This window comes from Triticum urartu, chromosome 1 (genome assembly GCF_003073215.2).
Source record: "Triticum urartu cultivar G1812 chromosome 1, Tu2.1, whole genome shotgun sequence".
Lineage (NCBI taxonomy): Eukaryota > Viridiplantae > Streptophyta > Magnoliopsida > Poales > Poaceae > Triticum > Triticum urartu.
The window spans coordinates 291539427-291611515 of NC_053022.1; the positions used below are offsets into that span (position 1 = coordinate 291539427).

The following is a 72089-nucleotide window of genomic DNA, read 5'->3' on the forward strand; positions in this document are numbered from 1 at the left end:
GGCTTCTCAAAATATTACTTTGAAATTAAAAACTGCCATGGAAGTTTATAAAAATGCCACCCCCTACTCTAAAAACTGCCAACTGGGCCGTTTTGCAAATACCATCCCTGATAGCGAACGGTGGCTTCCTAAAAGAATGATTGTTTGTGAAAAGTTTGGAAGCCAACCAATCCCATGGCTTGTACATTCCTCAGGAGGGACAACCGTAAAAATCATGGCCTAAGTCTTACATTGAATAGTTAAGATGAAAAAGGATATCTTTGTTAAAAAAAAGTGCTCATTCATGTATGTTCAACAATCATTTTTTTGAATCAATCTGTGGTTGGATGGTTAAGAGGACAGTGGTATCTCCTTCTCATCCGAGCTCAAGTCTCAGACTTATATTGGTGCTCGTATTTTCCTGAATTTATTCTAGGCCTTCCGACGATGTGCGTACAGTGGGAGATGACATTCCCACCAACTATGAAGGCATCTGTGGCGACTTCGTCAATCTCAAAATGATGTGCCAGCTCAGTCTTTCGGAGATGCTCATAGAGATAAAGATTGGGTGTGCGTGTGTGCACTCATAAAGATGAATGTATGTGCATATATATGAGTATCTACATCTATACTGTATTAAAAAACAATCAATCGCCTTTTCCCTCGCAAAAATATAGTCAATCCCTTTTCAATGTAAGTACTTTGTCTGAAAATACAGTGCATATTTGTTTATAAGAGTCAAAATTTGTAAACTTTGCCCAAGTTTATACTTCTTTTTATCAAATTTCCATGCAATTAGATTTAGAAAAAAAACATTTTCATATGATATATATTTTACTAGATAATTGTCCACACACTGTAACGGATCTATAAATATTTTAGTAGGTTGGCCATGATTTGACTGTCCATATTAATGCGGCTGTGTGAAAAAAATGATTTTATTTGATAAACATTTATTTGGTAAGTAATTTATTGGCTTACAAAAAAGGTTCATTTTATTTGGTAAGCCAATAAGTGTTTAAAATCCCTTCGTCCGAAAACTTATCAGAGAGATAATATTTAAACGTATTTTACTTCTAAATACATCCATTTTATCCATTTCTCTCATAAGTATTTTCGGATCGGAGCGGATATTTTGTTAGCCATTTCGTTAATAACATAGGCATGTAAAGGATGACCTAACCTATAAGCTAAAGTACAAACAATTATGGGGCATGGTACGTGTGGGCCGATGGATCATCCGTCGCCTCGCGAGCCGTTCGATTTTGTGACTCGAGCTGTCAGTTCCTCCTCTCTAATTTATTTCGACAATACGCTTGTTGCGAAATTTTCTCTTCTCTAATTTCTTGCAATAAGACCTTTGTTGCGAAATCCATTATTCCTTAATTTCCTGCGACAAACCTTCGTCGCGAAACCTCTTCTTCTCTATTTTTTTGCAACAAGACCCTTGTTGCAAAAATTGCAAACACATCTCCTGCTGCGTCTAATTTTCTGTAACAAGAACCTTGTTGCAAAAATTGCAACAACATCTCTGGCCGCATCGCGTAGTAACACAGTTGTCTTTCGATGTTGTTGTTCCGCAACAACATTGTTGTTGTAGAAACTTGGAGTCGGCATGGAAGTACGGCATGGTGATGTGGCTGCTACTAGCGCTGGTGGTGCCAGAACACCGGTGAGGTTGTTGGTGCTCCACGCCTGCGTGGCGGATCTTGTCGGATCCGGTCGTCGGGAGGCGTTTGGCTGTGGAGATTCGGCATGGATGCGCTCCTGACGACAATCTATAGGCAAGGGCGCTCGGTTTGGCAGGTCTGCAGCAGACCATTTGTTTCGGTGAGGCCAACTGAAACAGTGGGTGGGTTGTAATAACTGCACTAGGATAAAGATTGCTTCAGAGTTGTTCGATCTAAATCAAATCCAATGGCTACGGAGAAGGTGGACGCACACACAAACATCCATCGGTTGAGCGATAGCGTTTCCAAACAATTATCTAGTTTTTTTTTCTGAAAACTTTGTCAAAGTATGCGAACCTTGATTGTTATGAAAACCATTGCGAACCCGCAGTGTGTTTGCCGAGATACAATGAATTGTGGATTTATGATCAGCTTATGTATGAATATTTTTGAATCTTCTCTAAATACTTATATGCATAATTTGATGTCTTTGTATTTCTCTTTGAATTATCGGGTTGGTTTGGCCAACTAGATTGTTTTTTTTGCAATAGGAGAGGTGCTTAGCTTTGGGTTCAATCTTGCGGTGTCCTTTCCCGGTGACAGTAGGGGCAGGAAGGCACGTATTGTATTGTTGCCATCGATGATAAAAAGATGGGGTTTTCATCATATTGCTTGAGTTAATCCCTCTACATCATGTCATCTTAATGCGTTACTCTATTCTTTATGAACTTAATACTCTAGATGCATGCTGGATAACGGTCGATGTGTTAAGTAATAGTAGTAGATGCAGAATCATTTCGATCTACTTGAGACGGACGTGATGCCTATATTCATGAACATTGACTTAGATATCGTCATAACTTTAAGCTTTTCTATCAATTGCTCGGTAGTAATTTGTTCACCCGCCGTATTATTTGCTATCTTGAGAGAAGCCTCTAGTGAAACCTGAAGGAAATATGCCCTAGAGGCAATAATAAAGTTGTTATTTATATTTCCTTATATCATGATAAATGTTTATTTTTCATGCTAGAATTGTATTAATCGGAAACTTAGTACATGTGTGAATACATAGACAAACAGAGTGTCACTAGTATGCCTCTACTTGACTAGCTCATTAATCAAAGATGGTTAAGTTTCCTAGCCATGGACAAAGAGTTGTCATTTGATAAGCGGGGTCACATTATTAGAGAATGATGTGATTGACTTGACCCATACGTTAGCTTAGCACGTTGATCATTACAGTTTCATTGATACTGCTTTCTTCATGACTTATACATGTTCCTCGGACTATGAGATTATGCAACTCCCGAATACCGGAGGAACACCTTGTGTGTTATCAAACGTCACAACGTAACTGGGTGATCATAAAGATGCTCTACAGGTGTCTCTGATGGTGTTTGTTAAGTTGGCATACATCGAGATTAGGATTTGTCACTCCGTATATCGGAGAGGTATCTCTGGGCCCTCTCGGTAATGCACATCACTATAAGCCTTGCAAGCATTGTGACTAATGAGTTAGTTGCGGGATGATGCATTACGGAACGAGTAAAGAGACTTGCCGGTAACAAAATTGAACTAGGTATTGAGATACAGACGATCGAATCTCGGGCAAGTAACATACCGATGACAAAGGGAACAACGTATGTTGTTATGCGGTTTGACCGATAAAGATCTTCGTAGAATATGTAGGAACCAATGAGCATCCAGGTTCCGCTATTGGTTATTTGACTGGGGATGAGTCTCGGTCATGTCTACATAGTTCTCTAACCCGTAGGGTCCGCACGCTTAACGTTCTGTGACGATTTGTATTATGAGTTATGTGATTTGATGACCGAAGTTTGTTCGGAGTCTCGGATGAGATCGGGGACATCACGAGGAGTCTCGAAATGGTCGAGACATAAAGATCGATATATTGGAAGGCTATATTCGGACATCGGAAAGGTTCTGAGTGATTCGGGTATTTTTCGGAGTATGAAGAGTTACGGAAATTCGTATTGGGCCTTAATGGGCCATACAAGAAAGGAGAGAAAGGCCTCAAGGGTGGCCGCGCCCCTTCCCGATGGACTGGTCCGAATTGGACTAGGGAAAGGGGGCGCCCCTTCCTTCCTTCTCCTTCCCCCTTCCCTTTTTCCTATTCCATGTGGGAGGTGGAATCCTACTAGGACTAGGGAGTCCTAGTAGGACTCCACACTTTGGGCGCGCCCTATAAGGGCTGGCCTCCTCCTCCCTCCATCCTTTATATACGTGGCCAGGGGGCACCCCATAGACACACAAGTTGATCATTGATCCCTTAGCTATGTGCGGTGCCCCCCTCCACCATAATCCACCTCGGTCATATCATCGTAGTGCTTAGGCGAATCCCTGCGACAGTAGCATCATCATCACCGTCATCACGCCGTCGTGCTGACGAAGCTCTCCCTCGATACTCGGCTAGATCGATAGTTCGTGGGACGTCACTGAGTTGAACGTGTGCAGATCGCGGAGGTGCCGTATTTTTGGTACTAGGTTCGGTCGGATCGTGAAGACGTACGACTACATCAACCGCATTGTCATAACGCTTCCGCTTACGGTCTATGAGGGTACGTGGACAACACTCTTCCCCTCTCGTTGCTATGCATCACCATGATAGATCTTGCGTGTGCGTAGGAATTTTTTGAAATTACTGCGTTCCCCAACAGTGGCATCCGAGCCAGGTCAATGCGTAGATGTTATATGCACGAGTAGAACACAAAGGAGTTGTGGGCGTGGGTATATACATATTGCTTGCTGTCACTAGTTGATTCTTGATTCAGCGGTATTGTTGGATGAAGTGGCTCAGACCGACATTACGCGTACGCTTACGCGAGACTGGTTCTACCAACGTGCTTCACACACAGGTGGCTAGTGGGTGTTTGTTTCTCCAACTTTAGTTGAATCGGATTCAATGAATATGGTTCTTTCTGAAGATCAAAAAGCAATCACTATACCACGTTGTGGTTTTTGATGCGTAGGTAAGAACGGTTCTTGCTCAGCCCGTAGCAGCCACGTAAAACTTGCAAGAACAAAGTAGAGGACGTCTAACTTGTTTTTGCAGGGCTTGTTGTGATGTGATATGGTCAAGACGTGATGAGGTATAAGTTGTTCTATGAGATGATCATGTTTTCTTGAAGTTATCGGCAACTGGCATAAGCCTTATGGTTGTCTCTTTATTGCATAAGATGCAGGTGCCAAATAATTGCTTTACTTTATCGCTATGCGATAGCAATAGTTGCAAGAGCAATAGTTGGCGAGACGACCATGTGATGACACGTTGATAGATATCAAGATGATGGAGATCATGGTGTCATGCCGGTGACGATAGAGATCATGACAGTACTTTGGAGATGGAGATCAAAGGCGCAAGATGATCATGGCCATATCATGTCACATGTTTTGATTGCATGTGATGTTTATCTTTTATGCATCCTATTTTTCTTAGTACGAAGGTAGCATTATAAGATGAGCCCTCACTAAATTTCAAGGTATAAGTGTTCTCCCTGAGTATGCACCATTGCCAAAGTTCGTCGTGCCGAGACACCACGTGATGATTGGGTGTGATAAGCTCTGCATTCACATACAATGGGTGCAAGCCAGTTTTGCACACGTGGAATACTCGAGTTAAACTTGATGAGCCTAGCATATGCAGATATGGCATCGGAACACTGGAGACCGAAAGGTCAAGCGTGAATCATATAGTAGATATGATCAACATAGTGATGTTCACCATTGAAAACTACTCCATCTCACGTGATGATCGGACATGGTTTAGTTGATTTGGATCACGTGGTCATTTAGATGACTAGAGGGATGTCTATCTAAGTGGGAGTTCTTAAGTAATATGATTAATTGAACTTTGATTTATCATGAACTTAGTCCTGATAGTATTTGGATAACTATGTTGTAGATCAATAGCTCGTGATTTATCTTCCCGTTTATTTTTGATATGTTCCTAGAGAAAAACTATTTTGAAAGATGATAGTAGCAATGATGCGGACTAGGTGTGTGATCTTAGGATTATCCTCATTGCTGCACAGAAGAATTATGTCCTTGATGCACCGCTAGGTGACAGACCTATTGCAGGAGCAGATGCAGACGTTATGAACGTTTGACAAGCTCGGTATGATGACTACTTGATAGTTTAGTGCACCATGCTTTATGGCTTAGAACCAGGGACTTCAAAAATGTTTTGAACGCCACAGAGCATATACGATGTTCCAAGAGTTGAAATTGGTATCTCATACTCATGCCCGTGTCAAGAGGTATGAGACCTCTTGACAGTACTTTGCCTACAAGATGGAGGAGAATAGCTCAACGAGTGAGCATGTGCTCAGAATGTCTGAGTACTACAATCACTTGAATCAAGTGGGAGTTAATCTTCCAGATAAGATAGTGATTGACAGAGTTCTCTAGTCACTATCACCAAGTTACTAGAACTTCATGATGAACTATAATATGCAAGGGATAATGGAAACGATTCCCAAGCTCTTCGCGATGCTGAAATCGGCGAAGGTAGAAATCAAGAAAAAGCATCAAGTGTTGATGGTTGACAAGACCACTAGTTTCAAGTAAAAGGGCAAGGGAAAAGAAAACTTCAAGAAGAATGGCAAGCAAGTTGCCACTCCCATGAAGAAGCCCAAAGCTAGACCCAAGCCTGAAACTAAGTGCTTCTACTGCAAAGGAAATGGTAACTTGGAAGTGGAACTGCCCTAGATACTTGGCGATAAGAAGGATGGCAAAGTGAACAAAGGTATATTTGATATACATGTTATTGATGTGTACTTTACTAGTGTTTATAGCAAACCCCTCGGTATTTGATACTAGTTCAGTTGCTAAGAGTAGTAACTCGAAACGGGAGTTGCAAAATAAACAAAGACTAGTTGAGCAAGGTGACGATGTGTGTTGGAAATGATTCCAAGGTTGATAAGATCACCATCGCACACTCCCTTTACCTTCGGGATTAGTGTTGAACCTAAAATAAATGTTATTTGGTGTTTGCGTTGAGCATAATATGATTGGATCATGTTTATTGCAATACGGTTATTCATTTAAGTCAAAGAATAATTGTTATTCTGTTTACATGAATAAAACCTTCTGTGGTCATACACCCAAGGTGAATGGTTTATTGAATCTCGATCGTAGTGATACACATATTCATAATATTGAAGCCAAAAGATGCAAAGTTAATAATGATAGTGCAACTTATTGTGGCACTGCCGTTTAGGTCATATTGGTGTAAAGCGCATGAAGAAACTCCATGCTGATGGACTTTTGGAATCACTTGATTATGATCACTTGATGCTTGCGAACCATGCCTCATGGGCAAGATGACTAAGACTCCGTTCTCTGGAACAATGGAGCGAGCAACTGACTTATTGGAAATAATACATACCGATGTATGCGATTCGATAAGTGTTGAGGCTCGCGGCGGATATCGTTATTTTCTCACCTTCACAGATGATTTGAGCAGATATGGGTATATCTACTTAATGAAACATAAGTCTGAAACATTTGAAAAGTTCAAAGAATTTTAGAGTGAAGTGGAAAATCATCGTAATAAGAAAATAAAGTTTCTACGATCTGATCGTGGAGGAGAATATTTGAGTTACGAGTTTGGTCTTCATTTGAAACAATGCAGAATAGTTTCGCAACTCACGCCACTTGGAACACCACAATGTAATGGTGTGTCCGAACGTCGTAACCACACTTTATTAGATATGGCGCGATCTATGATGTCTCTCACTGATTTACCACTATCGTTTTGGGGTTATTCTTTAGAGACGGCTGCAAGACGTTAGAGATAGGGCATCTAAATCCGTTGAGACGACCATATGAACTGTGGTTTGGCAAGAAACCCAAGTTGTCGTTTCTTAAAGTTTGGGGCTGCGATGCTTATGTGAAAAAGCTTCAACCTGATAAGCTCGAACCCAAATCGGAGAAATGTGTCCTCATAGGATACCCAAAGGAGACTGTTGGGTACACCTTCTATCACAGATCCGAAGGCAAGATATTCGTTGCTAAGAATGGATCCTTTCTAGAGAAGGAGTTTCTCTCGAAAGAAGTGAGTGGGAGGAAAGTAGAACTTGATGAGGTAATTATACCTCCCTTATTGGAAAGTAGTTCATCACATGAAATCAGTTCCAGTGATTCCTACACCATTAGTGAGGAATTAATGATGATGATCATGAAACTTTCAGATCAAGTTACTACCGAACCTGTAGGTCAACCAGAGTATCCGCACCAGAGTGGTATGGTAATCCTGTTCTGGAGGTCATGTTACTAGACCATGACGAACCTACGAACTGTGAGGAAGCGATGATGAGCCCAGATTCCGCGAAATGGCTTGAGGCCATGAAATCTGAGATGGGATCCATGTATGAGAACAAAGTATGGACTTTGATTGACTTGCCCAATGATCGGCGAGCCATTGAGAATAATGGATCTTCAAGAGGAAGACGGACGCTGATAGTAGTGTTACTATCTCAAATTGTCGCAAAAAGGTTTTCGACAAGTTCAAGGTGTTGACTACGATGAGATTTTCTCACTCGTAGCGATGCTTAAGTCTGTTCCAAATCATGTTAGCAATTGCCACATTTTATGAAATCTGGCAAATGGATGTCAAAACTGCATTCCTTAATGGATTTCTTAAAGAAGATTTGTATATGATACAACAAGAAGGTTTTGTCAATCCTAAAGGTGCTAACAAAGTGTGCAAGCTCCAGCGATCCATCTATGGACTGGTGCAAGCATCTCGGAGTTGGAATATATTAGATAATAATAGTTTTATACAGACTTTTGGAGAAGTTGTATTTACAAGAAAGTGAGTGGGAGCTCTGTAGCATTTCTGATATTATATGCGGATGACATATTGTTGATCGGAAATGATACTGAATTTCTGGATAGCATAAGAAAAACTTGAATTAAAAGAAAGACCTCGGTGAAGCTGCTTACATATTGAGCATCAAGATCTATAGAGATAGATCAAGACGCTTGATAAGATTTTTCAATGAGTACATACCTTGACAAGATTTTGAAGTAGTTCAAAATGGAATAGTCAAAGAAGGAGTTCTTGCCTGTGTTGCAAGGTGTGAAGTTGAGTAAAGACTCAAAACCTGACCAAGCAGAAAATAGAAAGAGAATGAAAAGTCATTCCCTATGCCTCAGTCATAGTTCTATAAAGTATGCTATATTACCAGACCTATTGTATACCTTAGCATGATTCTGGCAAGAGGGTACAATAGTGATCCAGGAGTGGATCACTGGACAGCGGTCAAAAATATCCTTAGTGGAATAAGGAAATGTTTCTCGATTATGGAGGTGACAAAGAGTTCGTCGTAAAGAGTTACGTCGATGCAAGCTTTGACACCGATCTATGACTCTAAGTCTCGATCTAGATACATATTGCAAGTGGTGAGCAATTAGCTAGAGTAGCTCCATGCAAAGCATTGTAGACATAGAAAATTTGCAAAATACATACGGCTCTGAATGTGGCAGACCCGTTGACTAAATTTCTCTCACAAGCAAAACATGATCACTCTTTGGGTGTTAATCACATAGCGATGTGAACTAGATTATTGACTCTAGTAAACCCTTTGGGTGTTAGTCACATGGAGATGTGAACTAATCACATAAAGATGTGAACTATTGGTGTTAAATCACATGACGATGTGAACTAGATTATTGACTCTAGTGCAAGTGGGAGACTGAAGGAAATATGCCCTAGAGGCAATAATAAATTTGTTTTTTATATTTCCTTATATCATGATAAATGTTTATTATTCATGCTAGAATTGTATTAACCGGAAACTTAGTACATGTGTGAACACATAGACAAACAAAGTGTCACTAGTATGCCTCTACTTGACTAGCTCGTTAATCAAAGATGGTTAAGTTTCCTAGCCATGGACAAAGAGTTGTCATTTGATAAGCGGGGTCACATCATTAGAGAATGATGTGATTGACTTGACCCATCCGTTAGCTTAGCACGATGATCGTTTAGTTTATTGCTATTGCTTTCTTCATGACTTATACATGTTCCTCTGACTATGAGATTATGCAACTCCCTAATACCGGAGGAACACTTTGTGTGCTATCAAACGTCACAACGTAACTGGGTGATTATAAAGATGCTCTACATGTGTCTCTGATGGTTTTTGTTGAGTTGACATAGATCGAGATTAGGATTTGTCACTCCGTGTATCGGAGAGGTATCTCTAGGCCCTCTCGGTAATGCACATCACTATAACCCTTGCAAGCAATGTGACTAATGAGTTAGTTATGGGATGTTGCATTAGGAACGAGTAAAGAGACTTTCCGGTAACGAGATTGAACTAGGTATTGAGATACCGACGATCGAATCTCGGGCAAGTAACATACGAATGACAAAAGGGAAGAACGTATATTGTTATGCGGTTTGACCGATAAAGATCTTCGTAGAATATGTAGGAACCAATATGAGCATCCAGGTTCCCCTAATTGGTTATTGACTGGAGATAGTCTCGGTCATTGTCTACATAGTTCTTGACCCGTAGGGTCGGCACGCTTAACGTCTGTGATGATTTGTATTATGAGTTATGTGATTGATGACTGAAGTTTTTTCGGAGTTCTCGATGAGATCGGGGACAATGATGAGGAGTCTCGAAATGGTCGATACATAAAGATGATATATGGGAAGCTATATTCGGACCTCGGAAAGGTTCCGAGTGATTCGGGTATTTTTCGAAGTACATGAGAGTTACAGGAATTCGTATTGGGCCTTAATGGGCCATACGGGGAAGGAGAGAAAGGCCTCAAGGGTGGCCGCGCCCCTTCCCCATGGACTGGTCCGAATTGGACTAGGGAAAGGGGGCGCCCCCTTCCTTCCTTCTCCTTCTCCCTTCCCTTTTTCCTATTCCATGTGGGAGGTGGAATCCTACTAGGACTAGGGAGTCCTAGTAGGACTCCACACTTTGGGCGCACCCTATGAAGGGCTGGCCTCCCTCCTCCCTTCATCCTTTATATACGTGGCCAGGGGGCCCCCATAGACACACAGTTGATCATTGATCCCTTAGCCATGTGGTGCCCCTCCACCATAATCCACCTCGGTCATATCATCGTAGTGCTTATGCGAAGCCCTACAACGGTAGCATCATCATCACCGTCATCACGCCATCGTGCTGACAAAGCTCTTCCTCGACACTCAGCTGGATCGAGAGTTCATGGGACGTCATCGAGCCGAACGTGTGCAGATCGCAGAGGTGCCGTACTTTTGGTACTAGAATCGGTCGGATTGTGAAGACGTATGACTACATCAACCGCGTTGTCATAACGCTTCTGCTTACGGTCTACGAGGGTACGTGGACAACACTCTTCCCCTCTTGTTGCTATGCATCACCATGATAGATCTTGCGTGTGCGTAGGAAATCTTTGAAATTATTGCGTTCCCCAACAAAACCTATGGTCCCTGGGTCTATTTTCCATCATATAATTTTCCGATCTACAATATTAGTTTCCGATCTACTATTTTTACAATCTTCTACTTTCCGATCTACAAACCAAAAATACCAAAAATATTTACTTTATCGTTTATTTATCTCTATCAGATCTCACATTTGCAATTAACCGTGAAGGGATTGAAAACCCCTTTATCGCGTTGGGTGCAAGTTGTTTGATTGTTTGTACAGGTATTCGGTGACTTGTGCATTGTCTCCTACTGGATTGATACATTGGTTCTCAAACTGAGGGAAATACTTATCTCTAGTTTGCTGCATCACCCTTTCCTCTTCAAGGGAAAAACCAACACAAGCTCAAGAAGTAGCAACACCTCATCTAGGCAGCTTTGCATTGGAAGGCCCTTTCCAGTGCATCAAGGTGTACCGGTGCTAAGGGTGCCACACGAGCAAAAAAGTGATGTGACAGAGCAATTAAATGAGGAGAGAGAGTATCATGGTGACCCAGAAGGAAACGATGCTAAGCACGTGGACCTATGCAAAATGACTATCAACCAATGGATGAAGGTGTTTTGGTGTTAAAACATTAAATGAAGGAGACTTAGCTACAAAAGTTAAGCATCAATGCATTGGGGAGAGTAGTTGCTAAACTTTTTAATGCATTTAGCATCTTACCTTAGCACCAATGCATTGGAAGAGGCCGAAGAGACCTGACTAGCCTAAACACATCTCTCCTCATTTAATACATGCCACATAAGCAAATTTGTCTTGGACTATGCTATGGTACTTGCTAAGTTACTCCCACTATAACTAGCATAGTGGGAAGTAACTTAGACTAGTAACATGCATATGTTACTAGTCTATGTTACCACCTTCATAGTGCGGAGTAACATATGTGTGGTATCATGTAAGTCATCATTTATTAAGATGTAGACTCATTTTGCCTTGGGATGCGCTATGTTACAGTAACATATTATGTTACTCCAAATACCTCTTTCCTCATTAAATACATGCAACGTAAGCAAATTTTTCTTGGAATATGTTAGATTACTTGCTATGTTACTCCCACTATGACTAGCCTTAGACTACCCACAATGGGAGTAACATAGGTGGTAACATCACACATATTTAGACAAAATAGATGATGTGGCAAGTAATTAATAAAGAAAGAGAGTGGTGTGATAACATAGCTAGTTTTTTTGCGGCTTGTAACATACTCCCTTCGTCCGGTGAAAAGTGTACATCTAGCTTCAAAAATTGTCCACAAAAAAGTGTACTTCTATCTTCCCAATGCACTTTAAAATAGAAATATATACTTCTCTCTCATCACACGATAATCAAGACCAATAGCAATCTACACATGGTCTTCTTAATTGTTACATGCACTTAGCTCATTGGGGGTTGGATAATTAAAGAGGAGAGAGATGGTGGCTTGCACCTTTACAATGCATTTTTTACTTAACTCCATAATTTGTCCTAAAATTTCTAGATGTACACTCTTCACCGGACGAAGGGAGTAGCTAGTTACTAGTAGTATGGGTAACATCACACATAGCAAGATAAGATGAGTCTATAACTTAATAAATGAAGTGTTGCATGACACCACACATATGTTACTCCCCATTGTGGAAGTAGTAACACAAACTAGTAACATATGCATGCGAAATTGCATTGGAGCTCTCGGCGACTACACCCAGTGTAATCCCTCCCATCCACTAGCATTGGGATTCCCACTCACTATATTACCTGCTTTGTATTCACACCTTTTCACTTCTAGTAATCCATTTACACTGCTTGGTATATCATATAAACAGTGCACGCGTTCTCTGTCTCGGTCCAGACAAATGGATGTCCTCCTGAAGCCGGTCTCACCTGCCAACTTCCAACCACCCAAATGTAGTTAATGCACGCGCTACACTCTTCCTCCCAACGGCACAATGCTCACTACAATGGTCATCTTCCTCCTCTGAACAACTGCATATCATACCATCACGATCCTTTCTTATCTTCAAGCTTGCTCTCTCACCTTGTTCCTCGCTGGTAGATGGTTCTCATTTCCACATCAAGCTCAAGCATTCCCATGTCAAACTCCAGCGTGCCCCTTGTTTCTCTGTAGGAGCAACCACCACTTCCCCTCATGGTTTGCCCTTTCTGCAACAATGGAATGGTTCGGTTCAGTGGTGGGTCTCCCGCACTACAAACAATCCAGGCAAACACTTTTACAAGTGCGAGCACGGGTGGATATGTCCTAATATCTTCATAATTTTTTAGTACTATCTCGTTCTTCTGCTAGATTTATTCTTCGCGTTCTCTCCTCTTTTTTGTAGTCGCGCAAGTGCACCTTCTGAAAATGGGAGGAAAACTACATCAACGTCATACGTGCCAAGTGGCCAAGGCTGTTCATCACCGCTTCCCGTGAAGACAGGAAATTCCACCGCATCATCATCGCTCTTCTCTCAATCAATCTGCTCGCCCTGTTGTTCGTATTCTGCAAGGTGGCTTGAAGCCGCCAGTAACTTCAAGATGCTTGTCTGTGCTTCAAGTTCCACCCACATAATAATGAAGAATTATGTTCAGCGGTCGTGTCTGTAACCAGTTGTCCTTCAGAGGCAATCTTTGTTTTTATATTATCCCCCATCTAATTAGATGTTCCAATCGTTTTTCACCATTTGTAACGCCTTGATATTTTCATAATCAGATGCGTGTTTTAATTAATTTTTAGTACGTCAATTGTCCATTATGTTTTCCATTCACAAGCATATCGTCAAATCCAGACTTGCACCGTCCTTACTGTTCATTTGTACGGGGCAACTAATGCTCAGTAACTCCTCTAAATATCTCCGCACATGCCCTTCATGTACACCCATGCACACAAGTCAACAAGGTCAAGTCCTCCCTGCAAAAAAGCATGCCTCATCTGTCTAAATGACACTGTACATCCTTCACTACACGCTTACACAAACTCCGGACCCACACGCTTCCCATATCGCATTATAAACACCAGCACGGTGCACATCCAAGCACAAAGTCCAATCCAAGCAGCCACAAATTGAGGCAGCCATAGCGTAGACAACTCGAACTATTGGAACAGCCTAATCTAGCCAGAGTTCTTATGTAAGACCCACGATGCGGCTATATCTCCCGCGTGTCGGAGCACGACTTAGAGGCATAACCGCATTGTAGGCATGTCGCAAGAGGGGTAATCTTTACACATCCCATGTACTGAATAAGAAAGGGATAAAGAGTTGGCTTACAATCGCCACTTCACACAATACATGAAAATAGCATTACATCATCCAGATACAAGCAAGGTACGACTACGGAACCAAATAAAGAAAGACAACCCCTAATGCTAGATCCCCGATTGCCCCGACTAGGCTCCACTACTGATCATCTGGAAACGAAACAACACAACGAACCCGATCTTCATCGAGCTCCTCCTTGAGCTCGGTAGCGTCACCTGCACGGTTATCATCGGCACCTGCAACTGTTTGAAGTAATCTGTGAGTCACGGGGACTCAGCAATCTCACACCCGCGAGATCAAGACTATTTAAGCTTATGGGTAGGAAAAGGTAGTGAGGTGGAGTTGCAGCAAGCACTAGCATATATGGTGGCTAACTTACGCAAATGAGAGCGAGAAGAGAAGCAAAGCACGGACGTGAACTAGAAGTGATCAAGAAATGATCATGAAACTACTTACGTTCAAGCATAACACAAGAATCGTGTTCACTTCCCAGACTTTGCCGGAAAGAGACCATCACGGCTACACCCGCGGTTGATGCATTTTAATTAAGTTAAGTGTCAAGTTCTCTACAACCGGATATTAACAAATTCCCATCTGCCCATAACCGTGGGCACGGCTTTCGAAAGTTCGAAACCCTACAGGGGTGTCCCAACTTAGCCCATCACAAGCTCTCACGGTCAACGAAGAATATTCCTTCTAGCGGGAAGACCCGATCAGTCTCGGAATCCCGGTTACAAGACATTTCGACAATGGTAAAACAAGACCAGCAAGACCGCCCGATGCACCGACATCTCGATAGGATCTGCACATATCTCGTTCTTAGGGCAACATCGGATGAGCGCTCCGTACAACTAAAACCAGCCCTCAAGTTTCCCCGAGGTGGCGCTGCAAAGGACTCTGGTTCGGACCAACACTTAGACAAGCACTGGCCCGGGGGGGCTTAAAATAAAGATGACCCTCGAGAGAGCGACTCCCAAGGGAAAAGTAGGTGGTGGTGAGGCAAATGGTAAAACCAAGGTTGGGCCTTGCTGGAGGAGTTTTATTCAAAGCGAACTGTCAAGGGGTCCCCATAACACCCAACCGTGTAAGGAACGCAAAATCAAGGAACATAACACCAGTATGACGGAAACTAGGGCGGCAAGAGTGGAACAAAACACCAGGCATAAGGCCGAGCCTTCCACCCTTTACCAAGTATATAGATGCATTAAATAATATAAGAGATATTGTGATATCCCAACAACAACCATGTTCCAACATGGAACAAACTCCAGCTTCACTTGCAACTAGCAACGCTATAAGAAGGGCTGAGCAAAGCGGTAACATAGTCAAACAACGGTTTGCTAGGAAAGGTGGGTTAGAGGCTTGACATGGCAATATGGGAGGCATGATATAGCAAGTGGTAGGTATCGCGGCATAACAATAGAGCGAGCAACTAGCAAGCAAAGATAGAAGTGATTTCGAGGGCATGGTCATCTTGCCTGAGATCCCGCAAGGAAGAAGAACGAGTCCACGAAGAAGACAAATGGACGTAGTCGAACGGATCCTCGCAAACACGACGTTAACGGAACCAACCCGAAGAAGCACACCAGAAAGAAGCAAACAACATGGTAAACAACCATCACATAATCATGGCATGATGCACAACCAAGTATGATACATGTCCGGTTTAATGAGGCATGACATGGCAAAATGCATAAACAATCCTACAAATTAAGTGGAGCTCAATATGCAACTCCGTTGCATATTGACGAAACACCACGTCAAATATTTAGTTCCTCTCGTTTATGTACCCAACAATATTAAATGTTGATTAACATGGCAAGGGGTGAAGCACAACAAAACTACCTATCTAGGCAAGTTTAAATGAGGCCGGAAATAACAAACAACAATTCCGGAAAATCCTCATATGCATATATTAGGTTTGGTACTGTTCTGCCCTAAACCATATTTTAGAGTTGTTAAATATGCAAAGTAAAGCCATCATGTTAAACTAGGCATTTTCCACCCCATTTACATATAAAGTTTATTAGGTTTGGAGCTACGGTTATTAAGTTATGGAATAAATCATTTTAGCATGGTAATAAGGGAAAATTAAACAAACAACATCTTAAACATTTCAAACATGGATAAAAGTGGCATATTATGAAACTACACAAAATTCTAGGCATTTTACATATATAAATTGTTTTAATCCGATGCACGGTTGTGGAGATATTAAATGCATGAAGCTTGGGGGTTTTCTACAAAACAGGTAAATCACTGGAATATTGCTAAAATCGCAGACAAGGAAAAAAAACACACTGGGCCGAATCTGATTGGCCCAGTAATGTACAGGAGAGGGAGTGGAGAGGGGCTGCTCACTTTGGGCCTAAAGGAGAAGATGGACCGGCTCGGTTTGGTGGAGAGGGAGGCTGGAAGGGGTGCTGGGCCTAGGCGCTTGCCCCACGCTGGCGCTGGAACGAGTCAACGCGGGGATGAGCGAGCCGCTGTGGCTCTCTGTTCTGAAGAAAAGAAACGACAGAAGGCCATGGCGATGGAGAAGACGCAGGCAGGAGGGGTCCTGGGCGGCGGGAACTGGCCGGAACGGCACGGATTCGGTGGCTAGGAGGCGGAGAAGAGGAGATCTGGTCCAAATCGGGGCCGAGGTGCGAGCTTGATGGGCGGCTTGGTCCATGGCGGCGGTGGTGGTCCTGCAGGGAGGCCTCGGGCGCCATGGCGGCGGAAGGAGGCGGCTTTGTCACGGCTCGTCGGATCTTGCAGGAGATGGGGAGAAACCGAGGTCGAGGAGGCGCAGAACCACTCGATCCGGTGGCGAGGCGAGCTTCGTCGGGCGTCCATGGCAGGGCCTTGGTTCCCCTGGTATAGAGACGGGGAGAGAGTTGAGAGAGAGGAGGAGCAGAGAAGTGAAGGAAAACAGGAAGGAGAGGAAGAGAAGGGGAGCGATGCGGGGCTGGTCCTGCTGGTGTTGCTCCGACGGGACAAAGGGTGGTGATGGGACTCCGACATGGAGCTGTTGCTGCACAAGTTCGAGCAGGGAGAGGGCGACGGCTTGGCAGTTGAGGTCACTGGTGGTGGCTGGCTGGCTCGGTGGATTTTCGGATCGGGAGGTGGCTCGGGATTGGTTCGGTGCTGAAAACGAGGGGAGGTGGTGGATCGGGAGGGATCCCGATGGAGAGAGTGGCGGCGGCGAGGGGGATTGGTGGATTGGACAGGATAGGCTAGGGTTTGACTGGTTATTTATAGCATTGGATTTAGATTAGGGGCTAACTCGTCCCTCCGATCGCAATGGACGACCGCGAATAAAATAGCTAGGGAGTCCAAATAAGAAAACTGTGATGTTTTGTAAATGTTTGGGGATGATCCGGACCCAACGGTGACGACTGTCCGGGTCGGGTCCGGGACGGCTTTTCAGGCGTGCGCGCGAGGAGGGTCGAGGCTGACGAGAGAGGTTAGGTAGGGCCTGGCGGTGAGTGGTAGTGGGCTGTGTAGAAAGCCTAGGGCTGAGAGGAGAGAAGAGAGAGACCCGGCGACTGTTTCCGGAGACCGAAAATCCGACGATTTAACCGACTATATTGTCGCTATAGTTATCCGTTGGGGCGTCAAACGGACTCTGAATGCGATGAAAGTTGGCAGGCTTTCTACTGACAACAAAACAACACCGCACGCCAACTTTCATCCCATTCCAAAAATATTTTCCGGCCACTTATAAAATAATATTTCGGACGCGCCGCGGACGCGTGCGAGTGTGTCTGGGCTCAGAACGAACAACAGACGGAACTGGGGGAACCCAAACGGATGCAAGTTTTAAAAACATGATGATGCAATACACATGATGACATGGCAAGATGCGACACGCAAGCAAATGACAAGGCAACAACAACGAATAATTGAAAGACACCTGGCGCATCGGTCTCAGGGCGTCACATCTTACATATTCAACAATGTTTAAATGAAACAATAAGATTTGGAGTCTTTGATTTTGACTCAGGGTCTCCATCTAGCTTGTTAAAAATCGAAACAACTTACATGCAATCGATGCAGTTTACAGGAAGGAAAAGCCGATCTGCTGAATGGATCATCTTCTTTCGCCAAAAAAAGTACAACTACTTTAGATTTTGTCTAATAATCGGATGCACACAAGTATTACCCAACTCAAATCCTCTTATTCTCTGCAATTTTTGTTTGGAATATAATCAGTAGTACCAGAGGAGAGGAAGTCTGTTCTTCAGATTTGGCAATGGAGTGCTTGCGGGCTAGGAGAAGACTCCACAGATATGTGATGATGGATTCATTTAATTCTTGCCGGACAAACTGAATGTCCCCACGTAGATAGAATAAATGACTCAGAACATGTAGCTACTGTTTCGTCGTACGTAGGCGGTGGCGTATTCATAATCTGTAAGAGCATGGTTAATAGAAGAGCCCGCTACGGGCTATATACCAGTGCCACATCACCTTATAGTCTTCCTAAAACCATACTCATACAATAGGCTGACTGTAGATTAATTATTAGGCTGGCTATAGCATTCAATGCTTGCATGTGGACTGAGGAAAAGGGACTCACATGATTCATATGTGGGAGGAAACGTTGTCTTTTAGCTTTCACACAGGCTGCATGCTGGCTGTATGTGCTCGTATCTTGTGCTGTAGCCGGGCGCTAGATGGAGCGCCGGCTCCCGTCTCTCTCCCGCCTCCTCTCTCCTCCGGTTGTTTTTTTGCTGATGTGGCGCAGCTTACAGCCTGCTGAGTAGGATCTATTATACTTGCTCTAATGATTTCCATCAAAGTGGCTCGGATCCCGATAGAGCTAGCAGTCGGCCGAGATTTCGTAGGTCTGTGTCGCCGAGTGCTTCAAATCCATCTTCAATATGCATGTTACTATTCTAAGTTATTTTTCGCTGTGTCTAGTCTCATGCGTCTTTGGATCGTAAACTTTTGTTTTCAAAAGACTTAAAATAATTACATTCCTTCATTCCTTGTAATTTTTTTAATTACATTCCATTTAATTTCACACAAAGCCCAACACAACAAAAGAAAAATCTGAAAAGTCGAGATGAGGCCCCCCCTTAACTTTTCGTCTCCCGCCGTGCGGAGGTACAGATTAGAGAGAGAGGAACCCCCTAAAAAACGTAAAGTAAAGAGAGGGGTGTTTTCGCAAAAGAGAGAGAGAGAGAGAGGGGTATTTTCCTGTCGTGGTGTGGGTAGAGTACGCAGGAAGGAGGAGCGACGAGTTGAAAAGCAGGAGGCGGGTCGTGGGTCGTTTCGCTTCCTGTTAAGTGAAGAAACCTTTCGTTTTTCCCTCGATAAAAAAAAGAAAACCTTCCTTTTCCCGTTCATTGTTTCCCCAATTTCCCCATCTTCCCCCTTCGCTTTCCCCACAGAACCTCGCGCCCCTCTGCCCACCTCGTCCCGCACCTCGCCTCCTCCCCGGCCCGCCCTTTTCGGGTTTTTTGGGCGCATAGGCGCACGAAAACCCTAGAAGGGGCTCCCCGCGTGCGTCGTTCCGAGGTAAATCTTCGCCACCTCTCCCTGTACTCCGCGCGCCTGGCTCTGCTTTGCCCTGCTCTAGCAAGGAATGGTGTTCCGTGATCGAAGTGGAGGGGGTTCGAGCGGTTCCTCCCCCGATCGGCTCCGACGAAATGGCGGCCGGTGAGCGGTTGGAATTGCTGGGGGAATGTGATCGTTTCTGGGCGGGGGGACTCGGCCCCTCGGGACCGCTCGATTGTTTTTCTCATTCGTGCTGTGTCCTATTTTGGGTGTTTTCGGTTCCATGTTTTGGCGCGTCTCTTTTCTGCGCGTGCAGTGTAAGGCTGAAGCGTTCTCGGAGAATGACGGGAAGTTTCCTTGTTTGCTGATGCTGCATGCGAGATGTTGTTTAGGGTTTAGTGACGTGTCATGGTGTCTGGTCTATTTCTCGGTTGATCGGGTTCGGTGCGATTCTGCGAGTTGAAATGATTTGACTAACCAACTGCAGGACGCTTTTGGCATTCTGAAACATGTTTTGTCTTACGCATGGGGTCCCACCAGCAATGGTGTGGCTGCAAACATTTATTCAGTGCGGCGGTCGGCTCATGCTAGTCCCAACTGCCAAGTTCTTCAGATGTTGCTCTGTTTAGTTCTTCATTATAGATGATACGGGTCGTACTGCATTATTGTTAAATTGTTAACTGCTGCTCACGAAAATGTAGAAAGTACATGACATTTACTATCTCTTTTATTATTGCTTGAATATGTGTAAATTCTACCTTCAAATAATTCTAATCTTTGTCTTCTTTGTGTTTTGCAGAAAACAAGTGTATGTATGTGTAGCAGCGCTGCTAGTCAACACTAGCTATGGATGTGAATGGAAAATTATCTGATGGCGACTTAAATAAAACAGAAGCTCTTCACTCGAATGGACAGCCGGTAGATGATGTCATAATTATAGAATCTGAAGGGGATGAGAACAAAGTTGTAGTAGAAACTAACATCATAGAAGGTCCATTTGAGGAGCACAAGGAACACAGATGTGGCAAAACGGACAATAGCGTGCATGAAGAAGCATCCACTAGCACTGATGATGATTCAGACAGTGACCTGTATGGATTTCTCCGCGAGTCAGAGAATGAACAAACTTCAGAGTCTGATGTTGAGGAGACAGACATTGAGGTTTGTGCATAACATGTTCAATTTCGAGATCATAACTTCTAAATCAGAAGAAAAACGTAGGTCACCATGTCCCTAAAAAATGTATGTTTACTGTATGGATTGTAGTTAATATGGCAACTTGACATGAAACTCTCGACAGCTTTTGTTGATGAACACCATTTAGTATTTTCTATTGTTTGCTTGATATACTTTTCTCTGTCCTTGCCCCCCTTAGTTGTGAAGCACATTTATGATGTCTAGACTAATCATCAATGTTATCTTATCAGGCTGCAGCTGCACCTCAACATTTCTATGATTGTATTTTTTAATGCCTAACATATACTATGCTAGTTTGGTTTCTCTTGTCGATTGATTCAGTTTTGATTTACAATTGATTGGCTGAACAGATTGAAACATAGCAGGTGCAACTTATGTTACTCAAATCTGTTCTGCATTATATCAAGTTCTTTTCAGCAATCTGTAATTTTGATGTGTCGTCATCCATCTTTTGGGTGCATATTTTGGTTATAAGTTCTCTCAATTGATTTCCAGCAGGTGGCTCTGCCCGAGGAAAAAGTCGAAGAATTAGTTGCTGAATTCCATGATGTTGAGAGCAAAGTAACCTTTATAACCCCTGTTGTCCTATGGACACCTTTGTTTCCTGAGCATTTAATTCATTGTTTTCTTTGGTAACACTCAGGCTGCTGAGGCGCAAGAATCACTTGAAAAGGAATCACTTGAAAAAATTGAGGCTGAAGTAAGATTGGAGTTATCTGAGAGGCTCCAAGGAGATGCGGTTTGTGAATATGTTTATGTTTTGCTTCAGTTTATAAATTCTTAACTGTTACTCTCTCTGTTCAATACAATGATATATAATATATATTTTTTACTTAAAATAGTTGGACTTAGCTGTGGCAATTGAGATGGAGCAATTCAAGAAGGAATGGTCAACCGAACTTGATGATTTGGAGATCCGTAGTGCTGTTCTGCTGGTATGCTTTTGTTCGAAAGAGGATCTTTCTGTTCATTCAATAAACCCGGTGATAAATTATATCTCAGTGCCATGTGATATCCTATGCATGTCCAAAATGCCCTGTTTATTTATTTATTTAAATAAAAATAAGTTTCATTATTTATTCATATTATTATCACCAGATTAACCATGTATTTCTAGTCTCTTGATTAGATTCGCGGAAGTTCTCGACCTTGCTAAGACATAATAACAAAGGCGATTAGTGTTAAACTTGTTAAACTTGCTATGACCTTGTGTTGGCTGTGTGCATCTTAGTTATGCAGAGGCCGGGTGTAATGCTTAAATCTAAAGCGCCCCTTTTCGAAAAAAGTATATCACAACTCTAGTCATATTAAATTGAGACTTACTTTTTTGAAGGAAATTTGAGACATTATTTTACTTACATTTCCTTTGGTAGATGTTTATTTCAGTATCTCTAGGTGCTAAATTGCAATTTTAACTCCAGGAAGAACTTGATGCTGCTGGCGTTGAACTTCCCAGCCTTTATAAGTCAATAGAAAGTCAAGCGCCAAATGTTTGTGAGACTGAAGCATGGAAAAACAGGACTCATTGGGCTGGTTCTCAAGTTCCTGAACAAGCTAATCTATCAATCAGAAAAGCTGATGAGTACCTGCAGTCTTGTAGACCTGTAAGGAGGTAATGTTAGGGCAAACAGTTTTTTGACGTAAACTGTCATGGACAGAAGTTGGTTACTCCTTTGTTCTGTTTTTTGAGCCTGAGCTTTAGTCTACTTGCCTCAAACAGAAAACATGGAAGGCTGCTGGAGGAAGGTGCTAGTGGCTTTCTTGCAGGAAAAGTTCCTGTTGTGGATGATGATTCTGTACAGTGCCATGAGAAAAGTTGGAGTTCATTCAATGAACTTATTAAATCTATTAAGTGTGCCAAAACTTCTTTTGGAAGCAGTAACTGGGCATCAGTTTATCTGGCCAATACACCCCAGGAAGCTGCCGCCTTAGGTCTCCAATTTCCAGGAGTTGATGAGGTACCAGCTTTAACTGATCATTGTTATATCGTGTGTTGTCACCGTTGCATTTTACTTAGCCTCATGCCTCATCCAATACGTTCTTGAAATATAATTCTATCTTAAACTTATGTATTTCCCTTAGAGAGGAAGCTATTCTTGTTGATGCTTCTCCAGTCTGGGGAAATGTAAACTTTAGTAGTAGTTAACTTGAATTTGTATTTATTGAAGTGCGCAATCTGGTTAGTGCAACATCAGGTCAAATGAATTGGATAAGATTAGACAACTAAAGGTATACCTTGTATGTTTGATAATGAATATGATATGGTGTGGTTACAAACCGTTGCATGCACGGTGTCTTGATGACCAATCCTGTTATCCAGGTTACTATTCCCTCCATGTAACAATGTATTACTACATGAATGCGGCCACACTTTCAGTACCCCCAGTGCTCGCATGTTCACAAAGTGTCTAGATTGATCTTGCAAAACTAATGCTGGAGCTGTATTGTTGAAAGCGCATCAATTATCTTATATGTCGTCATTGCTTTCAGTACTACTCCCTCCAGTTCAGATTAGATGACTTCTTCAGGAAGTTGATATTGGTTGCAAGTACTTCCTGTTTTGGGGTCAAGGCAGCATTCTTGTCAATCAGTAACATTTTGATGGGTATTATGTATTTATGTTAGGGAAATTGATATACAATTAGCTGGGAAAGCTACACCAAAAGCTAATGCATTAAGTGTTTCTTTAACCTTCTTTGTGCCTTCGATTGCTCCTCTGTTTCAAAATATAAGGTCCAGTTTGTGAAGGGTGAGTTTGGCAAACAAAACTAGGTGTAAGTTGAGTCACCAAGGGCAGGCATCTCGTCTGGATTGCATGTGTTTTAAGTAACTAATACGTACACCACAATTAGCTTTGAGGTCTTTCAAAACTGAAAACATCCAAGAATTAAGTGAGTCATCGTGCATGCTCCCCCCATACATTTTCTTTACAGATTGGTGATGCTTTTGTTAGTTGATCTACTGTAATGTCCATCAACCTAAGCATCATTGCATCTTGAAACATTTTCCTCTTGTGCACATTGAGTTCACCTGTCAGTTGTATTTTTTGTGCTTACATTAGACAAGAATGCAACATATATTTTAATGTAACGATGCCATATTTTTGATCATTATAGAAGCTATGCATCATAAAATTGTTTATAAACATTGTTGTTAAAAGGAAAACGCTTACGATCATCCGACTGAAAACGACGCACGCGCCCGCTGTCTCTATGACCGTCGGATATGATTTGTTTGCATGACTCGGGCATCAACCTATTTACATACTATAGATTTGCAACTGAGCCACTATTGCAATCTCCCCTACCGCAACAACTAGGTTGTTGCAGAATCTGAATCTCGTGCGACACATTGACTGTCTCCTTCGTACTCAACGTGTTTCCTGTGGGGTCACTCAACAGCGGGGCAGTTGCGACAACATCTTTCATTGCAATCTTCAACACCATCCATGTTGCAAAAGTCATTTTCCGCAACATCATCTATGTTACAAAAAGTGAGGAAAAAATCTACAACAAAAACTTTGTTGCAAATATTTTCTACAACATGAGCTCTGTTGCAGAAATACTGCAACACCGTCTCTGTTGCAATGACAAGGACTTGGCTGGATCACTGAATGAAGCCACATCTAGCGGCTGTCGAGGCGGCGGATTTTTTCAAAAGATCCGCCGGTTGACGCGTAGCACGACCCTTGTTAAAAGCTCTTCTATAAGTTCTAGAAAGAAAATGGGTGACATTATTATATTATTTCCCTGCATCCTTTTTCAGTTTTAATAATGAGACAGTATTTTTTATTTTTGGTTTTGAGTAACATGTTTATTATTCTTTCGTGTAATTGGTTCACCATGGTACTTACCATTATACTGGTATTTTCCGTAAAGCTGGCATCATCCAAATTTCCACTTATTTTATTTGTTTTTTCCATGGAATAGTTCCTCTAAAGTTCCAATTATTATTCTATATATAGGTGGAGGAGATAGCTGAAGTTGATGGTGCTGTTGATGACATAAAATGTGTTGATGAAATAGAGCTTTCTGAAGAACAGAGGAGAAAATACAGAAAGGTCAGTCGAAACTAACCATGCACCCTTCTTTGTCCTGATGTTCCTATCCTTAGATATCTCCTTTGTGCTTTTTGTGTAGTCTTAGTGTGTGTGTGTGTGCGTGTGTGTGTGCTTGTTTCCATTTTTTACTTGATTTATTGCTTTCTATAACACCTAGTTCCTCCTAGTTTGATAGAGTTGTATGTTTTGTTCACGCTGGATGCATAATATGTTAAAATCTCAAATGGCGTTTTTATAGTTACATGTCTACTTGGTAAAATGCTGATTGCAAACATTTACCCTGCATACCAATGACTTCGCTGCGATGCTTATAATCCTTGTATCTATCTACTGTTCCTGATTGTTCTTTATTGCTCAGTACCTATTTCTTTTTATGAGAAACACGGCCAAGTACCTATGTGGTCATGCTGATTCTCTGATTCGGTTGCAATACAAGTGACATAACGGCTTGTTTAAAAGCTGAGGATTGCTGATATGCTGTACATCATATGTTATTTGTTGTAATGTAAATATCACTGAAATACCTTATGTAGGTAAGAGAAGAAGATGATGCAAAGGCGATAAAACGTTTGCGGCGTTATATGGAAAAAAGGACAGACGGCTGGTGCAAGGTACCTGCTCATGTTAGTATTTGGTGCGAGATCAGTCTTTTTCTTACTCAGCTGGATTGGTTCTGTTTCTCTTGGGTGCTCTAATTAACATTCAATGCAGGGCAACGTCGGTTTGACCTCGTCATCAAATGGATGCTGTAAGCTACCTCTGTCATTAGATGATGGTGTTTTGGACGCCAACAGGGGTCGTCCTTTATCTGAGAAACAGAAAATGGATAAAGATGAAGTTTCCGCTGAGTTGCTGAAGCGAACACGTGAAGATGATGTTGAGCTTGACCACAAGAGGTCAAAAACTGTAGTGATAGAGAGTGACGATGACATGCAGATGGACAGCAAGCTAGTTCTGCATATCAAGGACAGCGAGCATAGTTCAGCAGAGCTTGAAAAGGGGGTTGACATTATTGATCTTGATCTTTTCCCATCACAAAGCCCTAAGTTTAGTGATATGGATTTACCCAAGTCTTTTAAGTGCACAATTTGCACCAAAATGTTGAATGCCTCTGATGTGCATCGTCACCCAGTACTGGATGTTGCTGTTTGTGGGTCTTGCAGATTTCTGGTGATAGAGAAGAACCGTCTTGAGGTGAATACTTACCCTCTTTGCTGATAGTTTTGAACCGTTTGAAAATAACATCAGTTCTTTTTGGGGGATGAACAATGCGTTTGTAATATTCTTAGCCATGCTGTTTATTTTTATTACAGGGCCCTGTATCTGGTGGTTATTGCACCTGGTGTGTTCAGTGTGAACAACTTCTAAGTTGCAGTTCCTGTAAGATGCTTTTTTGTACAAAATGCTTGTTAAAGAATCTTGGTGAGAAATGCATATCAGAAGCTAAAGTCACTGGCTGGCAGTGTTGCTGCTGCCAACCCAGTCAACTGGAACACTTAATTTCTGAATGTGACAAGGCTCTGAGTGGTGTTGAATCTTCTGATCTCGAGGGTGACAACACTTCTGGAACCGAAACCAATGACCCTGTTAGGTATGCCCTTTTGCACTTTTACCAGTATACTCCCTCTGTTCCTAAATATAAGTCCTTTTAGAGATTCCAGTAAGGGACTGCATATGGAGCAAAATGAGTGAATCTACACTCTAAAATATGTCTATACATCCGTATGTAGTTTGTATTGAAATCTCTAAAAAGACATCTTTAGAAATGGAGGGAGTATTATTTATCACACTATTGATATAGCACTGAAGATTTTTTCAAGCTAATTGAATATGTAAAACCTGGTCAGCAAGCACAAAAGGAAAAAGAAGATAAGAAGAATCATGGATGATACAGAACTTGGGGAGGAAACAAAGCGTAAAATTGCAATGGAGAAGGTGTAGTCTCCTTTGCTTTGACATATCTAACATTTGTTTTTAGTGGAAGCTGTCCAGGTTGTAATTTGTACATTCTTTTATAGGCTAGGCAAGAACATTTGAAGTCAATGCATGAGCAGTCTGCCAGCAAGTTAAGGAGCAGCAACATTGGAACTTCCTCTGGGGCTGTATTGGAAGTCTTCCTACAGGATGCTGGGGATGGCCATATTGTCAACCCTGCCAGGGAGGAAGACGAGGAACCTGTTAGAATTCCAAGCAGCATATCTGCTAAACTGAAGCCTCATCAGGTTTGTATTTGATATATACCCTCTAAACACTGCGATGCGCATTCATCCTTGCAATTAAATTGATTTGTAAAACCTTGTATCAAAAATGATGTGCTGGCTTGTAATGTGCTTGCACTGAAATGTACAAATAGAAATCTTTATCACATGATGATTGAATGTGTTCCCTACCATTGCTTTCATAATTTTGCTTTAAAATGCTTAGCATTCTTTAATTGTAATTGTTTGCTAGGTGGCACCATGTCACTTGCATACCAGTCATGACCTCTACCCCATACTGTGACTGGACCCCTTATATGTTGCATTCTCGTATTTCAGGTAGCAGGAATAATATTTATGTGGGAAAATGTTATCCAGTCTGTTAGAACAGTCAAATCTGGTGACAAAGGTTTTGGGTGCATTTTGGCGCATAACATGGGGCTTGGGAAAACTTTTCAGGTATGTGTTCGTATTTTACCTTGATCCAGTTAGATGAACATATTCTGATGTCGATTTAAATTATGTGCTGGGAGCTATTCTAACGTATGCGATGTGTGCTTTTCACTTTTACCGGTTTTGGTGTATGTGCTTAATTGCTATTAATTATGTAGCAAGCGTTAATGCTTTTCAAGGCGGCCTTTGTTTGGCCGGTTGCATACCTATATTTATGAATTGTATACTTTGCAGGTTATTACCTTCCTGTACGTTGTTATGAGATGTGCCCAGTTGGGACTCCGCACGGCACTTATAGTTACCCCTGTTAATGTTCTGCATAATTGGAAGAAAGAGTTCACCAAGTGGCAACCGGCCGAACTAAAGCCCCTTCGTGTGTACATGCTGGAAGATGTTCCGAGGTGCGGATTATGTTATCCTTTGTGTTACTGTTAACGTAGTTAAATTTGTTTACTCAATGGGTGTAGCCTAGAGGCTGTCTTGGTGCCAATAATTCCATCTTGTAAAAACTTAATGTGCTCAACTGCAATTGGTATAGTAACAATCTAGCTTGTACCGGCCTTTAAAGAAATCTTTACCCTGAAAAGGGTCATCTGTTATGTTAAACAACTACTACCATTGATACATTGATTCCTACCATGGAAGATGGAGCTCGATTGGTGGTTTGTATTTTGTGACATAAATTAAGGATTTTATTTGGTGCGTCTGTTGTGTTTTTCCTAAATTTTGAAACATCAGGTGTAACCCTTACTTTTTATCTCAAGTTTACCTGCAACACTCACTTGGTTTAATACGAAGGAGTTCTGTTCCTGTACTGGAATCGTGCAGCTGTGAAACATAGCGGTTTCTTCTATAGTTTTTAAGTTCAGAAAAACCTGTGTGTTTATATGTAAATATTTTGTGGAAATGTGGGTTCACTCTGTCTGTGATGTTTTCATTATTAATACTCCCTCCGTTCCTAAATATATGTCTTTTTAGTTTTTAGACATTTCAAATGGACAACAACATACGGCTGTATGTAGACATATTTTAGAGTGTAGATTCACTCATTTTGCTCCGTATGTAGTCACTTGTTGGAATCTCTAGAAAGACATATATTTGGGAACGGAGGGAGTATTTATCATGGAAGTACATATTTCCACTCTAACCTTTATTTTCGCAGGCTAAAAAGGCTGTATTTACTTAACAAGTGGCGAGCAAAAGGTGGAGTACTTCTCATTGGTTATTCATCATTTAGGAACTTATCTCTTGGAAGACATGTGAAGGAAAAAGATACTGCAGATGAGATTTCTAATGCGTTGCAGGTGATATTCCATTTGTTCTGTTATTTTGTTTCAAGCTTTTATGTATGCCAGCTCACTATCCTTTATATGAGAGCATAATAACTTGTAGATGTTCATGTCTTGCATGAATTATGATGTATAATGTTTTCGGTTAGCCATGGGTTCTGATGTATTTCACTTACATGGCACTGTCAGTGTGGGCCAGATATTCTTGTATGTGATGAAGCACATATGATAAAGAATAGGAAGGCCGACACTACACACGCTCTAAAACAAGTAAAGACGCAAAGAAGAATTGCGTTAACTGGATCCCCATTACAGAATAATTTGATGGAATATTACTGTGTAAGGAACTTGCACTTCACCATATACAGTTTTATCTTCCAGTTACTGACAATATTTGATGCCTAATGGCTTTTGGTTCATCCTATGAACAGATGGTTGATTTTGTCAGGGAAGGTTTTCTTGGAAGCAGCCATGAATTCCGCAATAGGTAATGTAATGCTCAGTTACCTTGGCACCTTTGTCTTTAAATCTTGGGATTGAGACGTCTTGCTCTATCAGGTTCCAGAACCCGATCGAAAATGGGCAGCACACAAATTCTACATCAGATGATGTCAAGATCATGAACCAACGGTCACACATTCTGTATGAACAGCTGAAAGGCTTTGTCCAGCGAATGGACATGAATGTGGTGAAGAATGATCTACCGCCGAAGAAGGTTTTTGTCATTACCGTAAAGCTCTCTCAACTGCAAAGAAAACTATACCGAAGATTCTTGGATGTGCATGGTTTCTCAAGCGGCACTTCTGAAAAACCTTATCAGCACGGTGGCTTCTTTGCCAAATATCAAAAACTAGCCCAGGTATAAGTTTGAATCATTGTGCATTTCATTAAATAAAAAAATGTAACATTGTATGGTCTTATTTGTTGTTGCTAAAATGCTACTCCATCCGATCCAAAATAAGAGTCGCAGCTTTGAACTAACCTTAGTATTACTGTGTTGTACCATCATCATATTTATTTATACTTTTGTTCCTTATGCTGGACTATATGTTAATGTGTAGATATGGAACCACCCGGGCCTTCTCCAGATGGCTAAAGAGCAGAGAGGAAGTCTGCGCCGAGAAGATGCTGTTGAGAACTTTCTGACGGATGAGAGTTCTAGTGACGATAATCATAATATTGAAATTCAACTGCCAAATGGAGGTAAATTGTTATTTACCGATGCATTTTCCCTTTTGTTCTTCTGTGCAGAATTTGCACCTGGTTTGAACTGTTTTTGTCATTTCAGGGAAACAGAAGAGTAGGACTGATCAGCAGTCCAAGAAAATTGACTTACTGAACGAGGTACTTGATTATTCACACAATGTAGATTATCAGAAATTTCCAATTGAAAGTATTGCAAAAATTAAATTGGCATGATATTCTGTAGTGCATTGTGCATACAATGCTATCCAGTTATTTATACTTTCCAGCTGTGTACTGGGTCTCTGTTTACTACTCCCTCCGTTCTAAAATATAGTGCTTCCTCTGTTCCCGTGCTTCAACTTTGACCATAAATTTAACCAACGATACCGACTGCAGCAGGAGCAAAAGTTATACCAGTGAATTCGTATTCAAAAGAAGTTTTCAATTATATAATTTTGAGAGAGAATCACAGCCGGTCTCGTTGGTTAAATTTATGGTCAAAGTTGGACCTCAGGAAGTGCGGGTGCACTATATTTTGGAATGGAGGGAGTAATATAATATGGTCTATATGGACCATAATGGTGGATTAATTGAAACATATGCAGACCCTTTAGTGTTGCAATGCTTTCCACCCGCACATTAATGTTGTTGATTATGAAAATTTTACCTTTATGTGCTTCTGTTTTCCTGTAGGAAAGTAACTGGTGGGAGAACCTTCTGGATGATAATACTTTTAAGGAAGCAGATTACAGTGGCAAAATGGTCTTGCTCCTTGATATACTGGCGACTTGTTATGAATTGGGTGACAAGGCACTAGTGTTCAGCCAGAATTTGACCACTTTGGATTTGGTGGAGTTTTATCTATCTAAGATGCAAATCAAAGGAAAAGAAGGCAAATATTGGAAGCAGGGCAAGGACTGGTACAGGTATACCTCCACACTTGACTGTATTTCTTTTACAGACATGAATCGTACAACTATTGGTGTGGATTTGGTAGTTTAACAATTTTGTGTTGCTTTAATTTGTTGTTTCGGCGTGCGTATGAGAGAACCATAATAACTTGTTGTCAATTCGTCTATTTTTTGGATTAACTTATTTTTGGTGTGGACAACTGAAGACCTGAACCTATTGGTATGCAAGTGTCTTTTTTTTTGTGACGACAGTATGCAAGTGTTTACCACAATATGATGTTTATTCTAGCAAACTAAAAAAATACATCATGAATAATTTGCAGTTTGTTAGTTAAAACGCTCTTATATTATGGGACGGAGGGAGTGCATGATAATGTGAAAGAAAATGTGCCTTTATTCCAAGAGTTTGCATGCCTTTATAACAGTTGTTCATGGTGCCTTTGTTTTGCTGGAAACTTGCTGGGTTATGTTTTCTTTTCTTTTCTTTCAGTTCTTTGGGATTGAATCTAACTACAATGTACTCCCTCTGTCCCACAATATAAGATTGTTTTTCAAGCTAACATAGCTTGAAAAATGATCTTATATTGTTTTTTAAGCAATCCTGCAAGAGAGTGGGTGGTTAATTCTATAGCACTGAAGTAGACGGGGTTCAGAAAACAGGACCTGTTCTTGTTGGCTGGTAACTGGTGATTCTTTAGGACATTGCATGAATCAGGGATGCTAAATTTTTTGCGACTCGGGTAAATGTGTGTGTTTGTGTTGCTTCCTAAAATATATGTTGATGGCAGGATATTTCAGTTTTGTAAAATTTCATCGAGAATATCCTCATCCAGGTGCCCCTAACTTGCTGCTGGTGCCAATACAAGCTGACATAACTATGACAGCTGAAGCTTGCGACTAATCATGACATACCATGCTGAAATAAGCTTTTGGATCATTTTGGTCCCCTATGGCAGCATTTTTGGCACTATTTCTGCAAAGATGACTGCTGTATTGCCAGCGTGTAGTTTGACAAATAATGTTTATAATAATTATTTATTTATGCAAAGATGGTGTTGTTACTTTGAGCACCCTGTTCTGCAAAGATTTGTGTATCATCAATTTTAATTCTCCAAATACCACACACTTGTACTGTGTGCCATACAGGCTTGATGGGAGCACTCCATCATCCGAGCGGCAGAACCTTGTCGAAAGATTTAATGACCCTGCAAACACAAGAGTAAAATGCACATTGATATCTACTCGAGCTGGATCTCTGGGTGTCAACCTTCATGCAGCAAACCGTGTGGTCCTTCTGGATGGTTCATGGAATCCAACACATGATTTGCAGGCCATTTATCGGGTTTGGAGGTAAGAACTAGTAGCATGATTCACACATTATTTGCATTTTTATGTGATTATATGTTTATTTGATGTGTACTCTGTATACAGGTATGGCCAGATGAAACCTGTGTATGCTTACCGCCTAATGGCACATGGAACAATGGAAGAGAAAATATATAAGCGGCAGGTATTGTGACATTTGCTGCCTTCTGGTGGGGTCCCAAGTTAGAACTAAATTGTTTTTTTACATATTAAAATAAAGGTCTTGTTTGGAATCTTATCAATATGAATCTCTTGGTTGTTGATAGGTGACAAAAGAAGGGCTCGCAGCAAGAGTGGTGGATAGACAACAAGTATCTAGAACAATTTCCAAAGAAGAGATGTTGCATCTCTTTGAATTTGGTGATGAGGAATTGTTGGACGAGAGTGGGAATGATACCATAATTGATCGCACGAAGGTTGGAATGGAGAAGCTATCCATGCCCAATAGCACTGAACTACCGGTGGACACGCTCATGCTGAACCTACTTAGTGATCACCCTCGGTAATGCCTAACCTATTTATGTTAAAACTTATAAGCACTTCACAAATCTCTTTTGTAAGAAAATGAGATGTTATAAAATCTATAATGCCCAATAATTTGGAGTTCATAAACTTATCAAACATGGGACGTCGTTTATTTCTTTTCTCAACTGCCAGCATCCTCTTTTTGTCAAACATTAATTAATGTTGTTTTCTTGCTATGAATGTATATGTGTGTTAAGTTGTTGCTGGAGGCGTAATATCTGCTTCAAATTTACAGGTGGATTGCAGGTTACCATGAACACGAAGTTCTTCTGCAAGAAAACGAAGAGGAAAGACTCACCAAGGAAGAGCAAGATATGGCATGGTCAAATTTTAAACAATCGCAGCAGTTGGATGCCGTGGCAAGGAAAGCTGCACATGATCACGAGAGAAAACCAATAGAGAGCAACCCTCCCCCGCCTAAAGTTACTTCAAGAAGTCGGCAGGCGCAGCAACCAAAATCTCATTCGAACAACCAGAAGAAATGCACCAACTTGAACCACATGCTGACTCTCAGAAGCCACGGTACCAAAGCTGGATGCACGACAAGCTGTGACGAATGTGGCCAGACCATTAGTTGGGAGACACTAAACAGATCAGATGGTAGATTGAGGTGACCCCACTTGGCTTACTCCATGTGGAATCACAGCTACGCATTTCAGCTCGTTTTTTAAGGGTTAGCGCGTAGTATGCATTTTGTATGAGAGGCTTTTAGTGTACATACTTAGAGGGCAAATCTCACCTTTTGGTACAGATGGAGAACTGCATTAATTGGAATTGAGTTTTTCACCTGGTCGGTGAAGGATTGTTGTCAGGAGTTTCACTTACGGAATTAATTGGAATCGAGTTTTTTTGGTCTGCAGACGAGCTGTGAATTTTGTTAGGGGGGTTTCATTTTGAGGTGGAAAATGGATTTTATTACTCGTAAAGGCGTACAATCTGCTGCCAGAAGGGTAGCTACAAAGTCGGGAGCATGTGCACCCAGATTATATCAGTGTAAACGATTAACCCTAACAAAATTTGCTAAAGCATCTGAATATCTATTCTGCTCACATAACACAGACCTAAACATTTTATCTCCAAAGGCAAGCTCATTTCAGCTGCAATATGTCTCAGGTTCGACCGCTCCATCTCTTTTTAGTCTCTACCGCCATCTTTGCACAGTCAATTTGGATGGCAACTAGAAGGGCTGTCTGAATTTATGAGACACATACAGTCACAAGTTGAATTTAGTGGGAATGACATACTCCTTCAGTCCGAAGAAGTTTGTCCCTCAAATGGATGTATCTAGCATTAAGTTAGTGCTAGATACATACATTCGAGGGATTAGCTTGAGACAAGTTTTTTCGGACGGAGGGAGTAGTTACTAGGGAAACAGAAATATTGCAAACATGTGATTTGAAAATCCCATCCATAGCATATGACAAAGATTGAAGGGTTGCAAAAATCATATGACATTTGGATTTATCAGAAGACATCCTATGTAGCATGGTATAAAACTACTTGCATCACATACCCATCACCATACCATCATAGAGAGAGATGGATGAGGACGACGCGGATGGAGAGATGGATGCAGTCTCGCCGGAACCGCCGGAGACACCGCCGTCGCCTTCCGATCTGGTATGTGAATTTTTCAATGCACGTTACGATGAGGAGGAGGTGGCAACGACTCTAGACAGAGTACTGCCCCTTGATGATCCGGCAAGGATAGGACTACACGCGGGGGAGAAGAAGGAAATGATCCGGTCGTTCATCGGAGGATGGCGGCGACGGCGATCCGACCATGGAAAGGTCCCCTCCCCAAGGTATGTCTACCAAATCTCACACTTTTCGATTTGATCCGCCCGGAGGCTTGGACTACGGTAGTGAGGAAGAAGAAAGGCCGCCGGGGAGTGGCCGGACCGGATCGGGGCCGCTCGCTCCTGTCGTTTGAACGAGCTTCTGGGCCGGGTTGGGCTGGAGTTGAGCGAGAATGAGATGGGCCTGACTAGGACTGGGTATGAGGCCCAGGTCCTTAGCTAGGTGACCGACCGGCCCGTCGAGGAGGCTAGCGACGTGCATGCGATCGAGTCGAAGAGTTCGACTAGTCTTGCAGTCCCTCGTCTGCTTCGTTCGTCCAGGACGGCTAGGGTTTGCAAGGTTTCTGTGCCTGGCTTCCCTCGGATTGGAATTGGGAGGGCTGCGCGTGTTCCACCGGTTGCGGCCATGGCAGGTCGGGGCGCTGTCCTCCACCTAAACCGCCTCTGCCCAAGCCGGTGCCGCCCTTGACCGGCGGGCCGTCGCAGCATGCTCCGCCTCCCCACAAGGTGGCACCGCTGCCGCAGAATAAGGCGGGGAGTCAGGCACCCACCGCCAGCGTCTAACGAAGGTATGCCTCCTGCGGCCAGGGCCGCGCCGCCGACGCCGCGGGGAGGCGCCTCGTCGGGCCAGCAGCGGCAATGCGCCTACCGTGGCAGGGAGGCTTTGTATGGAGGTCGGGACCCCCCCTGTGGTCAATGGGGCGATGATGGGTATGACGCGTATGGCGAAGGACAACATCGTGGTTCGTCCTCGACAGGTGGCGGACGTGGTTTTGCCTGGCAGAGCGACGGGTCGACGGAACGACCGTTTTACGGATCGCGGGAGGATTCGTCGAGGGAGCTTCCGGTCCGGATTACAGGCAGAGAGGTGGCTTCCATGCTCATCGTGGTGGCCGGGGAGGCCGATACCGTAATCGTCAGCCTCCACCGCCTACTGCTACAGTGACCGATGTTGCAGAGCCGGCAAGCTCCGCGGATGGGGCAGCAGCTGTGCAGACGCCACCTGTCTGGCCAGGCCATGGCCGCGGTGACGGCGCTGGCAACGAGGACGGTACCTGAGGTGGTGCCCTCTGCAGCGGGGACGATCAGCGGGTCTGAGAAATCTGACGGTGAGCGAGTTTCCAAGTGGGCTCGGAAGAAGGAGAAGATGTTGTACTATCGCCGTGGTGAACAGGGGAACTTCATAGCTGAGTGCGTGTCTGAGCTCTGTGACACGTGCCTCAAGCCGGGGCATGAAACCGGGGACTGCCCGGTACTTCATGAACCCATGCCCAGTGTTACTATTTATGGAGTGTGTTGTGCCGAGTTAATGTTCTTTGGATCCCCTAATGCACGGGAGATCCCTGAGGCGCCACAGAGAGCGACCACGGGGGTGCTCAAAGTGACTAAGGGTATCCTTTCTGACACACAAATCATACAAAGGCTGCATGAGTTGGCACCTGGGAATTTTCAGTGGGAGTTGAATAGGCTCGAGGCAAACACGTTCAAGGTTGAGTTTCCAACTACTGATCATCTGCAGAGACTTTTGAGCTTTGGGTTGTGCAGAGTCTCGGGCACCGAGTGTATTCTTGAGTTCCACGAGTGGAAGAGGGTTGAGCCGAAGGGCAAGCCTCTTACTCAGGTTTGGTTACGGTTTTCGAGGGCACCATCCAAGCCTCTGAATGATGTTCGGGCCGCAGCTAGCTTGGGGAATCTTGTTGGGAAGACCGAGCGGGTGGACATGGCCTTTACCCGAGCTCACGGGGTGGCGAGGCTGCTAGTGAGTGTTCTGGACATTGAGTATGTTCCGGATGTGGTTAAGTGGACGTATGCCGGCATGATCTTCAACCTAGAGATTGAGTTTGAGGACACTGACTTATTCGCTGAGGCGCTGAATGGTAATGATGTGGATATGCTCGATAAGGATGACGGGCCTAGCAACAAGGAGTTGAGCGAGGTGGATCGTGGACGAGATATGTCCACTAACCCAGGCTCTAACGTAGCTCCAGCGGCGCCTAGGATGGGGACTCCCACACAGACTTCGGCGCCTACGAATGCACCACGATTTGGATCGTTTGAACCTACTTCGGCACCTCCTAGGCTGTGGAGCGAGAGGGTGGAGTGTGAGGATGAGCAGTCGCTCCCCCCCTTGATTTTGAGGTTCTTGATTCGGCTGCTGGTGGATGTCCTGATGGCTCTGATGCAGTGGTGCCCTATGCGACGGAGGCCCCCACTTCTGTGGCCACCGAGACGAGGCTCAGACTTGGTGCGGGAGGGGAGGCGGCTGGGCGGATGGCTCCTGGTTCTCCCGCTACTCGCCCTCGGTGTGAGGCATCACCGGAGCCGCAGGGATCGGCGCTGACTCCTGCGGCGGAGGTCGTGCGGGCTGGAGCGGCCGTGGCCGGGGTCTGCGTTGAGGGCCAGCACGATCAGGAGGAGGGCGCGGGTAGGTGGCCTTCGCCTCACCTCCTCCTGTGCTGCCCCTGGAGGGGGTGGCCCCTATGACGTTAACGGGACCTGGGTCGGCTGGCCTGGGTACGCTTTGTCACGGCCAGGTGGCGACTGAGCGAGTTCCACCGACGGCTTGGGGTAAGCTCCCCGTTGTCTCTGCTCCATCTAGCCCTGTTGGAGGTATGGCAGGTGGCCGTACCCCGAATGGGGTCTCGCGGGACGAGATCATCGCTTTTGGAGGGATTCAGGATCCTGTGTCCGCAGGTAGACGGATGAGCGTCGTCTCCAGGGTTAGCCGGGAGTTGATGACATGCAGCTGCGGTGTGCCATGCGGGCGGCCAAGCTCTGTGATATTGAGGTCACTACGGGTATGTCAGTCAATACTTTCAATTCTATTCTACATTTTTCTAGTGATGAGATTATTCATAATGCAACTCAGTTGGGTGTGTCACTAGGTAAAAATGATATAGAAACTTCTAAATCTGTTAATGATATCCTGGATCTTGAAGCGAAGCGTGCTTTAGAAATGATCCGTAACATAGCGGCTGTTAATGACGCAGAGATAGACGAGTTGAGACGGGTCCTTGATAGCTTTTGTGCTGATCTTGCACCCTCTCTTGCTGATACCGAGGAAGAGGATTACCCTGTCTCACCGAGGGATTCCATTATTGCTGACTCTCAGGTAGTTAGCTCCATGTTGAGAGAGATCATGACTCATGAGGACCACGTTGAGGATCAAAACAAACCTAAGCGCAAATGGAAGCACAAGATATATCCCGCTTCGGCTGTGCGTAGAAGTGCTAGGATCCGGACCACTAAAAAATTTCATGATGAATTATGAAAGGATTTTTTTGGAATAGCAGAGGTCTTAAGGACTTGGCTAAGAGAAGGTTTCTAGCTGATGCTTCGATAGAACACAAGCTGGATTTTATCGCCCTTTCTGAGACTGGGAGAGGAAACTTTACCCCCCAGTTTCTTAGTACCCTATCGGGAGGTGTGGACTTTGATTGGCATTGTTTGCCTCCAAGGGGAAGATCCGGTGGGATTTTACTTGGGGTTAAGTGCGATTCTTTAGAAGTCCGGAATGTGGTTATGGGCGATTTTGCAGTGAAGTTTAGGGTCAAATCAAAGACTGATGGGTTTCAGTGGGCTTTGGTGGCGGTATATGGTGCGGCACAGCCTAAACTCAAACCAGACTTTTTGGCGGATTTAGTTCATATTTGTGGTAACGAGCAGCTCCCAATTCTGGTTGGGGGTGATTTCAATATTATCCATAGACGGGATGAAAAAAACAATGATAACTTCGAGACAGATGGTCGTTCATGTTTAATACTATCATCGAAAGCTTGGATATTAGAGAAATAGAGCCGTCTGGTAGAAAATTCACTTGGGCCAATTCATTACCAACCCCGACATTTGAGAAGCTAGATCTTGTCCTCGCTAGCGTCAAATGGGAACAGAAATTCCCCTTAGTAACGGTCCATGCGTTATCCCGAGCCATTTTTGACCATACACCATTGCTTGTTGACTCCGGGGAGGCAACACATCTGGGAAACAAGAACACTTTCTCTTTCAAATTAGTGTGGTTTGAAAGAGATGGGTTCATGGATCTGATAGCCTGGGAATGGGCTAAGGATTCGGGTGGGAGGTCGAATGTTGAGAGATGACAAAACAAAATAAGACACCTAAGGCAATTCTTACGTGGATGGGCCAAGCATTTAAGTGGGATTTATAAGATTGAAAATGATCGTATTCTTGATCTTATTCAATCCCTAGACTTGAAGGCCGAGTCCTCTATTTTAGACACCAGAGAGCGGGAAACTAAAATGGAGGCGGAAGTTCGACTGAAAGAGCTTCTTCGAGAGGAGGAATTGAAATGGGCATTACGTGCGAAAGTCCACAAAATCCTACAAGGGGATGATAATACCCAATTTTTCACATGATTGCGAATGGCAAACATCGAAACAAGAGAATCTTTCAGTTAGAGCAGGACGAGGGGATGATTTTAGGGCAGGAAAATTTAGAACTACATATCACAAACTATTATAAGCGGCTGTTTGAAAGAGAAGAAGAATAATTTCGTGTCCTTGGATGAGTCCAGGCTAGAGGATGTGCCTCAGCTTGCTGCAGAGGAAAATGAAATTTTGACTGCCCCGTTTTCGGAGAAAGAGGTGTTTGAGGCTATATCACAAATGAAGAATAATAAAGCTCCAGGCCCGGATGGTTTTCCGACGGAGTTTTATAAGAAATGCTGGCACATTATTAAAGGGGACTTGATCCCGTTGTTCCATGATTTATTCAGTGGGCAGTTACAGTTGTCTCACTTAAATTATGGAACAATAACTTTGTTACCTAAGAAAACAGACGCTGTGCGGATCGAGCAATTCCGGCCCGTATGTCTTCTTAATTTCAGCTTCAAAATTTTCACGAAGGTGGGGACGAATAGGCTTAAGCAAATTGCGCATACTGTGGTGCAGCCTTCCCAAACTGCTTTTATGCCAGATAGAAACATCCTAGAAGGGGTTGTAGTTCTGCATGAAATGCTCCATGAGATCCACACGAAAAAACTAGATGTGGTGATTTTTAAAGTGGATTTTGAAAAAGCGTAAGATAAAGTTAAATGGCCATTCCTTGCGTATGAAGGGATTTGAGCAGGCCTGGAGGAACCAGGTTGATTCTTTCACGCAAAAAGGGAGTGTTGGAATTAAAGTGAATGATGACGTAGGTCACTACTTCCAGACGCACAAAGGTTTGAGGCAAGGGGACCCGATGTTACTGATTCTTTTCAACATTGTGGTTGACATGTTGACAACCTTAATAGGAAGGGCTAATTAGACTGGCCAAGTAGGTGGCCTAGTTCCGCATCTAGTGGATGGCGGGGTGTCGATCCTTCAGTACGCTGATGATACTATCATTTGGAAAAAGCAAGAAACATGAAGCTTGTGTTATGTTTGTTCGAACAATTATCGGGGTCAAAGATTAACTTCCACAAAAGTGAATTGTTCTGTTTTGGAAGAGCCAAAGATGAACAAGATGCATACAAACAATTGTTCGGATGCGAATTGGGATCTTTACCCTTCACATATTTGGGTATACCAATTCACCATCGCAAGCTTTCTAGCAAAGAGTGGAAGTGCATCGAAGATCGATTTGAAAAGAAACTAAGTTGCTGGAAGGGCAAGCTTATGTCATACGGAGGCCGATTAATCCTCATTAATTCGGTTCTTACAAGTATGTCGATGTTTCTTTTGTCCTTTTTCGAGATACCAGTGGGGGTCAGGAAAAGGCTAGACTTCTATCGATCTCGATTCTTCTGGCAAAGTGATGAATTAAAACGAAAATATAGACTCGCGAAATGAGATATTATTTGCAGACCGAAAGACCAAGGGGGTCTCAGTATTGAAAGCTTAGAGGTGAAGAACAAATGTTTGCTCAGCAAATGGTTGTTTAAGCTATCTGTAGAGACGGATGCCACGTGGGCGCAAATATTGCGCAACAAGTACCTTAACTCCAAAACATTGTCCCAGGTGACAGTGAGGCCGACTGATTCACCTTTTTGGAAAGGACTGATGAGAGTGAAATCAGCCTTTTTCAACAGGACAAATTTTAGTTGGAAACGGTACTACCACGAGGTTCTGGGAGGACACATGGCTTGGGGAGACGCCCCTTGCACTCCAATATCCCTCTCTCTATAATATTGTGCAGCGAAGAGAAGCTTATGTTGCAACAGTATTACAGTCTAATCCTCTGAATATCCAATTCAGAAGGACGCTAGCGGGAAATCGTTGGGAAACTTGGCTCCACTTAGTAGACGACTAATGGAGGTCGAGCTTTCCAACAACCCGAACGGTTGAGCTGGAAACTAACAAAGAATGGAGAGTTTTCGGTTAAATCCATGTATTTGGATGTTATCAACTCTAGTGCTATTCCTCGTTCGAAACATGTGTGGAAAGTCAAAGTGCCTCTAAAAATCAAAGTGTTTATGTGGTTTGTACATAAACAAGTTATTCTAACTAAGGATAATCTGGTGAAACACAATTGGACAGGATCTACAAGATGTAGTTTCTGTGATAAGGATGAATCCATCAAACACCTCTTTCTTGAATGTCCCTTGGCAAAAAATTTATGGCGGACGGTGCACTTAGCTTTTAATATTACTCCTCCGAATACCATTAACACGTTATTTGGGACGTGGTTAGATGGGTTAGAGCCCAAAACTGCGAGACATATAGGTGTAGGAGTATGTGCTTTGTTATGGGCTATTTGGAACTGCAGAAACGATTTGGTTTTTAACAGAACAACAAAAATTCATTTCTTGCAGGTTATCTTCCGGGCCACTACACTGATCCATATGTGGTCGCTACTCACTCCGACGGAGGCCAGGGAGCATTTGGTTACTGGATCTGTCCGTTGGGAGATGGTAGCTCGGGATATCTTCAACCGGTTTGGATGGCGGTCATGTAATAGGATAGGTTTTTAGTTTCCTATCTTATATTTTTTGCCTGTCGGTTGTGGCTTTTATTGGTATGTTGATTTTGCTCTTTGTGAGCTTTTCTGCTTTTCAGAGCGGAAGACCTTTGTGGAACCTTTTTGTTTATTATTAATAATATGGCCGTATGCATCATTCTGATGCAGAGGCTAGGGCCGTGTCCCCTTTTCAAAAAAAGAGAAAAAAGTCATACCATCATAGATGGGTGACAAAAAAAGCACGTAGAATGCAATATCATGTGACATAGCAAAAGGAGTATCAATATCGTGGAAGCAATCCATGTCCACTAGAGGTACAATCACATCATCATCACCTTTGCTATCTTGGTTGTCCTGCTCATGTGAAGTAGGTGTGGTTTAAAGTACCAACTTGTGGCCATCTTCATCATCTTGATGGAATCATGTGGGGGTGCATCATCTTTTTTTATCATGACCATATCGTCACCATGGCACATCATCACTCACCTCCATGGCCAAAGGAAACATCTCATGCTCGGCCATCTCACTATCTCCGCCACCAAAGGTGGAAGCTTCTTCTTTGCTCTCCACCATGTCTCTTGCCTCCAAAGCATGTTCCCTGAGTGGCTCCAGAGTCGTAGTCTTCGTCGCGTTGTCTTCAAAAAGAGCCATGCTCGACAAGGCATCTTCAATTCCATGACTAAGAGGGAGGACGGTGATATCAAACTTAGTAGCGCCATCTTAGAATAATGTTATGTCGGGCTTGGACATCGTGGTGGCACTATCCTCATGCTCTCCTTCTTGGAACTTGGCTATTGTCAAGTGTGCTTGGGTGCAAGTAGCCTTGGCCTCCTTGATGTATGTTTCTGCCTTGAGAGCACCATTGTACAAGTCATCAAGGGAATTGTGTTTCTTGAGGTAGATAGCCTTGTTGAAATCATTGTGTAATCCAATCGTGAAGTGGTACTTCATCCAAATGGTGTCTTCTTCAATGGCTCGTTGCAAGGCTTGCTTCATCTCAAAGAAGTACTCGTCGAGGGACTTGGATCCTTGTGTGGTGTTCTCCAATTGGATTCCGAGAATGTGGATGTCACAAAATCCCACCACATAAGCTTTCTTCATCTTGCGCCAACTCGTTTGAAGTGTATTTCGAAAGTAGGTGAAGCCAACATGTAGATGTTTAGCCGCATAAGTGTCTTGTGGCGCACATCACATGTTCTTTAGAGAGTACTTCATGGAGGTTGAGGTAGTCGTCCATTCTCACTTGTGGTACTATTCGGGGGTCATGAGCCCGATAGAATGGTAATTTTATAGTCGTTGTCTGAAAGGATCGTTGAGAGGTTGACGGGGGGGGGGGGGGGTGAATAGGAGACTACAATTTTTAAGCTTAAAGTCGAACTTTAGGTCAATGTGGGTAAACTATGTTCTCTAGATATGCAAATAGGTGAGAACAAGCAAGCTCAAAGAAAGGTATGCTAGGCAATAATCTAATTAGAAAGCCAACAAGCATACAAGGCAAGTAAATGTATGGGGAAGGATTAACCACAAGTGAGCCAGGATGCAAATTTATCCCGATGTTCACACTCTTTGGGGCGTGCTAATCTCCATTGGAGAGGTGCAGAAACCAAAGCTCCAGAGCACCACAAAGTGGCTAACCTTATTCTTCCTTTGAGTCACCCCAAAGGACGATCCTCAAATCACCCAGGGTTAGTCTTGAAGGCGACCACCACACCTTTACAAACTTTATGGAACACACCGCAAGTAAGCTAGGAAGCTTCCGGGCCTTGAATCCTATCTAACTAGGAGCCCTATCTCCAAGAGTAACAAGTATTGATGAGGAAATCAAGCGAAGAACACAAATTTGTTTGGTCAAAGTGTAGATCAAGTCTTGCTCTTTCAAATTCCAAAGTATCAACAAATTTGGGTGGAGGGATTGAGAGTATTGAGAAAATCAATGTGTAGTAATGGTAGAAGTCTCACAAGACATTAGAGTTAGGTAGGAGAATGGGGCTTTATATAACTCACCTTTAAATGTAACCATTGGCAGCCTAGAGACCCCATGTGCATGGGCTTAAGGCCCCATGTGCACGGGGTCAGACCCTGTGTGCACCCCCCCATGTGCACCATACAAGACTGTGTGCATGGGCTATCTAGAGGGTTTCAAACTCAACCTCGTGTGTGCGGGGTGTCTAGAGAGTTGACGTTGGCCCCTGTACCCCGTGTGCACAAGGTAGAATGCTTTGGGACACATCCTTAGGTGGACTTTGACAATTTTTTGGTTGAAAAAAGTGTGATGGATAGTGTATATGTTTTGCATCTTCCCACACTTTTTATCCAAGCATTTTGACCACTCTTAGTAGTGTGGTTGAAGAAACGAAAAAAAACTTGGAGTCATTGGAGAACCACATCTTTTTCCTTTTTGAAGTGCGTGTGTGTGTGTGTGGGGGGGGACCATCTCCTTGAAATAACCTCTGAGGGACCAATGAAACTTAGTAGCTCATGGCGGTAGTGGACTTGATCTTGGTAAGTTTCTCTTGTCCATTTTCTTGTGGGGCTTTTCGATGCGGCACTTGTCAATGAGTTCGTATGGGCCCCGTGTCATTGTACCTTCTTGATGTAGTGTTACTTGATTTATTGTAGTTGTTTGTGAAGTTGCCATGGCCACTAACATCCTTATTGCTTGTGTGGTACTCTCTCCTAGAGTGATGGCGATGAAGTTTTTGAGGCTTTGTCACATGTTCATCCACATATGGTCCACTCTTCCTAGACATGATGGCACTAGGTGCAAATACTAAGTGGATAAAAGGGAAAGAAAAATAACAAGTTACCTTCTCCACTCCTTGGAAGAAGAGGATTAAAGATTGACAAATATGTACCAAGTGAGCAAAATGATGCTGGTAAATGTTCCCCAATACACACCTACAGATTCACAAGAACACTATGTGTGGAGCTCGGTAAGCTTAGTGGATCAGAATCAAGCAATAGTTGGATCAAAATATTAAAAGGATTGGGCAGGATCCCAATGAACTCAAAGCAATGCAAGTTTATCTCAAATTAGAGAAAGGAGGCAAATGGAACACACACAAAAATAGAATGGGTCTTGGGAAACCAAAGGAATGAGCAAATATATGGCATACAAAGACTAAGCTCATGTTGCACAAAAACAAGGAGTGAAACTTGATTGCACATAGTGGGCAACATATTCATTACTTGGCAACACTTTATCAACTCGTATACTTGATGTTTCCCTATATGAAGTATACTATAGATGTATCTTTGTGCTCTTTCTCTTTTTCTTATAAGTTTTTTTTTTACCTTTTCTTCCTATGCGTTTTTCCTTGTGCCAAATGCAAGATATAATACTGACGATCACGAGATATGACTAACATTTCACAAGATACCAAGTGATGCGCAAAGTAGATACCGATGAATCTCACTATGCAATGCTCAAAATAGCAATGATGTATATGATGAGTATATCACTATAGTGCTCAAGTGTACAATGCCTGACAATACTCAAATAGCTAGGCTCAATGGGATCAATGATATTGGAAAGGGTAGAATGACTCAGAAAGGTAATGCCACAAGAAGGCAAAGTTTGTGACATAATGGTTATCTTTGTCACACTTAAATTTTCACGAAGTCGGGTATAACTATCATTGCTTCCAGTTGAAGGTGTCAAAGGATGAAGTGGTCACTGGCGATGTACTTGTTGGTTGTTTATGTAGACAGTACCTAATGGCCACTTGGATGATGCTTAGGCGATGAAGTGATGCCACACACGCGATGGTTTATGGAAGTGTCTAGCGTAGATGACGTTCCTCCAAATTTATCTTGGCCAAATGAACCTATGTGATGACTATGGGCACGTCGATAGCTTCCAGACGAGCCCAAAGAACACTCAAATCATAGTCCGGATGTGAAATATATGGCCAAAATGGCAAAGCACCCGCAACAGTATTATGGGAGGTGCAGACTAAGGCATAGCCCAGTGGTGGGAAGGGGCTGATGCCTTCCCACACACCCAGGTTCAAGGCATGGTACTTGCAATTTGGGTTTGTTGCACCAATTATACTGTAGGGGTCTCCCTTACAGTCTTTCTGTAAAAAAACAGTATTATGGGAGGTCAAACAGTATGGCCAAAAGTTCCCTGATAGTTTGGCTTATTGCAAAAACCTTCCGTTCCAGGGGGAATTAGCCGAACAGTCGACCAAATGATTTTTTTTCTTCTAAATCACGAATTTGGAAAAAAACACGATTTCTTGGTCAAAATTGAGTGGGAAAAAGGGCTATGGGAACACAAAGGAAGGTAGACTAACCAGTATAGCAAGAGATCAATGGATCAAATCCAAACTTATCACATGAAATCCAATGAATCACAAGAAATTGTGTGAGGTTATTTTGTTTTGGCTTTGACTTGGGCAAGAAAAATAAGAAGATGCTAACAAATGTAGGGGAGGGTTCCAATTCCTGGAACCTTGCTCATGATACCAAATTATATGGGGCAGGCTGCTTAGGAGTGTCTTCCGAATCCGAATTAAAACCACTAGACGAATCAGCGTCAGAAGAATGCGGAATGGTCGAGGCGGAAGCAGGAGTAGCAGCCTGAGCCGTGGAATACTTGGAGCGATGAACATATGGCTTGTAAACAAGAGTACCAGCAGTGTCTGCAATTTCATCATCATGATTGACAAACAACATATCTGTTGAAGCAGAACACTATGGGAGCACTGGAGTTTGTCTTCGGATGCGCGGAACAACAAGCAAGTCTAGGTAGTCATATTCCTTGAAGAGGCCTTTCTTAGCTAAATCATTGCGAGAGTAATGCTTCCTCAGCAAGGTCCATGATCGCTTCCTTGCATCCTTCTCATGCAGAAGAATTTGATGAGTGTGATTATGAATCAGATTCAGCTCAGTCATCAATTCCACCTTTTCCTTTCTATCCAGATGTGTCTTTCCAGAGTTTGCTGCATGCGAATGCAAATCTCATAGAGTGATGGATTTTCTTCGCGAGGGATTTCCACCTTGGCTTCGTTAACCTTTAGAGCATTTTCAGACACAGATGCAGTTGCAGCAGTATCAATAGGCTCCTTTCCTTTGCAATTATCCTTCACAATGCGCAGAGTGTCATGAACTAGTGGCATGAATACCTTCAGTATGTAAGCCTAGAAGAATTTCTCATTGGCAAGCTACTCAATTGCGAACATGATCCATGGAGCATAAAGCTTCAAAGACCGAGGGCTATCTGCAGCACAAGCAAAGATTTTGAATGAATAGGTATGGGATGTCAAACTTGATTCCCTGAGATATTGCCACAAGTGCATTTTCCATGATGCCTTCGATGGAGTTTGGCCTGTTTGTTAGCGTGATGGTATTGCATAGAATGTGAAATAGCACTTTGTTATCATAAGCCAACTTCTTTGGATCAACATCAATGCCTTCGTCGCCCACCAAGGTGGGATCCATCAGGACGTGGAGTTGTGCTTTGGACACTTCCTAGAAATGCAACCTGTGATCTCTATCCTTCTCAAACTCACATTGTGGAATATTTATCAAAGCTAGAAAATGATCTTCCGAACATTTGATTCTCTCTTTGCCAGTCATCCACTCAAGCGTCCAGGTTGATGTGTTTCCAATCTCTCCTAAGATGTATAGCATGGCATAGAACTGAAGAATAACTTCCTTGTTCCAGCCATGATTAAAGCGCATGAATCACTTCATAAGAGCATGTTCAATGTGCTCAATTGCATTGTGGAAGCAAGGCATTTCTTCGAGCTTGACAAAGTTTAATATCTCATGATTGAATATTCTGTGCTTGCCAAACAAGATCCAAGCGTAATAGACTGCTTGTTCTTCAGTCTAGAACCTCGGTGACAAAGAAGTCCTTTCTCCTTCATAAGGGATGACCCCAAAGAATGCAAGCTTCAATGAATGAAGTTGTTCATTGAATGCAGGGCCATTGGGGCCATACTTAGCTGGAAATAGCGGAAATGATTCCTGAGGATTTTTCTGATATCCTTCCTCACTAATTTCCATTGGCTGAACATCTTCAGAGGCTGGCGCATTCTCATTAATGGTTTTCAATGGAGCACGCGGCCGTATAACTTTTTCTGGAGCAGATGGGATGGGATCACTAGACTGACTGTCATTTTCCTTCGCTGGAATTCCTTCAGCGGCTTTCTCATTCTCAGGCACTAGGGCCTTTTCTTTTGGAGAGTTCTCGATTGTGGGTGGCACGACAAGTTGACAACTTCTTCAAACTCTTGAGTCTCAACTAGTTCTCCTTCAGTCTGTTGCGGCAGCATTGGTGGTGTAACTTGGTGTGGTAAAATTGGTGGTACAACTGCTTGTTCTTTCCCTTCGGGAGCCATGGGCTCTTCTAAATTCTTCTCTTCCTGTTCTGTCTATGAAGCCAAAGAACCAGGAGCAAGGTCAACCTCCATCTGGGTAGGGGCACCAGATGAGGAGACCGGGGCGGTATTTCCTCGGGAAGCAACTTGCTCCCCCTCAACACGACTTTCCTTCACAGGCGATGAAACAACCTTTTCCATCTCAATCTCTTCGTCAATTCTTTCTTCATGAGCATTTTTCTCAGGCACGACATTCACTTCATCAGGATTAACCAGATATGTGTCCACTACATCAGCTTCTTGTGCAGCTGAGGTAGGAATGATTACTACCGCAGGCACAACTTCTTGTTCGGTTACTTCCTCGGGACGAGGGGATGAAGGTATTCTGTTGCAGTGGGACACTTGTATCAATAGGAGCATCAATTTTTACAGATTGGATACGATGATCCTTGGAATCCTTCAACTGGCTGGCTCTTGCCTGAGCTTTTTGACGTTTCTCTTCTCTTTCTCTTCGTCGAGCAAGATCTGCTTGACGTTTAATCTCATCATTCCTTCGATCACAGAGTTAAGAAATATCCATTTTCAACTTGTAATGCCATTCAATCTTGTTGTTTCTCATGACAGTGATGGCTTTGGTGATCTCAAGGATTCCCTTGTTCATGTCTTTCCTTTCAGACTCAGAGCGAGCTTCATTTCTCATTTTCTCAAGCAGTTTCTTGTCCTCTACAACCTGATTCAGTTCCTTGGTAATTTCCTTCAGTTTAGTGCAATGCCTTGTTACCATCTTGGTAACATCATCAGGCAAGCCCAAACTACTCAACTCAGATGGATTTGCATCATAAGAGGCACCTTCCATGATGTTAAACATAAGATCAAAATCATATTCCTCTGTGGAAGCATGAACAATTTTCTTCGCCTTCTTGGCAGGGACATCAACTTTTTCATCGGTTATCAACTTTCTCTTCGCCATTGGGGCAGTAGAACCCGAAGGTTTATCAGATGCGACAGGGACAAGCCTTAGAGAAGATCTCAATGGTGGCAAAACCTTTGCTAGAGAAGGAGTTTGGTATGGCTTATCAAGCAGAGCCCTTTGATCGTACATGGGAATTTCTTCGCCAGCATTATCATTAGAAGAATCATCAGACGAGGCAGATGCAACCTTTCTTGATTTTCTGGCAACAAACTTCTTCTTTGAAGCTCGAGGTGAAACAGACTTCCTCTTCTTCTTTTCTTTTCAGGCTGGTGCCCTTTCCTTCTTCTCCTGCACATCTTGTTGAGTCAACTCAACATTTCACTGTTCCACTTGATTTTTCTTCGGGAGTCTTGCCTAACGCTTGGCCTTGGCCTTTTCCCTCTTTGCAATCTCTTGAGGAAAAATCAGCAATGGTTTTTAATGAATCAACATGAGCATTGGGAGGCAGTGCTGGCCTTACTTTTTCATCATCCTGTCCAAGGCACCCCTCTGCTATGCAGTCATTCCATAGAGGAGTGAATGCAAATATAATCTGGTATTTTCTTCGGACGTTCTCATAGTTGAACCACTTCTTCACCCAGTGATTGAGAATCTTTCGTAGCCTGTTGTTTCTCTCTTGAGCAGTTTCTACTCCAGGTGGAGTCTTGTAAGTTTTAGGGTTAGACATCTCAGTTGCGGTGTTCCTCTCTCTACCGCGACCACCATTCTTAGGATTTCCATCAGAGAATAGGGTTTTGGAGTCTGTGACAAGCTCGTCCTCTGGCTGGCTGTGTGCTGAGGGAATATCATCATCTTCTTTAGCAAATTCTGATTCGACCTTTTTCTTTGGTGCTTTTGGCGGCTTCGCTTATTTTCTTTTAGCCACCTTTGCTTTGTCAGCCACACACGGCTAATGTGGAATTTCTTCCTCAGACCCGGAATGCTCATCCGCACTATATGCCATGACCACTCCTGAGTGAAAAACACAAATTTGAAAGAAAATAGGAAGAATTCACAAACATGCACATAAGCATTGTGATTCAAAACAGATAGTTTTTTCCGGAAGAAACGAGAGATCCATGGCATACACTTAGCAAGATATCATCGAGAGAATTGCCATATGCCCTAAGACAAAATAAAAATTTCTCTATCCTTTCGGAGTGTAGCAAATGAACCCTAGATCCAAAAGACTGGTATGAAGAACTACTACAAACCGCACAAGTCATTGCTTAGTGAATCCTAAGGATCTACCGCAAGAAACTAAAACAAGTTAAATGGCGTCGGGACGAATTGCCCTAGAATAGAAGAGGGATAGGGAAAGTTCTAGATCTGTACACCCTAACTCGGCAGTACATATCAACTACGGCAGCGCGGGAGAGAAGAGTTACCGCACTGGCGCGACCAACAGTGACAGAGCTTCGCCGGAGTTGCACGGCGAGGCTTGTCGTCGACGCTGCTTCGAGCTCGGGCTCAGGAGGAGAGTGAGAGGAGAGTTTGAGGCCAAACAAAGAAAGAACTAAGGAAGAAGAGACATAGATAGGGGGTTAATATAGCTTGAGGGAGAAACTGCCCACTCTGAAATCTACGGCCGAAAAACCCGGGATGTTCCACATTTAACGGACAGGATCACGATCGTGAGATCGTGGGCACGTGTCAGCCGTTTCCTGCGAAAATATCGGTAACTGAACTGACAGCCGAAGGGTTTGAGGAAGCGCAAGCACCAAAGCAGATGAAATTTTGAAGTTGATTTCATTCACGATCAAGGATGTCGGAGTGAAGTCACCTTTAGATCAAGTTGCATGTTTATGACACGAAGAACCGAGTAAAAACCAGAAGAAGAACTGACTCGAAACATAATACCAAATGAAGTAAAGCACTAACACTTTGAATGAAAACACAGAAAGTAAGCACCAACAATAATTGATCTCATGGCTTGTGATAAACATGATATATCCCTGAGAGAATTTCCTGCATGAGAGGATTAGTTCTTCTTCACAACCCACACTTGCGTGGGGGTGAGGATTTCATTTGCTTGAATTGAGTGGGGGTATTGCTTCGGTGAGGCATGCAAGATACCTGTGCACTTTGATGATAATCATATGAATATGCATTGAAGTTATTTCCAGATGCATGTAAGTAATGATTTGAAGATGTACGCCTGTAATCCATCTGACATAGGTTAGGATGACAATCATTTGAGAATAGTGCTCGAGTAGGCTGAGAATGATAACCATTTCCTCGTCGAGAGTTATCCTGCACAGTCAGGTTAGTAGTGTCATGACCCACAAGTATAGCAGATCTATTGTAGTCCTTTCGATAGTTAAGAGTGTCAAACCCAATGAGGAGTAGAAGGAAATGACAAGCGGTTTTCAGCAAGGTATTCTTTGCAAGCACTGAAATTATCGGTAACAGATAGTTGTGTGATAAGATAATTCGTAACGGGTAACAAGTAGCAAGTGTAACTAAGGTGCAGCAAGGAGTCCCAATCCTTTTTGTAGGAAAGGACAAGCCTGGATGAACTCTTATATAAAGGAAAGCGCTCCCGAGGACACATGGGAATTATTGTGAAGTTAGTTTTCATCATGCTTATATGATTCGCGTTCGTTACTTTGATAATTTGATATGTGGGTGGACAGGTGCTTGGATGCTGCCCTTACTTGGAAAAGCCTCCCATTGATGATTAACCCCTCTCGCAAGCATCCACAACTACGAAAGAAGAATTAAGATAAATCTAACCATAGCATGAAACATGTGGATCCAAATCAGCCCCTTACGAAGCAACACATAAACTAGGGTTTAAGCTTCTGTCACTCTAGCAACCCATCATCTACTTATTACTTCCTAATGCCTTCCCCTAGGCCCAAATCATGGTGAAGTGTCATGTAGTCGACGTTCACATAACACCACTAGAGGAGAAACAACATACATCTCATCAAAATATCGAACAAATACCAAATTCACATGATTACTTATAACAAGAGTTCTCCCATGTCTTCAGGAACAAAGGTAACTACTCACAAAGCATGTTCATGTTCATAATCAGAGGGGTAATAAATATCATTAAGGATATGAACATATGATCTTCCACCGAATAAACCAACTAGCATCAACTACAAGGAGTAATCAACACTACTAGCAACCCATAGGTACCAATCTGAGGTTTTGAGACAAAGATCAGATACAAGAGATGAACTAGGGTTTGAGAGGAGATGGTGCTGGTGAAGATGTTGATGGATATTGACCCCCTCTCAATGAGAGGATCGTTGGTGATGACGATGGCTTAGATTTCCCCCTCCGAGAGGGAAGTTTTCCTGGCAGAACAACTCTGCCGGAGCCCTAGATTGCTTCTACCCAGGTTCCGCCTCGAGATGGCGGCGCTTCGTCCCGAAAGCTTCCTTATGATTTTCTAGGTCAAAAGACATCATATAGCAGAAGATGGGCACCGAAGGCCTGCCAGGGGGCACACAAGCCCTGGGGGCACGCCCCAGGCTTGTGGCCACCTGGTGGGTCCCCCTCTAGTATTTCTTCGCCTAATATTTTTTATATATTCCAAAATAATTCTCAATAAATTTTTAGGACTTTTGGAGTTGTGCAGAATAGGTCTCTCAGATTTGCTCCTTTCCAGTCTAGAATTCCAGCTGTCGGCATTCTCCCTCTTCATGTAAACCTTGTAAAATAAGAGAGAAAAGGCATAAGTATTGTACCATAATGTGTAATAACAACCCATAATGCAATAAATATCAACATAAAAGCATGATGCAAAATGGACGTATCAACTCCCCCCAAGCTTAGACCTCGCTTGTCCTCAAGAGAAAGCCGAAATCGATAAATATGTCCACATGTTTAGAGATAGAGGTGTCGATAAAATAAAATACAGACATGAGGGCATCATGATCATATTTAGAACAACAACATATATTGACATATATTTTCTTATGCTAAAGTGACAAGTCGTTCACAAGGTAAAGTATGAACCAAAAACTTTGCTGAAAACTAACAAACTATGATCTCAGTCATTGAAGCAATTGCAATTTATCAGAATATCGGAAAGAGTCAATGTAAGAGCTTTTGTATAGCAAGTCCACATACTCAACCATCTATTAGTCTTTCATAATTGCTAACACTCACGCAATACTTATGAGTTCAAAGCCTCAGTAGGACACAAAGAAAGACATGGGCTTATAGTTTCGCCTCCCAACCTCTTACCTCAAGGGTAATGTAAACAATAATACTTTATGATGACCTACATCTGAGTGGATATATATATCTGGATCTTTCCTCAACATATAGTGCTTGCCAAAAAGGAAAAGTGTAAAAAGGAAAGGTGAAGTTCACCATGACTCTTGTATAAGGGTAGAAAGTAAAAGATAGGCCCTTCGCAGAGGGAAGCAGAGGTTGTCATGTGCTTTTATGGTTGGATGCACAAAATCTTAATGCAAAAGAACATCACTTTATATTGCCACTTGTGATAAAGAACTTTATTATGCAGTCCGTCGCTTTTATTTCTTCCATATCAAAAGTTCGTATAAAGCTTATTTATTCACACTAAAAGATCATACATATTTAGAGAGCAATTTTTATTGCTTGCACCGATGACAACTTACTTGAAGGATCTTACTCAATCCATAGGTAGATATAGTGGACTCTCATGGCAAAACTGTTTTAAGGGATATTTGGATGCACAAGTAGTATCTCTACTTGGTGCAAAAGATTTGGCTAGCATAAGAGGGAAAGCAAACTCAACATGTTGGAGGATACACGATAATATAACTTCTATTCGGATATAAGAAAACATAACCCATTATGTTGTCTCCCTTGTCCAACATCAATGTAATATTTTAATGAGTGCTCACAATCACAAAAGATGTCCAAGATAGTATATTTATATGTGAAACCTCTCTTTCTTTATTACTTCCTATTAATTGCAACAATGACCAAAACTATGTTTGTCAACTCTCAACAAATTTTATTCATCATACCCTTTATATGTGAAGTCATGACTTTCCATAAGATCATTATATAATATTTTTATTTCTTTTATTCTCTTCTTTTTCTCAAGATCATAGTGTAGCGACCAAACCTCAAATGGTCCAATCTTTGTGCTCCAGTGGTCATCCCTGGATCGGTAATGCTGACTCGCACAGTACTTGAAGGATTTATAATAGAGTAGCAATCACACACTTATTACATCGAGTGTCTCAAAAGAGAACTTATTACAATAAAATTTGGCTTAAGGCCATCTAATAACGATAACAGCGGAAGGCTTGGAAGATAAGTGAGTCCATCAACTCCAACGGCATCACTGAGTATAGAACCACGACCTAAAGGCACCTTAATCGTCCTCTGAAAAGTCTGCAACATGAACGTTGCAGCCCGAAACGGGTTAGCACATGGAATATGCTGGCAAAGTAACACATAGAGAATAATGGAAGAATAAAGCTATACTACATGCATATTTGGCTGGTGGAAAGCTCTATGGTTATAGTTTTTGCGTAAAGCCAATTTTCCCTACTGCAAAGGAATAAATTTTATTTAACTATCATGGTAGTTGTTAAACATTGAGAGTGTAGACACCCTCTCAATCCCAATTAAGTATCATCATTAACCCAACAAAATTAATTAGAGTAACATGATGAGATTCACATGATAATCCAAGTACTAGATACTCAAGTTGTCCATAACCGGGGACACAGCTAACCATGATTAGTTTATACACTCTGCAGAGGTTTGCGCACTTTTCCCCACAAGACTCGATCTCCTCCATTGAGCTTCTGGCAATACATGGTGTTTGAGAAACGGATGACCGAGACATAGTCTTTCAGAAGCGCTTGCACCTTACGAACGGGTAGACCGTACCAACCTACATCCCCTACATCTGCTAGTCTACCACTATAAGAGTTCGCACGACTTAGACTATGCTAGAGCCCATAGTAGCTTGTGGCTGCACGCGGAAGTTTCTAGTATGAATAATCTCATGATCCCTTTGAGCCTGGGTGGCGGTCCAAAAGAAAATAGGCAATCGCTGGAAATCCTAGGTGCCTCAATCCACCCAGATGTGTGTTTAAGTTGCCACCTTAGATAAACCATTAATTTTTAACAATCTCACATCTGTCATGGATACACTCACCCAATCCACGTCTACTAGCATAGCATGGCATAATAAGCTAACGTAGAAGTAACTCCCAAAGGTTTGATAATAAAACAGGTAATAGGTACTACCTCATCTACTCCCCAAAACCCACAATTTAATTAGATCCTAATCATGCAATGTGTGAGGATTGATCTAATGCAATAAAAACTGGGTAGTGGGAGGTATGATCAAACTGTTACTTGCCTTGCTTATGATCCGCAAAAACTAGCGATTCGAAGTAGCAAGCGGCGCACTCCGGGTACTCTATCGCAAACAAACAAGCATACAATAAGCACTCATCTAATGCACAGGTAAAACTCAAATAAGAGATCTAACCAGATAGTTCAACTTAAGAACTCTGGTTGGCAAAAAGGATCAAATAGAACGAAGCAACGAAGGACAAACGGCAAAAGAAACAAGCTTCGTTTACTATTCTAGATCTAGGTCAAATTTTACAAAGGCAAAAACCTGTTTGAGTTGGTTAAACAGAAAGAGGGTTTCGAGACGAAACTCCAGGGGCTTGAATCGCCTGATTCCGATAAACGAGCGAAAAGTTATACTAAAACGAAAATCGGATCAGATCGCGATCAGAAATAATCGCGGAAAATCCGAGAAAAAGAAAAACGACAAACAGATTAACGAACGAACGTTCGTTATCTAGATCTAAACGATGAACGTGTTCGTTAAAATGAATGAACGAGCGAACACTCGCTAAATAAACTAAACTGGAAAAAAAACGATCTAACTAAAAAACGAATCTAAAAAAACCGACGGAAAAACCGAACGGTTTTTCTAAAAAAAACGGCGGCGGGGCACCGTCGGAGGCGGGTCCGTCGGCGGGCGGCAGCGGGGCGCTGTGGCTAGGGTTAGGGTTTGCGGGGCGGCGGTGGCTTGGGCTAATCGGGCCCCGGGGTGGCGCAATATAAAGCACGGCCGGTAGGAGTCCGGGCCGAAACCGGCTCTAAGTCGGTTCGCATTTTTTTATAAATATTTTTTGCGCAGAAAAACAAACAAAAGAAATACTAAACGAACTCCAAAAATCCCGAAATAAATTTTCCCCGGCTTATAAAATCAAGACGCATAAGATGAACATTTATTTGGGGCCTAAATGCAATTTTGAAAAACGCGCATTTTTCCTAAATTCAAATAAAATAGAAAATAAATCCAAAATAAAATCTTATTTGATTTTATTATTAAATCATCAATATTTCTTTATTTTGGCAAAGTCATTTTATTCCCTCTCTCATATTTTTGTAATAGAAATAATTGAAGATAAAATAAATAAAATCAAATGATCCTATTTTTCCAAATTTGAGAAAACTCAAATATGAAAATAACGAAATCGCCAACTCTCTCCGAGGGTCCTTGAGTTGCGTAGAATTTCTAGGATAAACCAAAATGCCATAAAATATGATATGCAAAGATGATCTAATGTATAACATTCCAAATTGAAAATTTGGGATGTTACACATAGTAAGAAAGCAAAGACCTCAAATCAAAACTACTTCTTATTATATAACTCACAGACTCGATTACATAGATGGAACACAAAGCAAAGCTCAAAACTAGATCATACTAAAACTTTATTCTACTTAAACCGAGATATAACCAAAAGGAGCAAACTAAGAAAAATGATAAAGGTAAAGATGTGATGGTGATATGATACCAGGGCACCTCCCCCAAGCTTGGCAGTTGCCAAGGGGAGTGCCCATACCCATGTACTCATTTTTCCTTCTTTGAACCGGTGGTGAATGATGGAGTCTGATGATGTTGTAGGCTTGTCCTTTCTCCTCAGCTTACACTTGAGGATGGAATTTCCCTCCTTCAGGTCATCGATCTCCTGCTCTAGTATTAATATATTTTTGCATAGTTCTTGCTTATTCTCCTGCAAAAGATGAAAAGGGATAAACTTGATCTTAGGTTTCTTTGCTTTATTGGGGAGACTTGACCTTTTGAACTCCACGTGCATACCCCCAGGTTGGGGTAGCGAGACTTCCTCTTCATCAAAACTTGTCTCTTCCTTTCCCTTTGAATTGTAGTCTTCTTCTTCCTCCGTGGTCCAACAATAATGCTCCACATCCCCGTAAACCTTGGGGTCTGCAATGTAATCAACTACATAGCTCTCTCCCTACGAATCTTGGGGACGGCATGCCTTCAGATCTGTCAGAAAAACAGTTTGAAACAAAAACAAGGGATTTTGCCATGATACGGTGGTCAAAACCTTCGGGAGAATATATAATGAATTTTTACCGACCAGAAGGAGTGTAGTACAAGAAAACAGAGTCCGGAGGGTACAAGAGGTGGCCACAAGCCTGGGAGGCGCCCCCAGGGGGGTAGGGCGCGCCCCCAGGGCTTGTTGCCTCCTTGTGTACTTGTCAGACTACTTTTAATTTTCCTATTTTTTAATATTCCAAAACAGAGTAAAATTGCCATTGAAAAGTTTCAGAGTCGGTTTACTTACCATACCACATATCTATTCCTTTTCGGAGTCTGAAACATTCTCGTAGATCTCCCTTATGTACTCCTCCGGTGTTATGGTATTAATAATATTGGTTTCAACGTTTATGGGAGTACCTCAGATATAATGTTTGATTTTTTTTGTCCATTTACCACCTCCGGGTTGGTGCCTTCGGCGTTGTTGATTTTGATGGCACCAGAACGGTAAACCTCCTCGATAATATAAGGACCTTCCCATTTAGAGAGAAGTTTTCCTGCAAAAAATCTTAAACGAGAATGTATAGCAAGACATGGTCACCTACATTGAATACACGCTTTTGTATCCTTTTGTCATGCCATCGTTGATGTCTACTACGCAACCTTCTTCTTGTAGACTCGTGTTGGGCCTCCAAGCGCAGAGTTTTGTAGGATAGTAGCAAATTTCCCTCAAGTGGATGGCCTAAGGTTTATCAATCTGTGGGAGGCGTAGGATGAAGATGGTCTCTCTCAAACAACCCTGCAACCAAATAACAAAGGGTCTCTTGTGTCCCCAACACACCCAATACAATGGTAAATTGTATAAGTGCACTAGTTCAGCGAAGAGATGGTGATACAAGTGTAATATGGATGGCAGAAATATTTTTTTATAATTTGAATAAATAAAACAGCAAGGTAACTAGTAGTAAAAGTGAGCATAAACGGTATTGTAATGCTTGAAAACAAGGCCTAGTGTTCATACTTTCACTAGTGCAAATTCTCTCAACAATGATAACATAATTGAATCATATGTAAATCCCTCAACGTGCGACAAAGAATCACTCCAAAGTTTCTACCGAAGAATGTAGGATGAAAACATGCATCAACCCCTATGCATAGATTACCCCAATGTCACCTCGGGAATCCGCGAGTTGAGTGCCAAAACATATATCAAGTGAATCAGTAGAACATTCCATTGTCACCACAGATATCCCATCGCAAGACATACATCAAGTGTTCTCAAATCCAACACTCAATCCAACATAACGAAACCTCAAAGAGTGTGACTCAATTCATCACAAGAAGGTAGAGGGGAAGAAACACCATATGATCCAACTATAGTAACAAAGCTCGCGGTGCATCAAGATCATGCCAAGTCAAGAACACAAGAGAGAGAGGAAATACATAGCTACTAGTACATACCCTCAGCCTCGAGGGTGGACTACTCCCTCCTCATCATGGTGGCCGCCAGGATGATGAAGATGGCCTGGTGATGGTTTCCCTCTCTGGCAGGGTGCCGGAACGGGCTCCTGATTGGTTTTCGTGGCTACATAGGCTTGCGCCGGTGGAACTTCCGATCTAGGTTTCTTTCTGGAGGTTTCTATATTTATAGGATTTTTTGGCATCGGAAACAAGTTAGGGGGTTCCCGAGGAGTCCACAAGCCAGGGGCGCGCCCTAGGGGGGCGCCCCTAGGCTTGTGGTCGCCTGGGACTCTTCTGGGCCTACTCCAATGCTCCATGGGCTTTTTTTGGTCCATCAAAAATCACCGGGAATTTTCAGCTCATTTGGACTCTGTTTGATATTCCTTTTCTGTAGAACTCAAAACAAGGGAAAACAGAAACTGACACTGGGATCTAGGTTAATAAGTTAGTCCCAAAAATAATATAAAATAGCATATTAATGCATATAAAACATCCAGAACAGATAATATAATAACATGGAACAATCAAAAATTATAGATACGTTGGAGACATATCAAGCATCCCCAAGCTTAATTCCTGCTTGTCCTCGAGTAGGTAAATAATAAAAACATAATTTTTGATGTGGAATGCTACCTAGCATATTTATCAATGCAATTTTCTTTATTGTGGCATGAATATTCAAATCCATAAGATTCAAAACAAAAGTTTAATATTGACATAAAAACAATAATACTTCAAGCATACTAATAAAGTAATCATGTCTTCTCAAAATAACATGGCCAAAGAAAGTTATCCCAACAAAATCATATAGTCTGGCTATGCTCTATCTTCATCACACAAAATATTTCATCATGCACAACCCCGATGACAAGCCAAGAAATTGTTTCATACTTTTGATGTTCTCAAACCTTTTCAACTTTCACGCAATACATGAGCGTGAGCCATGCATATAGCACTATGGTGGAATAGAGTATGGTGGAGGTTGTGAGGAGAAACCAAAAAAGGAGAAAGTCTCACATCAACTAGGCAAATTAACGGGCTATGGAGATGCCCATCAATATATATCAATGTGAGTGAGTAGGGATTGCCATGTAACAGATGCACTAGAGCTATAAGTGTATGAAAGCTCAAAAAGAAACTAAGTGGGTGTGCATCCAACTCGCTTGCTCACGAAGACCTAGGGAAATTTGAGGAAGCCTATCATTGGAATATACAAGCCAAGTTCTATAATGAAAAATTCCCACTAGTATATGAAAGTGACGACATAGGAGACTCTCTATCATGAAGAACATGGTGCTACTTTGAAGCACAAGTGTGGTTAAAGGATAGTAACATTGTCCCTTATCTCCATCTCTCTCATTTTTTATTTTGGTCCCTTTGGCCTCTTTTTTGTTTTTTTTGTTTGGGCTCTTTAGCCTCTTATTATTATTATTATTATTATTATTCGTTCGGATCCTCATCCCAACTTGTGAGGGAATCATAGTCTCCATCATCCTTTTCCTCAATGGGAAAATGCTCTAATAATGATGATCATCACACTTTTATTTACTTTACAACTCAAGGATTACAACTCGATACTAGAAACAAGATATGACTCTATACGAATGCCTCCGGCGGTGTACCCGGATGTGCAATGATCAAGCGACATGTATAAAAAAATATGAACGGTGTCCAAGCCACAAATACCATGCCAACTACATGATCATGCAAAGCAATATGGCAATGATGGTATGTGTCATAATAAACGGAACGGTGGAAGTTACATGGCAATATATCTCAGAATGGCTATGGAAATGCCATAATAGGTAGGTATGATGGCTGTTTTGAGGAAGGGATATGGTGGGTTTAATGCACCGACGGAAGTTGCGCGGTACTAGAGAGGCTAGCAATGGTGGAAGGGTGAGAGTGCGTATAATCCATGGACTCAACATTAGTCATAAAGAACTCAAAAACTTATTGCAAAAATTTATTAGCCATCAAAACAAAGTACTACAAGCATGCTTCTAGGGGGATAGATTGGTAGGAAAAGACCATCGATCATTCCCTACCGCCACTCATAATGAAGACAATCAAAAAATAAATGATGCTCCGACTTCATCACATAACGGTTCACCATACGTGCATGCTTCGGGAATCACAAACCTTAACACAAGTATTTCTACCAATCCACAATTAATCACTAGCATGACTCTAATATCACCATCTTTATATCTCAAAACAAATGCAAGGAATCAAACTTCTCATCTATTCAATGCTCTTTATAAAAGTTTTTATTATATCCCTCTTGCAACTGACAAACTACTCAAAAAGATATAAGTGAAGATCAATAAGTAGTTGAATAATTATGTAGCTGTGTGAAGACTCTCTCTCATAAATAAAATTTCAGATCCTAAGTACTTTATTCAAACAACAAGCAAAAAAATGACATTCCAAGGATAGCACATATCATGCGAAGAAGCCAAAACTTAGGCTCAACAAAAACTGACCGATAGTTGTTGAAGAAGAAAGGTGAGATGCCAACCGGGGCATCCCCAAGCTTATATGCTTGAGACTTCTTGAAATATTAACTTGGGATGCCTTGGGCATCCCCAAGCTTAAGCTTTTCTATTTCCTTAATTCCTTTTATATCATGGTTTCCCTAAATCTTAAAAACTTCATCCACACAAAACTCAACAAGAACTCGTGAGATAAGTTAGTATAATCCAATGCAAAACCTTATCATTCTCTACTGTAGCAAGTCACTAAAATTATTATTCAACATTTCATACTAAATGCCTCTGCATATTTAATACTCCTATCCTCAAATAGAATCATTAAATAAGCAAACATATGCAAATGATTCAAACATAACAAAAATCTATCCAAACAAAACAATTTGTAAAGAGTGCAAGAGGAATCATATTTCTTTAACTCCAAAAATTCTGAAAAATTACCACACCGTAGAAAGTTTGTTGTTACTCATAGTGTAAATATTTCAGGATTTTATCACATTCCAAATATTCACAAATATTCAGATAATGATAGAAAACTTTCTGTTTTCAAAACAACAACATATAGTCTTGCAAGATAAGCATGGCAAAGGCTATACTTGACCTTTTAATTGAACTAAAAGGCGCAAAAAATATTCTAAATAGCAGCAAGCAAATCTCAACAAAAGAAAATGACGCTCCAAGCAAAACTCATATCATGTGGTGAATAGAAATATAGCCTCAAGTAATTTTACCGATGGATTGAAGACAAAAGAGGGGATGCTATCCAGGGCATCCCCAAGCTTAGTTGCTTGGGTATTCCTTGAATATTACCTTGGGGTGTCTTGGGCATCCCCAATCTTAGTCTCTTTCCACTCCTTATTCCATAGTCCACCAAAACTTCACCCAAAACTTGAAAATTTCACAACACAAAACTCAACAGAAAACTCGTAAGCTCCGTTAGTATAATAAAGCAAATCACCACTCAGGTAATGTTGTTAACTCATTCTAAATTTATATTGGTGTTATATCTACTGTATTACAACTCCTCCATGGTTCATACCCTCCGATACTACCCATAGATTCATCAAAATAAGCAAACAACACAATGAAAATAGAATCTGTCAAAAACATAACAATCTGTAGTAATCTAGAAACTTCGTATACTTCTGTAACTCCAAAAATTCTGAAAAATTAGGAAAAAATGGGAAATTTGTATATCAATCTTGTGCGGAAAAACAGGATTTTATCTTGCTTCTGTAAAAAATGAAAATTATTGTACTAGGCACATTTTTTTTGTTTTTCAGCAAAATCAAATCAACTATCACCATAGACCATCCCAAAGGTCTTACTTGACACTTTATTGAAACAAAAGATATAAAACATGATTACTACAGTAGAATAATCATGTGAAGACACAAAAACAGTAGGGGAAAATATTGCGTTGTCTCCCAACAAGCGCTTTTCTTTAATTTGTTTTAGCTAGGCATGATAATTTCAATGATGCTCACAAAGAAGTAAAGAATTGAAACACAAATATAGCATCATGAATCACATGGCAAGCACATTTAAGCCTAACAAACTTCCTATGCATAGGGATTTTGTGATCAAACAATTTATGGGAGCAAAAAGCAACTAGCATAGGAAGGCAAAACAAGCATAACTTCAAAACCTTCAACACACAGAGAGGAAACTTGATATTGTTGCAACATGTAAAAGCATATGTTCCTCTCTCATAATAATTTTCAGTATCATCATGAATGAATTCAACAATATAACCATCACTTAAAGCATTACTTTCATGATGCACACGCATAGTAATTTTATCACTCTCCACATAAGCAAATTCCTTCTCATTTCATAATAGTGGGAGCAAACTCAACAAAATAAGTACCATAATAAATTTTCTCATCAAGACTTGGGGGAGAAAAAAACCATCTTCATCAAAAATAGCATCCTCATGCTTATGGCTTTGCATATTACTAGTGGATATTCAAAGAATTCATACTAACAACATTGCAACCATGCTCATCATTTAAAGATTTAGTGCCAAACATTTTATGGACTTCTTCTTCTAGAACTTGAGTACAATTTTCCTTTCCATTGTTTTCACGAAAGACATTAAAAAGATGAAGCATATGAGGCAACCTCAATTCCATATTTTTTGTAGTTTTCTTCTATGGACTAAACTAGTGATAAAACAAGAAACGAAAAGATTCAATTGTAATATCTAAAGATATACCTTCAAGCACTCACCTTACCGGCAACGGCGCCAGAAAAGAGCTTGATGTCTACTATGCAACCTTCTTCTTGTAGACTCGTGTTGGGCCTCCAAGAGCAGAGTTTTGTAGGGCAGTAGAAAATTTCCCTCAAGTGGATGACCTAAGGTTTATCAATCCCTGGGAGGTGTAGGATGAAGATGGTCTCTCTCAAACTACCTGCAACCAAATAACAAAGGGTCTCTTGTGTGCCCAACACACCCAATACAATGGTAAATTGTATAGGTGCACTAGTTCGGCGAAGAGATGGTGATACAAATGTAATATGGATGGTAGAAATATATTTTTATAATCTGAATAAATAAAATAGCTAGGTAACTAGTAGTAAAAGTGAGCATAAACGGTATTGCAATGCTTGAAAACAAGGCCTAGGGTTCATACTTTCACTAGTGCAAATTCTATCAACAATGATAACATAACTGAATCATATGGAAATCCCTCAACGTGCGACAAAGAATCACTCCAAAGTTTCTATCGGAGAACGTAGGATGAAACCGTGCATCAATCCCTATGCATAGACTACCCCAATGTCACCTCGGGAATCCACGAGTTGAGTGCCAAAACATACATCAAGTGAATCAATAGAACATCCCATTGTCACCACAGATATCCCATCACAAGATGTACATCAAGTGTTCTCAAATCCAACACTCAATCCAACATAACGAAACCTCAAAGAGTGAGACTCAATTCATCACAAGAAGGTAGAGGGGAAAGAAACACCATATGATCCAACTATAGTAACAAAGCTCGCGGTGCATCAAGATCGTGCCAAATCAAGAACACGAGAGAGAAAGAGAGATCAAAGACATAGCTACTGGTACATACCCTCAGCCCCGAGGGTGGACTACTCCCTCCTCATCATGGTGGCCGCCGGGATGATGAAGATGGCCTCCGGTGATGGTTTCCCCCTCCGGCAGGGTGCCGGAATGGGCTCCCGATTATTTTTTGTAGCGATCCGACCTCAGATGGTCAAATCTCTGTGCATAAGTGTCATCCCTGGATCGGTAATGCTGACACACAGAGTACTCAAGGATTTATAACAGAGTTCAATCACATACTTATTACATCGAATGTCTCAAAATAGAACTTATTACAATAATATGGCTTAAGGCCATCTAAATAACATAACAGCGGAAGCTTCGAAGGTAAATGAGTCCATCAACTCCAACGACATAGCGGAGTGCACGACAACGACCTAGCGCACCTTACTCTTCGTCTGAAAACTCTGCAACATAATACGTTGCAGCCTGTGTAGGTCAACACATGGAATATGCTGGCAAAATAACACTATAGAGCAAGAGCATGAAACAGCTATAACTATATGCATGGCTGGTGGAGGCTCTATGGTTATTTTTGCAGAAAGCTAGTTTTTCCCTACAACAAAGGAATATATTTTATTTAACTACAAAGTTTGTTGAAAACATTGAGAATGGTAACCCCATCTCAATTCCCAAATTAATAATCAATAACCCAACAAGTTAATTAAGTAAAGTGATGAGATCAACATAATAATTCAAGCACCAGATACTCAAGATGTCCATAACCGAGGACACGGCTAATCATGATTAGTTTGTAAACTCTGCAGTGGTTTGCACACTTTTCCCCACAAGACTCGATCTCCTTCGTTGGATTTCTCACACTACATGATGTTTGAGAAACAGATGACCGAGACACAGTCTTTCAGAAGCATTAACTCTTTACGACGGGTAGACCGTACCGCCTACAATCCCTTACATCTGCTAGTCTACCACTGAAAGAGGTCACACAACATACTCAACTGTGCCAGAGCCCATAATGGCTTGTGGCTGCACATGGAAGTTTCTAGCATTAATAACATAATGATCCCTTTGAGCCTGTGTGGTAAACCATAGGAAAATCACATGGATACCCCCGGATCTCCTTGGACAACACTGGATTCCCCAGGTGCCCACAAACCAATCCACCCAGATATGCATTAAAGTAGCCACCTTAAGTAATCACTTAGTTCATAATAATACTCACATCTGTCATGAATCACTCAAACCAAACCACGTCTACGAGCATAGCATAAGTATAGTAAGCGTAACGTAGTAACTCCCAAGGTTTGAATAAACGGGCAATAGGTACTGCCTCAACAACTACTTCCCAATTCCCACATGTTAATCAGATCCTACTCATGCAATGTTTAAGGGTTGAAACTAATGCATAAAAACTGGGTAAGAAAGGGGTATGATCAAAGTGTTACTTGCCTTCCTGACGATTTGGAAACCCTAGTGACTCGTAGTAGCATGCTTCACACTCCGGAAACTTTATCGTAGACAAATATAGCATACATAAGATGCAAGGGTAAAACTCAAGGGAAAAGATCCAAACTGAAAGTTCAACTGAAAAACTTTGATTTGCAAAAAGAATCAATCGAAACAGAGCTACGAAACTCAAACTACGATCAAAAGAAGTTTGAAACTCAAATCTGATTGAAACCAAATTTTAAATTGTCAAAGTCATGTTCAAGTTGATTAACTGGAAAGAGTAGAATAAGACAAAGATTTTGGCGTTGGTTTCACTGGATTTGGATAAACGAGCAAAAAGTAACAAGGGTTTGAAGATCAGGGACTAATCTGTGATAAAAGTATTAACGGATAGGTCCCTGGTTGAAAATTAAAATAAAAGGAAAAACCTAACGAACGAATGTTCGCTAACAGAACTAAACGAACGAATTCATTCATTAAAACGAACTAAACAAAGAACACTCGCTAATTAACCTAATAAATAAAAAAACCGATCTAATCTAACTAACCGAAAAAAGAAAACCGAACGTAAACCGAACCAAAAAGAAAAAAACCGAACGGTCTTTTACCGGTCAACGACGGTGTCGGGGTCAACGGCGGGCGGCAGTATCCGGCGACGAACGTCGGCGGCGAGGCGAGGCGGCGGTGCGGTGGCACGGGTGGCGACGGTGAGCGGCAGTCCGTGGGCGGCGACGGTGGCAGCAACAGCAAGAAGTGGGTGGCGGGCGGCTGTGCGGGCTGCGGCAGCTGCGGGTCTGGGTGGGGAGTAGGCGGCAGGGCGGGTTATAAAGAGGGGGGGCTTGGGAAAGCGGGCAACGGTGGCGGTGCGAAGTCCGGCTCCCTACCGGAGTCCGGCGCGAGCACGGGGTCGGGCGAGGCGGTTGGCAGCGTGGGCCGGCTCGGCTGGGCCTTCGGCCCAGTCAGGCGAAGAAGTTTTTTTAAATAAATTTTTCCCGAAAGAAAAATCCTAATAAAATATAAAAGAAATTCTAAAAGTACCAGAAACAATTTTCACCGTCTAAACCTAATATTTAGAAAGGTGAACATTTTTCTGGCCTAAAATACAATTTTCAAAAATGCATATTTTTTCCTAATTCAAATAAAATAGCAAATAAAACACAATTAAAATAATAATTTGATTTTAAAATTTCTTCTCCAATATTCCTCTCTTTTGAAGAAGTCATTTTATCTTCTCCTTTATTTTGATTATGAATTTGGAGAGAAATATTTTATCCTTCAAATATGAAAATGAACCTCCAACTCTCTCTTGGGTCCTTGAGTTGCTTAAGATTTCTAGGATCACAACCAAATGCAAATAAAAATATGATATGCATATGATGACCTATGTATAACATCCAAATTGAAAATTGGGATGTTACAAACCTACCCCCCTTAAGATGAATCTCGCCTCGAGATTCGGGTTGGCTAGAAAATAGGTGTGGGTGGTCTTTCCGTAGGTCTTCTTCTCGTTCCCAGGTGGCTTCATCCTCGGTATGGTGGCTCCACTGAACTTTGCAAAACTTGATAACCTTGCTGCGGGTAACTCGGATGGCAAACTTGAGAATCTTGACGGGTTTCTCCTTGTAGGTTAGGTCACTATCCAACTGAATTGCTTCCAGGGGCACTGTATCTCTTAGAGGAATATCGGCCATCTCAGCATGGCACTTCTTCAACTGGGAAACGTGAAACACATCATGAACTCCTGACAATCCTTCGGGTAACTCCAACTTGTAGGCAACTTCTCCCATACGTTCCAAAACTCGGTATGGTCCTACAAATCTCGGGGCTAACTTTCCCTTAACTCCAAATCGTTTAACTCCTCGGTGGTGACACACGAAGATATGCTCTGTCTCCAATCTCATAGACTACCTCCTTGTGTTTAGTATCGGCATAACTCTTCTGCCTGGACTGAGCTACCTTCAGTCTATCTCGAATCAACTTACCTTCTCTTCAGACTCTTTGATCAAATCTGGTCCAAACAACTGATGGTCTCCAACTTCATCCCACATTAACGGTGTCCTGCATCTTTTCCATACAAAGCTTCAAAAGGGGCCATCTTCAAACTAGCCTGATAACTGTTGTTGTATGAGAACTCTGCGTAAGTGTCCCACTAGATCCATAATCTAGCACACAGGCTCTCAACATGTCCTCCAATCTGATTGACTCTCTCGGCCTGTCCATCGTCTACGGATGAAAGGCTGTACTGAACCCAAAGTCTGGTGCAACTGATTCCAAACTTTGAGGTAAACTGTGTCTCTATCTGACACGATGGTCCTCGGAACTCCATGCAGACATACGATCCTGGTCATATATATCTTGGCCAACTTCGTGCTTGTATATGTGGTTTTCATGGGGATAAAGTGAGCTACTTTGGTCAAGAGATCAACTACTACCCAGATGGAATCATAACCTGATCTTGTCCTGGGCAATCCAGTAATGAAATCCATGCCAAGCTTGTCCCACTTCCATTCGGGTATTGGCATAGGCTGAAGTAATCATGCTGGCTTCTGATGTTCTGCCTTCACTTTCTGACATACATCACATACTGCTACATACTCGGCAATATCCTTCTTCATACCTGTCCACCAGAAATGTTCCTTCAAATCCAAGTACATCTTGGTGTTTCCGGGGTGAATCGATATGGTGAGTCATGAGCTTCCTGAAGTATTAACTTCCTGATCTCCATGTTATTGGGCACATATACACGATCCTCAAACCATAAGTTTCATGCTCATCCTCACGAAAACCCTTGGCTTTTCTTTGTTCATCTTTCTCCTTATCTCAGCTATTTCCTTATCCTCTTTCTAAGCTTCTCGAATCTTTCCAATAATGTAGACTGAACCTCCATTGCTGCAACAAAACCTCTTGAACTATCTCCAAACGAAGTTCCTTGAGATCGTCAACTAACTCTTGCGGTAATCCTCCGCTTACGAGGGTATTGACATAACTCTTGCGGCTCAAAGCGTCTGCTACAACATTGGCCTTTCCTGGATGATAATGCAACTTCATATCATAATCCTTTATGAGCTCCAACCATCTCCTTTGCCTGAGATTCAGCTCCTTCTGATGAAAATGTACTTCAAACTCTTGTGATCCGTGTACACATCACATGGTTTCCAATCAGAAAATGTCTCCAGGTCTTGAGCGCATGCACTACGGCTGCTAACTCCAAATCATGCATGGCATAATTCAACTCATGAGGTCGAAGCTGATGTGAGGCATATGAAACAACTCTTTCCGTTTGCATAAGTACACCTCCAAGTCCTAGGCGAGAAGCGTCGCAATACACTTGGAAATCCTTGCGTATATCTGGAAGAATTAGCACTGGGGCTGTAACCAAGTTTCTTCAACTCCTGAAAACTGGCCTCACAATCTTCGTCCATTTGAACTTGGTGTCCTTCTTCAACAACTCTGTCATGGGTTTCGCAATCTTAGAGAATTCTCATGAACCTCCTATAATATCCCGCGAGTCCCAGAAAACTGCGGATCTCTCCTACTGAGGTGGGTGCCAACCACTCAGTGACAGACTGAACCTTGGTGGGGTCTACTGCTATACCTTCTCCTGATATAACATGTCCAAGAAATCCAACTTCCTTCAACCAAAACTCACATTTGCTGAACTTTGGCATATAGCTGATGTTCTCTGAGCTTCTCGAGAACTAATCGCAGATGTTCCTTGTGTTCCTCTTCATTCTTCGAGTACACCAAAAGTCATCAATGAACACCACAACAAACTTATCCAAAAACTCCATGAACACCTTATTCATCATACTCATGAAATAGGTCGGGGCGTTAGTCATCCAAAAAGAACATGACCTGTGTACTCATATAGCCCGTACCTTATGGTAAAAGCTGTCTTAGGTATATCCTGTTCTCGGATATTCAACTGGTGGTATCCTGATCGAAGATCGATCTTGGAGAATACTTTAGCTCCTTGCAGCTGGTCAAACAAATCATTGATCATCGGTAGTGGGTATTTGTTCTTGATCGTCACTTCATTCAATGCCCGATAATCAACAACCATTCTCAAAGATCCATCCTTTTTCTCAACTAGGAGCACTGGGGCTCCCCATGGAGCTGAACTTGGTCGGATATATCCTTTCTCCAGTAACTCCTTGATCTGTTTCTTAATTTCCTCCAAATCATTAGCGAGCATCCAGTATGGCCTCTTTGATATTGGTTCGGTGCCTGGCAACAACTCTATTAAAAACTCCATGTCTCGATCTAGCGGCATGCCTGGTAGTTCCTCTGGAAATACATCCGGGTAATCCTTCACAACATACACTTCTTCCTAAACAACTTTCGAGAGGGAATTTACTTGGGTCCTCCTTGGCGCATGCCTAGATACATACTTGATCCTCTTTCCCTTTCCCTTCGGGGTGGTGAGTATAATTGACTTACTAGCACAGTCGATGTTTCCCCCATTCTTTGATAACCAATCCATGCCTAGTATTATATCCAATCCTTGTGACTCCAAAATTATTAGGTCTGAGGGGAAAACATTGTTGGGGAACGTAGTAATTTCAAAAAAATTCCTACGCACACGCAGGATCATGGTGATGCATAGCAACGAGAGGGAGAGAGAGATTACCCTCGTAGACCGTTCGCGGAAGCGTTATATCAACGCGGTTGATGTAGTCGTACGTCTTCACGTCCGACCGATCCAAGTACCGAAAGCAGCACCTCCGAGTTCTGCACACGTTCGGCTCGGTGACGTCCTCGCCTTCTCGATCCAGCAAGAGGGGCGAAGTAGTAGATGAGTTCCGGCAGCACGACGGCGTGGTGACGGTGTTGGTGAAGAACAATCTCCGCAGGGCTTCGCCTAAGCACTACGAAAACTATGACGGAGGATAAACTAGAGGGGACGGGGTTGCCGGCACACGGCTTGGTGTTTCTTGATGTGTCTTTGGTGCTAGCCCTGCCCCTCTATTTATATGTTGAGCCCTGGGGTCGAAACTTGGAGCAAAAGCCTCCTCAAAGTCGGTTTTGCCCGAAAGGCAAGAGTCCCACTCGGACTCCAGGACCAAACGCCACAATCCTTGGTCTGGCCCAGACGCCATGGGCCTCGGCGTCTGGCCCAGGGCCAGACGCCAGGGTCTCCGGCGTTTGGCCCCCTGGCCTCCGCAAAACTCCTTTTGCACCGACTTATAGCCCCGTGGGCCTGACCCCTTGGCCTAACCATATCATCCAATATATGAATCTTTACCTCCGGACCATTCCGGAGCTCCTCGTCATGTCCGTGATCTCATCCGGGACTCCGAACAACATTCGGTCACCAACATACATAACTCATATAATACTATATCGTCAACGAACTTTAAGCGTGCGGACCCTACGGGTTCGAGAACTATGTAGACATGACCGAGACACCTCTCTGGTCAATAACCAATAGCGGACCTGGATGCCCATATTGGCTCCTACATATTCTACGAAGATCTTTATCGGTCAGACCGCATAACAACATACGTTGTTCCCTTTGTCATCGGTATGTTACTTGCCCTGAGATTCGATCGTCGGTATCTCAATACCTAGTTCAATCTCGTTACCGGCAAGTCTCTTTACTCGTTTTAATACATCATCCCGCAACTAACTCATTAGTTGCAATGCTTGCAAGGCTTATAGTGATGTGCATTACCGAGTGGGCCCAGAGATACCTCTCCGACAATCGGAGTGACAAATCCTAATCTCGAAATACGCCAACCCAACAAGTACCTTCGGAGACACCTGTAGAGCACCTTTATAATCACCCAGTTACGTTGTGACGTTTGGTAGCACACAAAGTGTTCCTTCGGTAAACGGGAGTTGCATAATCTCATAGTCATAGGAACATGTATAAGTCATGAAGAAAGCAATAGCAACAAACTAAACGATCAAGTGCTAAGCTAACGGAATGGGTCAAGTAAATCACATCATTCTCCTAATGATGTGATCCCGTTAATCAAATGACAACTCTTTGTCTATGGCTAGGAAACATAACCATCTTTGATTAATGAGCTAGTCAAGTAGAGGCATACTTAGTGACACTCTGTTTCTCTATGTATTCACACATGTATCATGTTTCCGGTTAATACAATTCTAGCATGAATAATAAACATTTATCATGATATAAGGAAATAAATAATAACTTTATTATTGCCTCTAGGGCATATTTCCTTCAAACATGGCTACCAATAGTTAATGGTAGCCGATCACACCATCGGCTGGCCATATACTCTGCTTCTGGTGAGCTTACTAACATGGGTGACCTAAGGGCTAAGGTTGGCAACTTAAACTTGTCCACAAATCCCCTTGATATGTATGAATGCGATGCACCAGTGTCGACAAGAATGAGAGCGGTAAATGA

General features: G+C 42.3%; 1 protein-coding gene and 1 long non-coding RNA gene across 6 annotated transcripts; both read left to right on the top strand.

The window, feature by feature from the left end:
* Positions 1-13149: 13149 nt before the first annotated feature.
* LOC125532493 lies at positions 13150-13756 on the top strand. The gene is made up of 2 exons (XR_007294167.1): positions 13150-13329; positions 13420-13756. It is a non-coding gene; the product is annotated as an uncharacterized LOC125532493 (long non-coding RNA).
* Positions 13757-19604: 5848 nt separating this feature from the next.
* On the top strand, positions 19605-33866 carry LOC125508310 (protein CHROMATIN REMODELING 20-like). Of its 5 annotated transcripts, none has more exons than XM_048672973.1 (26): positions 19605-19845; positions 20624-20985; positions 21517-21582; positions 21665-21760; positions 21864-21956; positions 22443-22633; positions 22742-22979; positions 24986-25081; positions 25615-25704; positions 25793-26275; positions 26395-26672; positions 26929-27016; positions 27100-27303; positions 27619-27738; positions 27967-28133; positions 28895-29036; positions 29211-29360; positions 29453-29508; positions 29580-29880; positions 30083-30224; positions 30310-30365; positions 30900-31132; positions 32264-32467; positions 32549-32627; positions 32749-32984; positions 33243-33866. In XM_048672973.1, exons 2-26 carry the CDS (start codon positions 20671-20673, stop codon positions 33619-33621), a joined length of 4503 nt encoding a protein of 1500 aa, XP_048528930.1. In that variant the 5' UTR covers positions 19605-19845; positions 20624-20670; the 3' UTR covers positions 33622-33866. The 5 variants fall into 5 exon arrangements, with proteins under 5 accessions (XP_048528930.1, XP_048528952.1, XP_048528941.1 ...); XM_048672995.1 differs by having other exon boundaries at positions 25615-25692; XM_048672984.1 differs by having other exon boundaries at positions 21520-21582.
* The last annotated feature ends 38223 nt before the right edge of the window (positions 33867-72089 follow it).

Excerpts from the sequence above, each read along its gene's own strand:
- LOC125508310 (XM_048672973.1), top strand. The coding sequence starts at position 20,671 with ATGGATGTGAATGGAAAATTATCTGATGGCGACTTAAATAAAACAGAA. Across the intron at positions 30,225-30,309 it reads AATTCAACTGCCAAATGGAG|GGAAACAGAAGAGTAGGACT; the intron begins GTAAATTGTTAT and ends TTGTCATTTCAG. Across the intron at positions 30,366-30,899 it reads AAATTGACTTACTGAACGAG|GAAAGTAACTGGTGGGAGAA; the intron begins GTACTTGATTAT and ends GTTTTCCTGTAG.